Raw genomic sequence first — 72,089 nt, forward strand, 5'->3', positions numbered from 1 at the left:
TAATATAAAAGCATGCTGAGGCTCTTGGCTCGAACCCATTGCAGAGGAGTTCCATTCGGTGGTGAGTGAGACTTCATCTGTCCTTTATCAGTCATTTAAATGTGTTAGAGATGTTAGCTATTCATAGTCATAAATGTTTTAGAGGTGTTAGAGATTCATAGTCATATAAATGTTTTAGAGCTATGTAGTCATATGAATCTATTAATGTTAGCTTTTCATTGTTCACATGCCTCTGTATAATGTGCCACATACAGTAGCTACAGACATGACCCATCTGGCCACAAATAACAATGAGTGGACACTGACAGCAAAATTGATGTTATACTGTACAGATTGAAATGATTGATTGTGAATAATGATATGGGTTTGGGCCAGATTGGAATAGGATTGGAGATTGGAAAATACATTTCAATTATGTTATGATTATTTAAATCATGATTTGCATCGCATGTACTTACATTGAACTTACATTATTGTTTTAAAGTAGCAATATTGTTTTTTGACTTGAGTTAAACAAAAGTTTGGCTAGTCTACCCACCTCTGAATGTAACTTTAATTCATACAACGGAATTAAAGTGTATTAGAAAGAAAATAATATAAAGCATTGCTTCACTACACTACATATTTAAAAAAGACACGTCTGTACTGACAAAAATGACTTGGGGAAAATAGGAATAAGCAAATAACAAACAAACAAACAAAAATAACCGAATGGGCATGCATGTACTAATATTGAAATGGATCACTCTTTTCATATGTGGAACTAAGAAATATAAAAATATCGCTCTTATGAAGTGGTGTGTGGCAAGAATGAACATTATAGGATTCACATAATCTAATTTAATTCCTGATTATAAATTGTATTAAATCATTGAACTCATGTTAATGTCCTCATAATGATGTGTTTTTCCCCCCACGCTTAAGGGTTGCACACAAGGTTCCACTTCTACTGGTAGAGGGGAAAAGTGAGTGTTCATCATTTCTTCTATTACATATACACTATAAGCTACAACCATAAGAATAGTCCTACAATTATCTGTCAGCAAAGGCATCAACACCATTTATTTAAGGGTTCCTCAAAGTAGGTGCCTTGACGCAAGTAGTGGTGACTCAGAATACTGTGGAAATATTTGAAATTTATCAATCATCAATCATCATCAATCATCAGTTTAACCTCTTATACTTTGTGAAACGGACCTGAGTTGCACTGTAACTTGGTGTGATATTTTCTCAGCCTACTGTACAGTCTCTTCACCAAAAATATGCAAGCTTGTAGATTTTGGTGAATGTTCCCCACAGAATTGGGATGCTGGTGTTTAAGTAATTAAATGGCATGTATAAAAGTTATGTTCAAGCTGTCCTAATGGAAACAAATATTCTCTCAAGTATTCCCTGTGACATAATGTATCATAGGGGGAAAGATTTACATATTTGCCATAAATGTAAGGTAGCCTACTGTAAAGAATCAAGTGGTTTGACAACCACTGATCCACTCGCAGTGGTGTAAAGTAGCTAATACTCAAATACTGTACTTAAGTACAGTTTTGAGGTATTTTTCCTTAACTTGAGTATTTCCAATTTTAAGTAGACCTACTTTTACTTCTACACCACTACATCTTGGATCCAAATATTGTACATTTACTCCACTACATTTATTTCGAAACTAGTTACTAGTTAGTTTGTAGATTTTGATTATTATTACAAAACATACATTAACCACATCACCCCATGCATTTTGGCCATTGTAGACCTGTTATTTTCAAAATATTCGTATACATTTTCTACTTTTTGTACTTTAAGTACATTTTGATGCCAGTACTTTTACTCAACTTGAGTAAAAGTACTCATTTACATTTACTCAAGTAAATGTTGAATTATGGACTTTTAGGCTACCTGTAACAGATGTATGTATGTACATTGCAGAATTGATACATTTTACACAAGTAAAACATGCAAACAATACTTTCACCACCACCACCACCGATCTATTTGTCTGTCTACAGAAAAAAGCCGCCACCATGAGTACGGACGCCGAGATGGAGCAGTACGGCAAGGCCGCCATCTACCTACGTAAGCCGGAGAAGGAGAGGATGGAGGCTCAGGCCAAGCCCTTCGATGCCAAGTCTGCAGCCTACGTGGCCGACAAGGTGGAGCTGTACCTCAAGGCTAAAATCAAGTCTAAGGAAGGTGGCAAAGTCACCGTGGAAGTCCTGAACAACGATGGAGAGCCTACCGGGGAGGTAGGTAGAGGTGGATCTAAAACTTTTGGGTTTTTTTTCATGATTTTTAGACACAGGCAAACACAAAAGACAAAATATACAGACAATAAAGTACACACATTATACACTGACATAAACGTAGCGTAGACCAGGGATGGGCAACTTGATGATGGCGAGGGCCACTATATTTCCAACTTCACTCCAGAGGGCCACATTGCGTATTGCTACGTCCTATTTTGTCATTCTAGTATCTCAAAAGAAGCAAAAATAGCAGATCTACAAGCTCAAAACGCATCGCGCTGCGATGCGTTTTGAGCTTGTAGATCGGCTATTTTTGCTTCTTTTGAATTGGAATCCTGAATTATTTTTTGTTATTTTTTAATTGGAATCCTGAAATGCAACATGTTGATTTAATTTCCCATTTAGTTATATACTCATGTTAACTTAGTTATATACTCATGTTAACTTTGTGAACTTGAAATGAATGAAATGAAAATACAAATACATTGGACATAAAAAAAAAATACATTTTAATACTACTATACTAGTCATTAAGCTACTACAGTAATATAGACTGACAGAATTAAAGCAGGTCATGTTTGGAATTGTAACAGCTGAAATCAATAATATATCAGTATTCTCCTGCGGGCCGCATTAAGCGAAGGTGGGGGCCGCATGTGGCCCCCGGGCCGCCGGTTGCCCATCTATGGCGTAGACCATACATGGGCAACTTGTGGCCCGGGGGCCACATGCGTAACCCTCTGGTTACTGCAGTGTGAGTGACTATTTTGATTTCAGCTGTTACAATTCCAAACATGCCCAAACATGACCTGCTTTTATTACTTCTACATACTTCTACACTACATTAGTAGCTTAATGACTAGCACTAGTCTTTTTCATGTCCAATGCATTTGTATTTAAGTTCATCAAGTTAACATAACAACATATACATGCATTTGAAATTAAACACAAATGTTACTTTTCAGGATTCCAATTCAAGAATAGCAAAGAAAAAAACAATCGGATTCCCATTCAGAAATAGCAGATCTACAAGCTCAAGACGTGTGTTGAGCTTGTAGATCGGCTAGTTTTGTGGCCCTCTGGAGTGTGTGTGAAAATATAGTGGCCCTCTCCATCATCAAAGTTGCCCACCCCTGGCGTAGACACTTAAAGTAGGGAAAAATATACAAAACATATTCAAAAAATAAACAGTTGTAAAAAATTGTGTACCAGTCACTTTACTTGAATCGAGAGATACCGTCTTTGCCATAGTAACACTGTTATTCTGTTTCATGATAATGTTATATTATAAAATGTTATAATATAAAATGTTATAAAAGGGTGGGAAAACCATTGTATGAATGGTCAATCATATGAGATGGAAGATTTTCCAGATAGGTGAGAAAGGATTGCCAAATCCTATAAAACATCTGTATATTATTTCCTGAAGAGTAAGTTATTTTTCTTCTAATGGTATACAGCATTCTGTGAGCCACAACCCGATTGGCGAAAGGTGTTCAGATTTCCATTTGAATGCTATGCATTTTTTGGCAATGGCCATTGGCCACTAAGATTTCTGTGAGCTTGGTGGAGTAACATGTATGATATATTTGCAGTCAACTCCTCATGACACTGTGGCCACGTCTGGTAAAAATTGCCTATCTGACTCCTAATTGAAAAGGATCATGCTGTTTCAGACCCTTAAGTATACTTATCTCTTGGGAGGGTTCTCTCTCTGAGTTATTTTTATATTAATAGTGTTATAAACATTTTGGGTGAAATTATTAAGAAATGTCATAGTTTTCGATCAGAGCGAGAGGAATGTGAGTGAGTTAGTGAGTGTGTGTGTGTGTGTGAGTGTGTGTGTGTGTGTGTGTGTGTGTGTGTGTGTGTGTGTGTGTGTGTGTGCGTGCGTGCGTGCGTGCGTGCGTGCGTGCGTGCGTGCGTGCGTGCGTGCTTGCGTGTGTGTGTGTGTGTGTGTGAGAGAGAGAGAGAGACACCGTACAATTGCACCTGCAAGACGTTCTAAAGTTGTGTTTTATATTTTTTTAGGAAAGAACTGTGCCTGAGAAAGATGTCACCCCTATGAACCCTCCCAAGTATGACAAGATTGAGGACATGGCCATGATGACCCACCTCACAGAAGCCACCGTCCTGTATAACCTCAAAGAGCGTTATGCAGCATGGATGATCTACGTAAGGTTTCCTACATGCTGAGAACAGTACAGTATTGGACCTGTCCATAAAGCAAAGAAAGAGAAATTCAGAGTTCTGTAAGTTATATCATCAAGTGAAAACCAAATGCAAACAATGGTTCTGAAGTAAACTTGCTCATTTATGAAGCCACTTGGAACCTGTGATTGTAATCCCAGCACGGGTCATCGCCATGCTGGCTTGTGGTGGACATTTTCGTCTATTTTTGCCACGAACATAATAGCCGGGGAGCCACTGGGCCAAAATGAGAGAGGACCTGTGATGTCATGACATACTCCAAATTTTTGTTTGTCCTATTAATTTGGTCAATAAGGTACACAGAATGAGAGGCCTGCTCTGCCGGAAATCCTGCGAAAAAAAGTTTCCCATTGACTTCACTATACTGGAAAAAAACACACCAAAAAAAGTAGCATGTGAGGGGTCAAACTAAGGGTTCATCATGATTCTGAATCCATTGCAAGCATTTGTTTTGCATGAAAAACATTCCTTGGGCTAGATTTCAGCCTCTCAAACCTGTGAAAAGTGATGAGTCATCACTTTTCACTGTTATTTTGGTCCGTTTTCTAGCCCAAGGAACGTTTTTCATGCAAAACAAATGCTTGCAATGGATTCAGAATCATCAAGAATCCCTAGTTTGACCCCTCACATGCTACTTAAAGCATATTGTTTTTGGTGTGTTTCTTTCCTTTATATTGAAGTCGATGGAGTGAATATACAAATGGCCATAACTTTTTTTCGCAGGATTTCCGGCAGAGCAGGCCTCTCATTCTGTGGACCTTGATGACCAAATTAATAGAAAAAACAAAAATTAAAAGTATGTCATGACATCACAGGTAACATCCTATTCTTTGAGCTTTTGGGCCTGTGGCTCCCCGGCTATAAAGAATTAGCGGACAATAATAACACCAGAAACGCAAAGCCATAGCCCTGAGTGGCCATAACAGGTCCGTAACTCTGAGAGTGTACATTTGGTTCCAACTTCCATTTGTACAATCTCAGAGTTGTGGGGGGTCCTTGCAAATAAAAACATTTGAGAACCACTTGTACAAGTGTTATTATACTAATACAGTAAAGTGTCATGCATATTCTGAAGAAAACCTGGAGACTTGACATTCAGTAATTTGGTATTATGATCAAAATAAGACTTTTTAAATGGTGTGTAAAAAAATAAAATCTCAAATTTGCCACAGACACATTTGTGACATGCTGATGACTCCTGAATCCCAGCACTAATGATCCGTTGTCCCGGATATGTGGCATGCTCAGAACTATGTTGTGTGATGTTAATGGTCTCTCTCTCTCTCCCCTTCAGACCTACTCTGGCTTGTTCTGTGCAACTGTGAACCCCTACAAGTGGCTCCCAGTGTACGACCAGGAGGTTGTCAATGCCTACAGGGGCAAGAAGCGTATTGAAGCTCCACCCCACATCTTCTCTGTCTCTGACAACGCCTATCAGTTCATGCTGATGGGTACGTACTCAGGACAATGTAAACAATATACATAACTATCAGTTCATGCTGATGGGTATGTACTCAGGACAATGTAAACAATATAAATAACTATCAGTTCATGCTGATGGGTACGTACTCAGGACAATGTAAACAATATACATAACTATCAGTTCATGCTGATGGGTACGTACTCAGGACAATGTAAACAATATAAATAACTATCAGTTCATGCTGATGGGTATGTACTCAGGACAATGTAAACAATATAAATAACTATCAGTTCATGCTGATGGGTATGTACTCAGGACAATGTAAATTATGTTGCAATTGTGGCTAATAGTTTGCTTTACTTATTTTTTACAGACAGAGAGAACCAGTCTGTCCTGATCACGTAAGTTCCCATCTACTAGACATAAAAAAGAATATTGTACACAAATTGACAAACTGCAATTCTCTGAATGTATGCTTTTCTAACCAGTGGAGAATCCGGTGCTGGAAAGACTGTGAACACCAAGCGTGTCATCCAGTACTTTGCAACAGCAGCTAGTAGCGCTGGAAGTGGTGAGGGAAGCGGATCTAGCGGTAAAATCAAGGTATATATTATTATGTGTACAGGTTTTTAACTTGAACAAATAAGTGTTTTTGAACATAAAGCATTTATATTCAATACAGTAATTCAATTTAAAATAAGTCTGACCACATGTTTTGTGATGTCTAAAACATTCTAGGGATCCCTGGAGGATCAGATTATTGCAGCCAATCCCTTGCTGGAGGCCTATGGTAATGCCAAGACCATTAGGAATGACAACTCCTCTCGCTTTGTAAGTGTAAACTAATGCCATTTTATGTGAAAACCTGCTCTTAATTCCACAGTGTAGAGAGGGAGGCAACACATTGTGCTATTATATTATAACAGGGTAAATTCATCAGAATCCATTTCGGCGGAACCGGTAAACTGGCCAGTGCTGATATTGAGACATGTAAGTATGAAGTTCACAGATGAAACATTATATAGGCCTATGCCTTCAGTATTACATTTTGAGTGATGTAAATTATTATTATTATTATGAGTTATGTACAACCCATATACGGTAGATCTGCTGGAGAAGTCCAGAGTGACCTACCAGCTTGCTGCAGAGAGAGGTTACCACATCTTCTTCCAGATGATGACCAACCACAAACCTGACATCATTGGTAAGTGGAACTGATGATGCTGCGAGAACCTAAATGAACCAGAAAAGGTGCTCCTTGGAGCACAGCTTTCCGCCAGGTTAGGTAGGTTATTGTGGGCCAGCAATGTTCAGAATTCGACGCCGGGGTGAAACCAAATAGACCCTTAAGTGTTTTACGCTCTCAAGAGTTAAAGATCTATAAGGGTCCATTTGGTTACCAACTCTCCATCCATCATTTAACTGGAGACCAACTGGAAACCCCTCAAGGACCAGCACTGGTGGTCTCTGGACCACTGGTTGAGAACCACTGCTGTATTATATATTAATCACATGAACGCAAGCCACTAATAGACTAATAAGTCTTACCGTTTGAGGAGCACTGTTCCGATCTGAGGTAGAAAAAGCTTATAACATCCATTCCGTGTTTATTTATCTATCATTTGGTGGTGGGTTCAAACTTGTACATTTCTCCTTCAGATGATGATCCATTGTAGCCTACAATCGGCGGGACAGATATAATTGTAACCTGTTGTCAAGGCGATGTGACACCGATACGTATATGTTTTTGACAAGAGACAAGTTGAAGTTTTTAAGCAGCATGGCCAAGTTCAAGTTGGATGATTCTTTGAAATGGGACTACAAAGTGCTGAGCCAGGCTTACAACCATATATGGTCCTAAGTATTATGGTAGCAGTGTTTGTGATTTTACGCTCAACTGGCAGCTGTCGTTATTCATCATGATATACACCTGTGATCCGCACACAATGGGACATATGCACTGCTTGGTGAATCTCACATCAGTTTTTGCTCTCACGAAATATTCGCCAGATTTACTGACTTTATTTACACTATATATATATGGCCAGATTGATGAATTGGGCCCAATGTCACCCTGTTTTAATCACTTTTAAATGAAGTACTGACGATAAAATGAGAACATAGCTAAAGTGATTAATAAATAGATTGAATAAAAACAATGTCACCCTGTTTTCATTCCTTTTCAGAGATGTGTCTCATCACAGCCAACCCCTATGACTTCCCCCTCATCAGCATGGGTGTGATCGCTGTGCCCAGCATTGACGACAAGGCGGAGTTGGACGCTACTGATGTCAGTGAAAACAACATTATCGCTTCATCTTTCTAATTTACTTGCTGTGCTACTGCAGTCAGTGTTGTTAATTTAATTCAATGTTTTCAGCCACGGACCCCTTAGTTGAGAGATAGATGAAGCAGGGACCCCCAGTACATATTGTATAACACTGTGTTGCTGATAAAAAATGTTCATAGATTCCGTAGACAGCGTAGACTTGTTGGATTAATGTGTATTTTCAGACACCACTTCAATACCACGATCAATACTTAGTCTGCTCTTCTTTTCCCTCTACACCAAACCTCTTTGACAAAAATAGCCGAACTACAAGCTCACAACGCCTCACAGAGCGAGGTGTTGTAAGCTTGTAGATCTGCTATTTTTCGTTAATGTTCCTCTTAGAATAGGGATGCTGGGGTTTAAGTGGTTAATGTCAAAAAAAGAAAAACATCCTATAAAATATTTGAAGACCCCATCTAATGCGTAATCTCAATCTTTGGAACTGCATCTCTGCTCATTGACATCAGGAAGCTATTGAAATCCTGGGCTTCACCACAGAGGAGAGGAGTTTGATCTACAAGATGACCGGTGCAGTCATGCATCATGGAAACATGAAGTTCAAGCAGAAGCAGCGCGAGGAACAGGCAGAACCTGATGGCACCGAGGGTGAGCTGCACCTTTATTACTGGCGCCAGCAGAGCGCGCAATGCAAGTACTGCTGTGTTCGGTTGCATAGGTAGGTAGGTAGGTAGGTAGGTAGGTAGGTCGGTCGGTCGGTCGGTCGGTCCGTCGGTCGGTAGGTCGGTCGGTCGGTCGGTCGGTTGGTCGGTAGGTCGGTAGGTCGGTAGGTCGGTCGGTAGGTCGGTCGGTCGGTAGGTAGGTAGGTAGGTCGGTAGCCGTGTGTGTTTAACACATAAATACAAACACCTCATGGTGCGTTATGCTGTCGCACAAGTAGGCCATGTATGGCGTACTTTTCCACATGTATTGTATTTACTTATTCTAAATTAACTTAGCTAAATATAATTTTCAATATATTTCCATTACTTAATTGTCATTACTCCGACTATGTGGCTTAGGTTAGGGATAGGGTTAGTAGTAATGGGGTGAGTTGGACCATCGCAACGTCGGCACCGTTCACCTTGCTTACTGTAAGTCGCTCTCTGGATTGAGAGCGTCTGCTAAAAGCCTAAATTATAAATTGCAAATTGTATGAACATTTCAGAGGCTGACAAGATTGCCTACCTGATGGGTCTGAACTCAGCAGAGATGCTTAAGGCATACTGCTACCCCAGAGTGAAAGTGGGAAACGAGTTTGTCACTAAGGGACAGACCCCGGCCCAGGTGAGTCATTTCCATGTTCTGATTCCATACACACCTTTATATTCCCAACACAGCATACCACAAGAACTCTAATAACTTGAGTTGTGTCTTAAATCTTAAAATTATCCTTCAACCTTATTCAAATGAATTTGTATGTATAATTTAATTTTTTATACTATAATTGAAGCCGATGCCCGAATTCCATGAAAGGGGTCTCACACCACATGGTTGGTTCTACAGTACAGACTCCAACTTTCGAAAAAGGATAGCTACTAATAACGTTCCTATTTCCTTAGGTCAACAACGCAGTCGGTGCCTTGGCCAAGTCCATCTATGAGAAGGAGTTCTTGTGGATGGTCATTAGGATCAACGAGCAGCTGGACACCAAGCAGCAGAGAAACTACTTCATTGGAGTGCTGGACATCGCTGGTTTTGAAATCTTTGATGTAAGCATGGACTTGTTGTAAATGGGAGACTAATTATTCTTGTCACAATTACAAGAGACTGCAAGCTAATGTTTTTTCTTTTTTTTTCACTCACAGTTCAACACCCTGGAGCAGCTGTGCATCAACTTCACTAATGAGAAACTGCAACAGTTTTTCAACCACACCATGTTTGTTCTGGAGCAAGAGGAGTACATGAAAGAGGGAATTCCCTGGGATCTCGTTGACTTCGGCATGGACTTGGCTGTCTGCATTGAGCTCATTGAGAAGGTATACAATTATTATTATATTTGTATGTATTATCTTGGACTTGGTTGTCTGCATTGTGCTCACTGAGAAGGTATACAATTATTATTATATTTGTATGTATTATCTTGGACTTGGCTGTCTGCATTGAGCTCATTGAGAAGGTATACAATTATTATTATATTTGTATGTATTATCTTGGACTTGGCTGTCTGCATTGAGCTCATTGAGAAGGTATACAATTATTATTATATTTGTATGTATTATCTTGGACTTGGCTGTCTGCATTGTGCTCACTAAGAAGGTATACAATAACTGTAATAAATGTAGATATCAGATACTCAGAGCAGGGATCTCCATATATGGGCATACAAGGGATTCTGCTAGGGATCTCCGCATATGGGCATACAAGGGATTGTATCCCAAATGGTTAGGAAAACCACAAAAACAGAATCCATATATGGCCAAGACAGATGGCCAAGACAGATGGCGCGACCTCGCCCTTTAGGGCAAGGTTTTCGCACTTAAACGTCATACTGGCATTATGTTTTTTGTTGATTTGTCTCTTTTGTCTCCTTTACAAAGCCCCTGGGCATCTTCTCCATCCTTGAAGAGCAGTGCATGTTCCCAAAGGCTACGGACAAAACCTTCCAAGAGAAGTTGCTCGACCAGCATCTTGGGAAGAACAAGGCCTTTGAGAAGCCGAAACCGGCCAAGGGCAAAGGCGAGGCCCATTTCTCCCTGATCCACTACGCTGGAACCGTGGACTACAGCATCACAGGCTGGCTGGAGAAGAACAAGGACCCGCTTAACGACTCTGTGGTGCAGCTGTACCAGAAGTCTTCAGTGAAGCTGCTGTCCGTGTTCTATCCTCCTCCTGAGCCTGAAGGTATGTTTATTAATATAATATAATGTGTTCTATCCTACTGAGCCTGAAGGTATGTTTATTAATAATAATACAATTATATATTATATAATAATAATATGTGGTATTTTGTATTAATATTAAAACATTTGATGCCGTTGATTAAACAACGATTTAAGTGCCAAGGTATGTTATTGTTTTTTCCTTATATTTCGGAGATTCAAAGTAATCTGAGTAAAGAAAATAATAATATATACAGCGCACTGTGATACCTGAAGGGCCTTGTGTTTGGGAGGTAAGGGAGGGGTCTATGACCACTTACTGGTAAAAAATGGAAGAGGTATTTTTTGATGAAATTGGAAGTCTGTGGCATAGAACGCTAGATACCTCATCTGCCTCTATGGCTCATTGGAGCGACGTGTAACAACTTGCGGCCGGGCGCCTGGGGGATCGCTGCCCTTCAAAGTGACTACTATGTGTCTGTGTGTTGCACTCGCAACAGAGGAATGGAACGGGGAGGCGGGGGAAGGGGGGGACGGGTGCATCTCTCCACTCCGACATGTCTCCTTTCCGACATGTCTCCATTCCGACACTAACCCTATCTCTACCCCTAACCTAGCTACCCCTAACCCTAAACCTTAGGCCCATGGGGAGTGTCGCCACTCCGACAATAAGAAGTCCATTTCGGAGTGGCGACATGTCGGAATGGAGAGAGCCTCCCGGGGGGGACTACACAAACTGGTGTAGGGAAGAGTGGCACGGCAAGAATAAGAAGACTAATGATCCTAAAAAATATAAACAGATAATACATTGTGTATAACTAATGATAACTCATCATTCTAACAAATAAAAACAGTTGCAGGCGGCGGAGGAAAAAAGAAGAAGGGTGGCTCTATGCAGACTGTGTCTAGTGCTTTCAGGGTAAGAATATGTATTCATTATTATCAACATTATTAAATGATTGTATTCCTGTAAGAATGAAGCATTATTATTATTATCATCAACATTATATCCATGTCTTTTCATGTTGGAATAGACGCACTGCAGCCATATTGGAGAGAAGTTGAGTCTCACTTCCTTCAAAAAGTGTTATCAATGATACTAATGAAGCCAACATGCACGGTACTGTTTGACCAGAATGGAACAGAGCCTTCATTAGTATTATATTGGTAACACCAGTGAAGGAAGTGAGAAGGGACCCAAATTCTCTCCAAAATGGCTGCTGTGTGTATAGCCTATTAAACAATTTCTGTATCACATGCTGTGAGCTTCGATCACCCATCTTTGAATGGCTGAAGATTAAAATAGGGCTTAACAAAAGCCGCTTAAGTGGTTAATATAGTAATAATAGTGGAGGATATATATTGTATCACTTTTTACTAATACTTTACTAAGCCTAATTAAATTGTCTCTTTTATGTCTCAACAGGCGAACTTGGCGTTGCTGATGACCAACTTGCATCGCACGCATCCTCACTTTGTGCGTTGCCTGATTCCCAACGAGACCAAGACTCCTGGTAAACACACACACACACACACACACACACACACACACACACACACACACACACACACACACACACACACACACACACACACCAGTTTTGTCCTAATAATAATGAACCAGTGTGTAACCATATTCTTTCTAATATAGTAATATTTTAATTGCGCTTGGATGAGTTTCAGGTGTACCGATCAATAGACAAACAAACCCCAGTGCACGAAATGGGAGAAGAAGCCGATCAGACCGCCTTGCTTGGCTTAGTGGATGGAAAATATTGATTTAAAAAACTCACTAATTGATTCACACATATACCAACATTTCTTTAATTAAAAAACTAAAACAAAACATATTTACAGGCCTGATGGAGAACTTCCTGGTTATCCATCAGCTGAGGTGTAACGGTGTGCTGGAGGGCATCAGGATCTGCAGAAAGGGCTACCCTAGCAGAATCCCATATGCTGACTTCAAGCAGAGGTATCAATTCCTTTTCCCAGCAGCTTTTAGTTCCACACCTATTAACGGGGAGGCATGCAAAATGACCATGAACTTATACAAAACAGGTACAAAGTACTGAATGCCAGCGCATGTCCCGAAGGCGCATTCATGGACAACAAGAAAGCCTCCGAGAAGCTGCTCGCGTCGCTTCCCGTCCCTGTTGATGAGTACAAGTTTGGACACACCAAGGTAAACACAGGGAAGACAAATCTGCCCATTAAAACAACACCCGGTGGCGTATTAGAATAATGATAACATAGACACAGAAACAGAAAAAGTACAAACCTATGGCACCACCTCTTTAACATTATCCAGAGAGGACTAAAAGTAGATGGTATGGTTGATTAGTTACATTTTTTGTTACATTGTCTTCAGGACAGGTTTTTTAGTTCCAGTGTTTGTAACATATTTTGTTCAGGTGTTCTTCGGTTGTTTAGTTTCAGTGTTTGTGACATTGTATTCAGCAGATGTTACGATTGTTTAGTTACAGTGTTTGTGACATTGTATTCAGTAGATGTTACGATTGTTTAGTTCCAGTGTTTGTAACATTGTATTCAGTAGATGTTACGGTTGTTTAGTTACAGTGAGTGTTTGTGACATTGTGTTCAGGTGTTCTTCAGGCTGTTTAGTTACAGTGTTTGTAACATTGTGTTCAGGTGTTCTTCAAAGCTGGTCTGCTGGGTGTCCTTGAGGAGATGCGTGATGAGAAGCTGTTCGCTCTGGTCACAATGACTCAGGCTCTCTCACGAGGTTTCCTCATGAGGAAAGAGTTTGTTAAGATGATGGAAAGGAGGTACTTTGAAAAAATCCTTTATTCAATATTTAGTGCTAATTGTAAGTAGGTACACTTACTGCATGTTCAATATGATTTTGTTATAACGTCAAACCACTATAATAACAGCATAATACATTGTGCATATACTTCTTCCAACACTGTCCACAATCATGACACACTTCAACCATTTCTTTTCTTTTGTTTTCACAGAGAGGCCGTTTTCACCATCCAATACAACATACGGTCGTTTATGAATGTCAAAACATGGCCATGGATGAAGGTCTACTACAAGATCAAGCCTCTCCTGCAGAGCGCTGAGATGGAGAAGGAGATGGCAAACCTGAAGGAGAACCATGAGAAGTTGGTCACTGACCATGCCACCGTACTGGCCAAGAAGAAGGAACTTGAGGAGAAGTTGGTGGCAATGACCCAAGAGAGGAACGCGCTCCAGCTGGCTGCTTCATCAGTGAGTACACTGGACAGGCTGTAAACATAGATATCAAAGTGGGCTTGCTTGAGCCCCTGCCCTTTTATCACTCTGTTAAAAGTGCCCTCTCCAGACCTAGCCGCAAATTGCAACACTAGATTTTTTTTTAATCTGCTGAATCTAGGGTTGCAATACCTCCCTGCTGTTTTCTATATTTTCACCAAAAGGCCCTTTTAGAAATGTCAGTCCCTGCCTCTCTAGCATTCTCTGCACGTCCCTGACACTGGACATTCTACCATTTGCTCTCTCAGATCACAAAGCTGTGCTTTTTCACTCCATGCTCCCTAAGGGTCTGTCCATGCTCCCTAAGAGTCTGTAGCCCTCCGACAGGCAACTGCAAAAGCATATATCTCTACCAGAACAAACGCTGACATGTTTCCTCCCTCGTGTTTTTTCTCTACCTTTTCTGTCCACAAGGGAGACGAGGCTCTGAACGATGCAGAGGAGAGATGCGAGGGTCTTATTAAAAGTAAGATCCAGTTGGAGGCCAAGCTCAAAGAGACGACAGAGAGGCTGGAGGACGAAGAGGAGATCAACGCTGAGCTGACTGCCAAAAAACGGAAGCTGGAGGACGAATGCTCTGAGCTCAAGAAGGACATCGATGACCTGGAGCTGACCTTGGCCAAAGTGGAGAAGGAGAAGCACGCTACTGAAAACAAGGTTCACGATCACACGCTCTCTGGGGTTTCATGAAATTAGTAGTCGTTGTTGTCGGGCAGAAACCTCCATATCTCCATATGTGAACCTTTGGTGTTTTTTTTTGTAAATTAGTGCCCTACTTGATCGTACTACAGTGTCACACAAAAGCATCAAGAGTATTACAGATCTGGAAGCTTGTCGATCTGTGACTTTTGCTATGCTTTGACGTGAATCCTGTAGTAAGTAAATGTTTTGGACACGTAAGGTTCCAGAGACCAAGTGCAACCAGATCTATTCCATGACAACACATTCTGTTCTGCTTATCAGGTGAAGAACCTGATATAAGCCTTTCAGGAAGATATATTAACATTTATTATTATTGTTATTATTATTTAGGTGAAGAACCTGACCGAGGAGATGGCCTCTCAAGATGAAGGTCTTGCTAAGCTGACCAAGGAGAAGAAGGCCCTCCAAGAGGCCCACCAGCAGACCCTGGATGACCTGCAGGCAGAGGAAGACAAAGTCAACACTCTGACCAAGGCCAAGACCAAGCTGGAGCAGCAAGTTGACGACGTGAGTCCACAGAGTCAGTTGGATGTTTTGAAGGTAATATGTTTATTGTCGTAACAGAATAACAAGACAAATACATTGTTGCGCAGTTGGAGGGTTCACTGGAGCAAGAGAAGAAACTCTGCATGGACCTGGAGAGAACCAAGAGGAAGCTGGAAGGTGATCTGAAACTTGCCCAGGAATCCATCATGGACCTGGAGAACGACAAGCAGCAGTCTGAAGAGAAGATGAAGAAGTAATGTGGACCAACAATAATAATAACTTAATGAAATAAATCGCCTTTCAGACGGGGGACTATTAACGTGGGCGTTCTCGCTTGGATCAGACACAATCGCTCCGTGACTAAACACGGGTGGTATTTCACAAAGATGTTCGCAATCCAGCTCTTGCTGCCCACATGCATGTATGAGCATGTGAGCGAGAATTTCACTGCTCGCCTCTCCGCCCCTCAACTACTCCACGTGTCTCAAATAATCGCCCGCCTCTCATTGAACATGATTTACTAGGGCACATAACTGCCTCCCATCTGAAAAGTGCTAAACATGGAGCTAAAAACCACCAGTAAAGTATGCTGTTCTGTAATCCACAGGAAGGACTTTGAAGTATCTAAAATAATGAGTTCCTGTGTTCCACAGGAAGGACTTTGAAGTCAGTCAGCTTCTGAGTAAGATTGAAGATGAACAATCATTGGGCGCTCAGCTGCAAAAGAAGATCAAAGAACTTCAGGTATTTTTTTTTTCTTCTTCTTTAAAATCACAATGATAATATAATGTAAATCCGGATTTTAATATGTCCATTGATTTGAAAAGGCTCGTATTGAAGAACTGGAGGAGGAGATTGAGGCGGAGCGCGCTGCTCGTGCCAAGGTGGAGAAGCAGAGAGCCGACCTCTCCAGGGAACTGGAGGAGATCAGTGAGAGGCTGGAGGAGGCCGGCGGAGCCACCGCCGCTCAGATCGAGATGAACAAGAAGCGCGAGGCCGAGTTCCAGAAGCTGCGACGTGACCTCGAAGAGTCCACCCTGCAGCACGAGGCCACCGCCTCCGCCCTCCGCAAGAAGCAGTCGGACAGCGTGGCGGAGCTGGGCGAGCAGATCGACAACCTGCAGCGTGTCAAGCAGAAACTTGAGAAGGAGAAGAGTGAATACAAGATGGAGATTGATGACCTGTCCAGCAACATGGAGACCATCGCTAAGGCAAAGGTACGAAGGAATGCCTTTGTATCGTATATATATATATTCAAAAGCCATGAACCAATCAGGAAATAAACGATGATTGAATATGTCCAATGTTCATTTCCAGGTAAATCTTGAGAAGATGTGCCGCACCCTTGAGGACCAACTTAGTGAAATCAAGGCCAAGAGTGAAGAGAACGTTCGCCAGATCAACGATGTTGGAGCTCAGAGAGCGAGACTGTTGACAGAGAATGGTAAATGTCCATCTTAAGGTCTATGTTGCCTACCTGGTTTGTCAATGGTACTTGAGAAAATGTACCATAATTAGATATAATGCTTTGATCAATGCTTTGATATTTGATGATTTGTTTGAAATGTTTAAACAAATAATTCAAATTTCCAATTAGGTGAGTTTTCTCGTCAACTTGAGGAGAAGGAAGCTCTCGTCTCTCAGCTGACCAGAGGCAAGCAGGCCTTCACCCAGCAGATTGAGGAGTTGAAGAGACTCATTGAAGAGGAGGTTAAGGTAAGGAACAGTTGTTGTTTTTCTTTCTTGGTTTTATATTGATTAATATTCACTCAATCAATCAATCAATCAATCAATCAATCAATCAATCAATCAATCAATCAATCAATTATTGTCACATCACATTACAGGTAATATGTGTGTGTGTGTGTGTGTGTGTGTGTGTGTGTGTGTGTGTGTGTGTGTGTGTGTGTGTGTGTGTGTGTGTGTGTGTGTGTGTGTGGGTGGGTGTAGACCCATCATTGCAGTGAAGACAGAGAATAAGAGCATAAGGGGAAAGAGGAGACACATAAAGTGCATGATATGTAGCTAATCTACATAATACGTTAAGGATGTATCTAAAGTGCATAGTAAAATAAAAGACATGTGTGCAGAGAGAAGATAAGTGTTAACAGGCTTCAGCTAACACTATTATTATTTATTTTTCTTTTGACAAAAGGCAAAGAACGCCCTTGCCCATGCAGTGCAGTCGGCCCGCCATGACTGTGACCTCCTAAGGGAGCAGTTTGAGGAGGAGCAGGAAGCCAAGGCTGAGCTCCAGAGAGGAATGTCCAAGGCCAACGCTGAGGTGTCTCAGTGGAGGAGCAAGTATGAGACTGATGCTGTCCAACGCACTGAGGAGCTGGAGGAAGCCAAGTAAGTCACTAGTGTTTGAAACGCCCTTTTGATCGGTGCTCCCGGAAGGAGCTAAGCTCCAACATCTGGCTTGCGTGGCCTACATCTTGCATACATCTTGGCACAACGCTCCCAAAGTTTGTTGTACGCCCAGGGTCACAATGGCCATTGTATTTTACAAATTATTGACAATGTTTTACACTGTCAGGTACCTCTCACTATGCAAAATATTGCCCGTAATAATTTGGTTCCTTTCGACACTGACAAAAAGGAAGAAGCTGGCCCAGCGTCTCCAGGAAGCAGAGGAGCAAATCGAGGCTGTGAATTCCAAGTGCGCCTCTCTGGAGAAGACCAAGCAGAGACTCCAGGGTGAAGTGGAAGACCTCATGATTGATGTGGAGAGGGCCAACGGTTTAGCCGCCAACCTCGACAAGAAGCAGAGGAACTTCGATAAGGTGCTTTTGACATTCAATAGTATATTAAAACCCAAATCATGCTTGCCTCCTTAAAGTGGGGTCATTACAAATGCTGTGCAGGTCCTTAAAGTGGGGTACATGATACATCTCATTACAAATGCTGTGCAGGTCCTGGCAGAATGGAAACAGAAGCATGAAGAGGGTCAGTCAGAGTTGGAGGGAGCTCAGAAAGAGGCTCGTTCTCTCGGCACTGAGTTGTTCAAGATGAAGAACTCCTATGAGGAGGCTCTGGACCAACTGGAGACCATGAAGCGTGAGAACAAGAACCTGCAACGTAAGTCTTTCTCTACATAATTCTTTAAATGTTCAAGATCTTGTTGTGGACAGGCTACACATAACTTTATTCAAATGCAAAATGCAAAACACTCGCTGAATGAAAAAGTTCCCAATTCATTCTTTTCAATCGACTGCAGAGGAGATCTCAGACCTGACTGAACAGATGGGTGAGACTGGAAAGAGCATCCATGAGCTGGAGAAGTCCAAGAAACAGGTGGAGACAGAGAAGGCAGAGATCCAGACAGCCCTGGAGGAAGCGGAGGTAAAACCTTTAGGTTCTAGATGAACAGAAAGAAAGAAAGAAATTGTCTATATTTTAAATTGTGTTCGATACGTTTTATGGTCAAGCAGCGTAGCAGTATATGAACAATGTTACATTACAACCTTTGGATCCTGTGTTACATTTCAGGGTACTCTGGAGCACGAGGAGGGTAAAATTCTCCGTGTGCAACTGGAGCTCAACCAGATCAAGAGCGAGGTGGACAGGAAGCTGGCGGAGAAGGACGAGGAAATGGAGCAGGTCAAGAGGAACAGCCAGAGGGTGATTGATTCCATGCACCCTGGACTCTGAGGTCAGGAGCAGGAACGATGCCCTGAGGGTCAAGAAGAAGATGGAGGGAGACCTGAACGAGATGGAGGTCCAGCTGAGCCACGCCAACCGCCAGGCTGCTGAGGCCCAGAAGCAGCTGAGAAACGTCCAGGGACAGCTCAAGGTGCAGGATATAGTAGTCGTACACATAAGCCCCTTTTCCACTACGAGGCGGAACAAGAAATTTCCAGAACCGGAATCTATTTTTTTTCCCATAGTGCACAGCCCTGTTTCAGACAAGGTTCTGGGAACCTTTTTTTAGGTCCTGCTCTTGAGGTAGTACTAAACTTGAGTTCTGGGAACCTATGGGCAGGGCCAGCAGCGCTGCTGCTCTTTTTTGGGACCTTCCCGGTTAGGTCTGGTTATGGAAAGTAAATGTAAGGAGAACAGGTCCCGGAACTTGGTCCCGGAACTTCATGGGTTCTTGAAAATTCTTGGCTCTGGAAAGTTCTGGTTCTGCCCTCTAGTGGAAAAGGGGCTTTATGTTCAAACAGTGGAACCGCTCCCAAACAACTTGCATTTTGATGTTTCTCTTAACGTGACCACCTCAAATATGATTTCATTCAGGATGCCCAACTGCACCTTGACGACGCCGTCAGAGCTCAGGAAGACCTGAAAGAGCAAGCCGCCATGGTGGAACGTAGGAACGGCCTCATGGTGGCTGAGATAGAGGAGCTGAGAGTGGCTCTGGAACAGACAGAGAGAGGACGCAAACTGGCCGAGCAGGAACTGGTGGACGCCACTGAGCGCGCTGGACTGTTGCACTCCCAGGTACGCAAGTCAATAGAAAACGCTCAGTGTTCCGAATAAAACAACATTTACACCATGCTTAGTACTGGACTGTTGCACTCTCAGGTAATTAAGACAAGTTTGACGTTCACAATAAAACAACATTTACACCATGCTTAGTACTGGACTGTTGCACTCTCAGGTAATTAAGACAAGTTTGACGTTCACAATAAAACAACATTTACACCATGCTTAGTACTGGACTGTTGCACTCTTAGGTAATTAAGACAAGTTTGACGTTCACAATAAAACAACATTTACACCATGCTTAGTACTGGACTGTTGCACTCTCAGGTAATTAAGACAAGTTTGACGTTCACAATAAAACAACATTTACCGTACACGATGCTTACTTACACTGTTCAACTGAATCTTTGTCTTAGAACACAAGCCTTTTGAACACCAAGAAGAAGATCGAGGCAGACCTGGTCCAGGTCCAAGGCGAGGTGGACGACAGTATTCAAGAAGCCAGGAATGCTGAGGAGAAGGCCAAGAAAGCCATCACTGATGTACGTTAGGATTTATCTATTAGATATCCTCGTGTCATCGCTTTGGATTAAGTTTCATCTGCTAAATGCCTAAATTGTCATCGTGCTTCATATTAACATAATTATGACACAATGATATACGTTAGGATGCCCCACCCTCTTTTATTAGATATCCTCATGTCATCATGCTTCATATTAACATACGATGCAACAATGACCTTCCAGGCTGCCATGATGGCAGAAGAGCTGAAGAAGGAACAGGACACCAGTGCTCACCTGGAGAGGATGAAGAAGAACCTGGAGGTCACCGTCAAGGACCTGCAGCACCGCCTGGATGAGGCTGAGAACCTGGCCATGAAGGGAGGCAAGAAGCAGCTCCAGAAACTGGAGGGCAGGGTAAGTTGTATGGTTCACTTCAACACAGCTTATTGTCATGGACGATGTAATGATAAGAAATAACCTCATGGTGTATAATTCCATGGTGAAGGTGCGTGAGCTGGAGGCAGAGGTTGACGCAGCCCAGAGAGGAGGAGCAGATGCTATTAAAGGTGTCCGCAAGTACGAGAGGAGAGTGAAGGAGCTGACGTACCAGGTACTGCTACACCATGTTCACTCTGATGACCACCATCGTGCCTCTGACAGCATGAATAGATTGACATGAACATACAACTAACGTTATGAATTCACTCTGACTTCAGACTGAAGAGGACAAAAAGAACGTTGCCAGGCTTCAGGATCTGGTGGACAAGCTACAGCTGAAGGTGAAGGGCTACAAGAGGCAGGCGGAGGAAGCGGTAAGACTAATAATATACATGGTGGTGAATTTTCACTTGTGGCTGCCATGGACATACGGTATAGTATACACCGTTGGCTCTGTGTAACTTCGATGTAACTAAGACATGATAGGATTGAGTTATGTCAAAAGCAATGCTGGTATTATGTGAAGATGACAAACAGCAGTATATGGCCTCCGCACCTCGAGCTGTTTCACAACAATGCACATTATGCTGCAGACGCAGACAGGCAGTGTGTTTCAGGCAAAATGGTAAAAAAAAAAAAAAAAATCCAAAGTTGACAGCAATCGATTTGTTTCCTCTAAGCTGTGATCTTTGCTCGAGGTGCCGAACAAGAACACGTACACGTACATGATCGCGCATTTCCGATGAGAACCTGTCCATGCTCATTCATGTGGTCCCAAGGCACCATTAACATGCCACATGGGCCATACCAGTGGTTCCCAAACATTTTAGCTCGAGACCCAAAAGAGAAATTAGACATTTGCCTGTGATACAAACTAGTGAAAATAGAAAACAAACTAGCTCACAACGTCTCACTTCATGCCGTGTTGTGAGCTTGTAGAACGGCTATTTTAACTACTTCTTAAATGTTCATCTTTTTTCTTTACTGGGAAAAAAATAACATTACATCTGTTTTTAGCCATACAAATGTGTACCGACCCACTGCTTGGGAAACAGAAAAAAGTTGTAAAGTGTGCCACAAACACACTTTACAATTTCCTGAAATTGTCTTGATGTTCCATAATTGCAAGATGCTCTTTTCAAATACATAGGCTTTGAACCATCTCTATCATGTTGTAGGAGGAATCAGCCAACGCTCATCTGACCAAGCTCAGGAAGGTTCAGCATGAGCTGGAAGAGGCGGAAGAGCGCGCCGACATCGCTGAATCCCAGGTCAACAAGATGAGAACTAAAAGTCGTGAGGCCAAGGTAAATGCATGTTCAATATGAAGGTTTATTAAGATGATTATCTTTAACTGAGATTGAAGTAAAGATTAGTGTTGAATATCTAATAGTATATTCCTATTTCTCTACAGGGAAAAGATGCTGCTGAATAAGTTCTCCAATTCAAGTCACCATAAAAAGTCATAAAATATGACCCAATAAAGGTGGCAGCAAATTAACTGTGTTGTTTCTTGTTTTCATTGTCTCGTCAATCATTTTTATTGTCAGGTTTGTCAGAGTATTCTGGTTCCAACATTTCCACCATATACTTAAATTTTGTAAACCCATTGGCAAAGATACAATACATTGTTTAATTCATTTTAGATGTATTTTTCCATAGCATTTATTAGACAGAAGACCAGAACAATATTTTAGCGACACAGTAGCCCATACTCATATTAAGATGAAAAGAACACAATATAAACAATTTATAAACATAAATAAATATCATTCAAACTGTGTAACAGAAATGTATATAATTTTATTTGACTATATTCTATGGTGAAAAATGTTACCAAAAAAGGGGGTAGGGCGGTCCTCGACTGGAATTGTCGTCTAATCGTCATAGGAATATGTCTGCATGCTGTTTTCTGTACAAGCCTACACAGTACATGAGGGGTCCATGTGTTTGATTATTATTGTTGTTGTTGTTGTATACTCTTTTTTATTGGAATTAACATCAGAGAATCATATCAACGTATAATTAACAACCATAAATACAACAGATGAGCTCACATAAAACATACATACAAACAATAAAGAAAATAACACAGTTACAAACACAAACAAAAAACAGTCAAGTCAAGTCAAGCCACAACAAAACTGGTATATAAGATAAACTACAACATGGAATCACAGTCCATGTTTATAGGTTAAGGACAAAGGTGCCTGTAAGACTACAAAAGACTGGGCTAAAAATCATCCCTGATGACTTTTGTTACTTTGTGCCCTGAATTCTAATGAAACCTCTAAATGTAAGAGTTATAGTTTAGTGGAAGATGTGTGTGATGGCAACAATTTAGTTGAATAGCCCAGGTCATATAGACCTGGGCTATTCAACTAAATTGTTCAGGCCTCTTGAAATAGATGTAGACCTATTTGACAGTGCAAAAACATAATTGCGTTCTCTGATGCATTTATGGCTGATTGATATATTATTTGTAAACAACAACACCTTCTTATTCCCATATGAGATACAATAATCCATCACACAGAAATAAGACAGGAGAGTGATTCAGAGTGAGAATGGAATGTTTACTATGGAGAGAGAGTATTCAAGACAGGTACAGTACAGAATAATCAATGGTTCGTGCTCTCTCTGACAAATTATGTTTTGACATGAGTATAAGTATGGTCATTTCATCAGTCAATGGATGACGTTTCAACACAAGACAAAGAGTCCATATACAGGGTTCCTGGGAGGAGAGATGTCCTTGCTGGTGTCTGGATGACACTGAGCCTTATAAACCAAAACAATTCTCATTGTTTTCGGTACAGGCTCCAGGCAGTTGATAAGGTCTGATTTCTACCAGACGGAGACCTTGTGGGTACTGTAGTGTACATGACCTTATATGAGTATAACGGGACACAGTCACTGTGCCTTTAGGGTCAAGTGGTCAACAATATGTATTGATAAAAAGATGATATGAACCATAACAAAATACCTATCAATATCCACCGGCTGGTTAATATTGATCTTTTTATCAAATAGATCAACAAAAGAAAACAAAATAGGCACACAGTGGGATGAAAATGGTTAGGGTTAGGGTTAGGGTTAAAACATTTCTTCAATAGCAAAAGGACTGTAATTATCGTTAGGGTTAGAGTTGACATGACATTAATGACAAAAATGTTATCATGTTTACACATAAATGAAATAACCCCTTGTAGTCTTCCCCTGCAACCTGTTCAAAAGAAAACAAGGACAGAATAAAAATAAAAAGGGGTCCATAAGTCCATAAGTCCTCGATATGATGAGGGCTAGAGACAGAGCAAAGTCCAGGGATCGAGTTGAGGTCGGAGATGGGCCGGAGATGGGTTGTAGATGGGCGGAGACGGGTCGGAGATGGGTTGTAGATGGGCGGAGACGGGTCGGAGATGGGTTGTAGAAGACAGCTCCTAACAATAAAAACATGTGTGGGCATGCTAGGAGGTGGTAGTGGTGGGGGACAGGAGATGGCCTATGCGCCACATATAGAGGCTAAACAGAGGGAACTCATCCGCCAGCAGGAAGACGCGCTGCTCCAGGTTGTTGAGGAAAGCTCTCTGCTGGGTGGTTTCAGACAGCTCCTATGGACAGAAGCTTGCGGCAGTTCACTAATATCGATACAATGGATTCTTCAGTCATAATTATAGCGGCTTAATTCTTCGACAGTGCGATTTCAGAATACTCACAGGCCCGGGAGGCTGCAATAGCCCCCCGCTGTGATGATGGCGCGTTCGCACTGCCCTCTGGCCTCTGGTGGTTCCTTGGCTCCGCCTGGCGTCCATCGGGCCTAGAGGATGACAGGGCTTGGCGGCAGGTCACTTGTATTTCAACAATTTACAATCATAATTTCTCCACCTAAATGTTTTTCTTCACAGTGCATTTCCGTTACCCACCGACAACCAGAGCATAGCTCTGGTCCTGCGGTTGATTGGCTCATGCACTGGTGGCCCATCGTCTGTTGGTGGTGCCCCTTTTCACTCTCCGCCCTCTGTATTTTTGTCTCCGCTGTGGTGTTGTCATGGTTAGCCCTTATAGGTGTTGAGTGGCTGTAAGCCATTCTGATAGTCTGTTTGTGTTGGGCAGAAGGATTAATGCACACAACACAAACATACTCAAAACATAAAAAGTTTTAAAATCAAAAGTTTCAAAATCAAAATTAAACGTTAAACAATGAAAATCAAAGCATAAGCATACAGTAACATTCAAAGCATATTCCAAACAATCAAGCATACTTCCCCCTCTTGACACAAGGTGTGTCAAAAATGATGTTGTTGATGTTTGGGGCTAAATGGTTAAAATAATAAAAATAAAAATACATTTTCAAACTACAGATTTACAATCTGTTCACAGTTCTTCAATTATTCTCAAAACCTTCAAAACAAATTAAAAATGACTTAAAATCAGTAAGACGCCCCAAAGAGGAATTGGCCGTCCTCCTCAGGAGTGGGATGACAAGACATTGAAGGTTGTTAATTCTTAGTGTACAGAATCAGGTCAAAACAAAGGGAATGTTGATGAAAATGAAAGATAGGAGAACAAAAACATCGAACACTTTCTCACACATAAAACCCATGGCCATGGCACACAGTCACACGCACGCTCACGCACGCAGAGGCAGAGAGGGAGTAAAGTGTCCGAGCCTCTTCTGTAACAAAGGCACCGTATAAACAGGGCCCCTTTGACATCAGAACACAGACAGAAGGTTTAAATGAAAATAAAAGATAACAATAACAAAATAAATAAAATATAATTAAATGGACACCAGCCCCTAGGGAAGCAAAAAACAAAATGAACGGCTCCACCGGACATGGTGCCCCTTTCTCAACAAGACAGGAGGACAGAGAAAAACGGACAAAATCAAATGTAAATAAAACATGAGGTCAAATCCGTCCAGTCCAACCAAAATAAATAAACCTGTCATAAACCTGGAAAAACAAAACAAAATGAAATGAACAGTTGACATGAATTTATATAGTTACTGTAAGACATGATGTAATATCATGTCAAGTGGTCACCTCATGGGCTGGGTTGACCTTAATCAGTGGACAGAACACAACTGAGTTGTTGACATGATGGTGAATCTTGTTGTTGACAGCTCTTGCCGTCACCCCATGAGGATAAAGATTGTTTACTGAAATATGGTTTACCAGTGAAATATCAGACACTTGTTGCAGTGTCAAGGCTGTCGGAATCACAATGTTAGAATACCAGGATGTGTTATTAAGGAACATAGAGTGGCAAACATCACTTTTAGGAGAAACACATAGAAACAGATTCACACAACAGAGTAAGACCCATTTTGAGAGAGAGATAGAGAAACAGTATGTAACAAGTCACTTGAAGTTTATAACGATCCCCACAGTTTCTCCAAATAAAATAAAACATAGGCAGAGCTAGCGCAAGCAGCAAGCGTAAGCAGCAAGCCTAAATGCGAGCCAGCGACTCACACATACCGTACAGTACTGCACGGCCGAACACACACACATGCACCACTGCTCATGTTCATACTGGGTTTGATTTTTCCCTTTTCTTTCACAAGGTTATCACCAGGGGAGAAAAATAGGATTAAAACACACATACATACAGTACATGTATCCATGTAGACAATTTCTCATACATTTACACACATGGGTCAGTCAGTTTAGAGGTCATCATTCAGAAGGGGGCTTCTTAGTTCTCAACACCTCAGCTGGCCTGAGATGGAATTAAAAATAATAATAAGACTAAAACAAAGACATTTAAGCGTAAAGTAATTATTTATAAAAAATAACCACCGAAAATCTCCTAACATTGCAAATTCATGCAAACTTCAGTTATCCCAGGGGATCAACCGGGAGAATTGTTGCGTTATATCACTTGACCAAAAATCTCCTACCATAACATTGCAAATTCCCCAAAATCTCCTAACATTGCAAATTCATGCAAACTGCTAACTTACGGTTATCCCAGGGGATCAACCGGGAGGGATTTGTGGTGCAAACTGTTTTTACGGTTACCCCTGCATGTGGGTCAATCGGGAGGGATTTGTGCATATAACGCCAACTAGTTACGTTTCAGCGCCTAGGCATCAGTCCAACACGAGGACTGAGAGGATGAATCTTATTGCGCAATGAAACGTCAACAGGGAACGCAGTTATCCGTGGCCAAACGGCTGCTAATTCCAAACGTGTAACAAAAAGCGACAAAACAATAGACATTAAACAATCAAACTGCAGCTGTGTTAAGAGCTAGCTAGACTCTCAAGACAGCAGGTACAAATCTTTAAGTACTGAACACCTCTGTGATTTACAGTCCAAAAAGGCATGAATAGCCTACAATCAAAACTGAGAAATAGATTAGAAAGTTAAGGTGTAGAAAACCACCTCGGAACTTCAAAGACTTAAAAAGAATAACACGACAGATTTAATGACCGTTTTTTAACAGGGCCTCAGATAAAAAGTAATGTGTAAGGCAAACCGGAACAACGAAACAACGGAATTTGGAACACATTATTTGGGACACAGGGGCCTCATGGACAAGGTTAAATCATGGATGAAAAAAATACGATTTATAACAACTTAAGCAAGTTTTTGTCTCATAACTATCAAAGGAAACTGTAATGAGAGACATACCGGTTTTCTTTAGGGGACACGGGCCTGCCTGGAGTGGTGAGAGCAGAGAGACGTTTGTTATGGAACTGTGTTCTTTTATAATGTAAACAAGGCAAAGACTGCCTGTGATTCAGTGATGAAAGTAATTGAGTACATTTACTTGGGTTCTGTAATCAAGTATGGTTTTGAGGTATATTCTTTGTTTTCTGAGTAGTTCCAAGTTTCAGTATTTGTATTTCTATATTACTAGATTTTAAGACAAATATTGGACTGTTATTTCCGCTAGAATCATGGGGTAACAGTAATTATTAGACTTTGACACTACATTATTTGAGCTTGTAAAGCTGCTATTTTCTTTCTCATGGAGAGAGAGAGAGAGAGAAATTCAACATTTATACAAGTTTTTGTCTCTGAGCCTTTAACTTCCTGGGCCATATTAACCTAGTCTGACAGTGGGTGAGTTGTATTAGGCTACCTGGGCGGTGTCCTGGTTGGCTCTCCTGTCGGCTTGCCCCTTTGCCACTTTGAGTGACATTTATGATAAAACAGTGAGCTCACGTGCCATGGTGGGGAGAAAAAAAATCCTGGGGGTTCCACCGACAGCAGGTTCAATCGGGTCCACTCCTTGAGAAAGTGGAGAAGGGGTCATTTTAGTTCTGTCTTAACTTAACTTGTCCAGATACATTATAAACATTTGAATATTATTAGAGGCATTCAAGCCAGTTATTTTACCAGAACAGAAATGGTCAAAATACGGTCTAAGAAATAACATATTGCTTCTGACTCCCCCACTCTGCTTCGCGAGGGCAAGCGGGGGAGTGAGAGGCGTAGAGTAAACGGAGCGAATTCGGTAACCAAAACAGACAGATAACAAAATAATACTGGACAATTATTGATAAAAATAACCACGCTATTTCTTATGTTATTAAGTGGCTGGGTTAAATAACACCGGTCAAAAGATTTCCATCCGATACAGGCAAAACCTCTGTACTGGGACTCCTCCAAAGACAGGAAAAACCTCTGTCTGGGTCAAAATAAGTCCACTTCTCCTCCAAAGACAGGAAAAACCTCTGTCTGGGTCAAAATAAGTCCACTTCTCCTCCAAAGACAGGAAAAACCTCTGTTTTTTTTTAGAAACAGGAACAACATCTGATTCTGTGGACTTAATGAAATCTTCTGTTATAATAACACCAACTGGGGACTAGCATCAACCGTGACCACCGGCGGCTATGTCCAAATTCTTCAGAACCAGGCAAACCCTCTGATTCTGGTAAACAATGTGCAACAAAAAGCAACAAAAAGGTACCGAGAGAAAAAAAATAAAAATAATAATAATAATAAAGTTTGAAAATCACAGAAATAACGACCGATAAAATGACCATCTACTGTTATCAGATAAGGGTTAATTTACGACGCGTGTCAAACCAAAACATAATTAGGAGTTATCTGACTCCGACGGGGAGAACAATAATTCATTATTAATTCAAAATTCAAAGACACGACACGTAAATGTTATAATTTAAAAGAATGTTATAAATCTGGTCCTACTGTATTTCCCCTATGTTGGGCTGGCACAGACAATAGCCTATGATAGGATGTGTCCGAGCAATTTATGTGTTAAAACAAGTGAAGGTAAAATAGACTGAGCGATACTAAAACATTATTTAGCCTTGTCCGACTCCCTGAAATATCAAAAATCAAAACAATAATTCAAACTGAGAAGCGACTCATCGCGCACAGATAACTGAAGAAAACAGTATACTTATCTTAAAATATTATTCCGGTCACCAGTGGTGCATAAAGATCCGTCCTCGGACCGTGGAGCATGCAATCAGAAAACCATGTGTCCAGCGGTCCAGTGGCGGATGTCCAAGCAGGGAATGTTATCAAATAAATTGTACTGTTGTCAAAATAATAACCTTGTCTGAAAACACAGTAAACTTCCAAACTCACAGCTGGTTCTTTTATACGTGTTGTAACACCGACCCACCGGGGGAGAGAAAGTGCACCCACGGTCACTTGTCCATCCATCGGTCGGTCAAGATTACATCTGTATGCGGCGACGTAGGACCATTTTGATTGATATATTATTTGTAAACAACAACACCTTCTTATTCCCATATGAGATACAATAATCCATCACACAGAAATAAGACAGGAGAGTGATTCAGAGTGAGAATGGAATGTTTACTATGGAGAGAGAGTATTCAAGACAGGTACAGTACAGAATAATCAATGGTTCGTGCTCTCTCTGACAAATTATGTTTTGACATGAGTATAAGTATGGTCATTTCATCAGTCAATGGATGACGTTTCAACACAAGACAAAGAGTCCATATACAGGGTTCCTGGGAGGAGAGATGTCCTTGCTGGTGTCTGGATGACACTGAGCCTTATAAACCAAAACAATTCTCATTGTTTTCGGTACAGGCTCCAGGCAGTTGATAAGGTCTGATTTCTACCAGACGGAGACCTTGTGGGTACTGTAGTGTACATGACCTTATATGAGTATAACGGGACACAGTCACTGTGTCTTTAGGGTCAAGGGGTCAACAATATGTATTGATAAAAAGATGATATGAACCATAACAAAATACCTATCAATGGCCATCAGTTGTTCACAGACACACATCTGCTTCTGCAAGTGCTCCAAACTAATTTCTCTCCAAAATACCATGAATATGATGGAATATGGCAATTATGGTAAGCTCTCATTTCATATCACATTCACCATTCTTCTGAGGGCCAGTCCAACTTGCAGAATCACATTCCTACCTGATGTATTTTGGCAGTATAATCCATACTGTATATACTGTGACCTGTGTGAGAGCAGTGTCTTGGTTCTTTCTTGCTACCACAAAAACTAATCTGCAATCAATGAGCCCCACCTGTGCGCCACTTTGATTCTTTGATTTCAAGGAGAGCGTGAACATTTTCAAAACAGGCTTGTTACTTTTAATGCATGACAACGATTAAAATAATATTAGCCCCCCCCCCCCCCCCCCCCCCAAAAAAGAAAAAAATCACACCCGTGTGAAGTGGAGCTGTGTGTGTGTGTGTGTGTGTGTGTGTGTGTGTGTGTGTGTGTGTGTGTGTGTGTGTGTGTGTGTGTGTGTGTGTGTGTGTGGATCATGTGTACCGATTTTTGTGACATTTGAAGAAAATATGTAGGAAAAGGAGCAAAAAGTGTGTTTTGGAGAAAATTCAAGATGGCGGAAAATCTATCCTGGCGCAAATGGGCGTGGCCTATATGGGAAGATGCGTCTTGACCCAAGGAATCCAGGGAAAAAAGAATTTTAATTTTCCGATCTACGGTTCAAGAGTTACGGGGCAAAACGTAAAGTGGGCCGTTATAGCGCCACCTGTAGCCCAAACTGTAGCTCCTATGGTTTACGAGAGAAAAATACTTGAAAGTGATTTCTTGCATTGTCCCATTATAAGTCAATGGGGACAATTAAGCGTCGTTTTTTGCCGATTACGTCGGCATGGTAAGGCGGATCGGAACGAAAGGTAATAGAACACCATTCCCGGCCGAGCCGCGCATTTTGATGTATATATTGCGCGAGTGGCGTAAATGGTGCGGCACTAGTTACGCGCCGAAGTCAGGCTACATACACACACACACACAGACACACACACAGACAGACCCACACAGCCACGTATAGGGAGCTGCACACAGCTCCAAAAACACTCGGGAGCTTGGTTCTAGGCTCTGTCAAGTGCCAACAACATATATTGTATGTATTTTTGTATAAAATTGTGTTTCATATGTATAAACCATATACCATATATTTGTGCATTATTCAATACTAATACTGAATATTGTTCTAGTTGTGGCTGCAGCTTTGACTTACACAGACACATCTAGCAAATAGTACATTTGCTTAATTTGTAGGTGTGTTGACTCTATATGCTCCACGTATGGTTCAGTGTGTTCGATATTTTCAGCGAGTGGAGACACCCAACCAATAGTCACCATGGGCTAGTGAACCGTCCAAATAAGCCTGCCGGCTTCTTCCTTTCCTTGCACAGTATCTTGTTTCTTTGATTATGTATTGTTCTTAAATATTGATCAATTCCAAATATTCTCTGCACCCCTGGACTTGCATCACAGCACCCTAGGGTGCCACGGCACCCACTTTGAGAAACCATGCTGTAGAGAGAGCTGGCTGCCTGGTTCTTGCCTGGTCTCCATCTCTGTACTTGCAGTGTGCTCAGCATCAGCACCACTCTCTGCATCACCACAGCAATGTGTCAACTGCCCCCTTGTGGCTAAGCGATGCAATAACCCTACACCACCACTTCTAGTCCTCTGTAACAGCAGAGACTCCATTCCTCTGCCCTCTCACCAAACCTTTGATTTATGGTTTTGTTTGTTGATAATTTCTGTGGTTTTGTAAAATATTTCTGTAATCAGTTCTATAGTTTGTTTGTAATAAATGTAGATTCCATTTTAAGAAGTGAAAATATCCTATCTGCAAGCTCTCGACGCGGCACGAAGCGACTTGTTGTGAGCTTGTAGATCTGCTATTTTCACTAGTTTGGGTCCCGGGCGAATGTCTCATTTGTCTTTTGGTCACAGGCTAAAAGTTTGTGAACCACTGAACTACTGCATCTGAAAAGAGAATCTTTATTTATAAAGCGTATGAACTTACAGCATAAAACACGGCAACGTTTCAAAATGAAATAATGTCGGCAGTATAAAACAAGTAAATAAAAGAATAATATATATATATATATATATATATATATATATAGCTCACAACGGGTTGCATCTGCGACGCGACGTGAGCTTGTATGTCTGCTGTTAAACCCGGAAGTTTGGTCCCGATAGTCTCCAGTAAACTCCCGCGGAAACTTGTGGATATATATATATATATATATATATATATATATATATATATATATATATATTATATATTTTTTTTTCAACCAACATTGTAAGGTGTCAGGAAGGGTGGGCACTGGGCACCAAAACATACAATAGAGAGTAATATGCTTAAAGAGGTGGTGCCATAGTTTTGTACTTTTTCTGTTTGGGAGTGGGTTAATGTGCAAATTTGCCTTCCCTGTGTATTTTTGGTTTCTTCCTGAAAGCTGAAAGCCTCAGAGTCTAAAGGCCTGATCGAAAAACACAAAGTTAATGACATCATAAAATGTACCCCCGAAACATCAAATGCCTTACATGGTCAAATCCGTCCCCAGTCGTCAGCACAGCAATATTCAGACGTGTCAGCTTGAGGAGATGCATTTCAGGTTCACATTTTCCCATAAAGCGAACAAAGATAGAGATCGAGATCAGCAGAGGAGTTGTGTGGATCAGGTAGATCTAAAACACACGGATCTTGTTCCTTGGGACCTTGTCCAGGTTATCATCTATGATCAAGAGGACCTGATGGGAGACAGAGAGGAAATGAGGCTTGGTCAGCGCACAGCTAGACTTGAAATATGCATAAAATAGATCAGTGGTTCTTAACCTGTGGGTTGGGATCCCCATGGGGGTCCCCAAATTATTTTGGCGGGGGTCCCCAGATGATTAACTTAATGTGCAACACAGTAAACAAACCATTCTACCACTTTTTCTAGTCACATGTTCAAATACTGGATTCTGATTGGCTAAATTCCGGAGGTTATGGCAGAACAACCGCCGCAGTTGTGTGAGGACGAGATCAATGCGCCTCAGTGTACATCCGGGGACTTCAGGAGGTAGTCGGAACACCTTTCCCCCAACCAACATATGACGGTCGTAGCGGTCCTATGTTTACTAACGTGCGTACGACGTCGCCGATTTATTTGGATCCAATGCAATCCGCCAACTTTAAAGCCCCTTTTCTCTGAACCTATGCCTTTCTGGAAGCGAACAGCCTCTATTTACGGCCGGAACGGTCCTTCTAACTGACGTTAGCTTAGCTGTATGCTAGACATCTTTCTCTGCATGGAGTTGGCGTCATCTGGTGGTGAGTAGAAGATGTTGTTTGTGGAACTATTTGCTGTCGTCGCGGAAGTTTTATAGGCAATAATGATTGTAACTTAATATCCTTGCAAGTTACAACTATGTGTTTTCTTTCATGTATACGGAAAAAAGTGGTAGAAAAGCTATTTACCACTCGGGGTCGGACATTATGCTCTGATAATGTCCTGTGTGAGGGTGTTATCGGACTCGGCTTCGCCTCGTCCGATCACACCCTCACACAGGACATTATCAGAGCATAATGTCCTCTCACTCGGGGTAAATTGCTTACACATCAAGTTTAAGTGTATGGAGATAGTATCTGCACATTTCTAAAGTTACAATTAAGGACTTTTAATACCTCTAAAATGAGAAGTTAAACATTTGCCAAATTGTCAACTATTAGAGGCAGAAATTGTGAAAATAGCCGATCTACATGATCGTTGTGTGCGTGTAGATCTGCTATTCTCACCATGTTATACAAAATGTAATGCCTCAACTCTTGGTGCTGGTCAGGTTGGGGGGGGGGGGGGTCCCCAGTTAAAATATGATTATTTTGGGGGTCGCAGCCTGAATAGGTTGAGAACTTGAGAACCACGTGGTTCTGCAATAAATCACAAATATATTGCAGTCCTAACATGAAGATGACGTGTGGGTAATGTGAGGTAATGCAAGCAGGATACACACTTATTGACACTCATGGAATCCCATTCAAACCGTAGATGCGACACCCACGCACACACAGCACTTGTTATTACTATACTTGTGAGGACTACAATGTTTTAGGGTTGTTGTCATCATAAATGTAGTTTTTTCTTTTTAACCCAAACTGAACATTTCCTTAATATTATAGCCTGGGCTCCAACATTGTGTCTCTCATGGGGTCCAGGAAAATCGTCCTCCCAAAGGTCTATTTATTAAAGGAGCACTTCGCCCATTTTCAACCTTATCTCCATATAATTGGTTCCTCACTAATAGACTACTCGTTATAAGATCTGCATTTCTGTACACTTTACATCACATTTTTAGGCTGTGGACAGTTCAGAAACTGTTTCCAGACCACCTCTGAGACACAGAGGAAATTAGACGAAAATGGTACCATCTGCTGATGAACATTAGTGAGGACCGATACATGAAGACAATATTGAAAATGTGCTCCTTTATGAATACATGGATTAGTTTTTGTATTTATTTTTTCCTAAGCCAAACATTTGAGGAGACTCTTTGTGTCTCCATAGGGAACATAGCAGGCTCTTTGTGTCTCCATAGGGAACATAGCAGGCTCTTTGTGTCTCCATAGGGAACCACTGCTGGTCATCAAATTATTGGCTTTGAAATGCAAAGAAAAAAAATAATAATCCAAGTCTCCATGGGGTGAGTAATCAACAGAAAAAAAGTATTCTTTTGGGTACTTGTGGTGACAACTGGCCCTCATAATTATAGTTTTGCCTATTAAACACACGCACACACACACACACACACACACACACACACACACACACACACACACACACACACACACACAGACACACACACACACACACACACACACACACACACACACACACACACACACACACACACACACACACACACGCGCGTACCAGGAAGATTCCGAACAGGGTGATGGCGGACAGGAAGTGCCAGACGTCATGGTGGTCATAGAAGGACGACAGGTAACAGTCCTTGTTGAGTTCACGAGACTCTGCCGGGGTCACCTACCACACAGAGAGCATCAGCAGTCAACCGCAGAGAAACTAGAGGCTTCCAGTCAACATGTATGTGTGCGTGTGTGTGCGTGTGTGTGTGCGTGCGTGCGTGCGTGCGTGCGTGCGCACGTGTGTGGGCCATACTGACCTTCCATTCGATTAGGTCGATCCTGAAGAAGTACAGAGCGAATCCGCATGCTACTGCGGTGAAGATACTGATAATAAACAACTTCAACCAATTGATACCGTCACTTCTGCACATAGACTGCAACTCCTTATTCCACCACTGCACGCACGCACACACACACACACACACGCACACACACACACTATGACTATGACTATGACTATGACATCTAGAAGCTTTCGTAAAAGCAAAATACACTGGACAATAAAATCTATGTGGAATGTTCCATTGACACACACACACACACAAACACACACACATACACACACCTTCATGAAGATGTAGCAGCCAAAGTAGAACAGCAGGTTACTGATGGCGATGATCAACAGGTGGTGGTTATAGTCTTTAAGTTTCGTTATTAAACCTTTTAAAGCACTAGAGGGGGGAGAGGGACGGTGAACTGCCATTCAAAATAATTGCAAAAATGTAAAACTGTCAGAATTTACAGTAGCGCTACAGTACGTCAACCCTGATTTTTACTTAATCATATGCCGGTGTTGCTATATGATCTACAAGCTCACACTGTGTTGCAGCTGTGAGATTGGGTATTATAGGCCATTTACAGGAGCAAGGAAAACGGTCCGACCACTTACATAATGATGTTCACCGTGATCGCTAGCACCAGCAGAACCACACGATCCTAACTCACACACACACACACACACACACACACACACACACACACACACACACACACACACACACACACACACACACACACACACACACGAGAGAAACAGAACCAGATATATAGTCAGTGATGGTGCGGTGCAATTTTATCCTGACTGTGTCTGTCCTCCCACCAAAGCTTCCTGTGTGTGTGTGTGTGTGTGTGTGCGTGTGTGTGTGTGTGTGTGTGTGTGTGTGTGTGTGTGTGTGTGTGTGTGTGTGTGTGTGTGTGTGTGTGTGTGTGTGTGTGTGTGTGTGTGTGTCTCAATACTCACAATGAACGGGGGTTCCCTTATGCAACATTTAACCCTGCACAGGAATCCAGAATCTGGTGTGCACAAACAAACACGTGAGTGTGCGCACACACACACACACACACACACACACACACACACACACACACACACACACACACACACACACACACACACACACACACACACAGGATTTAGCTGTGAAGGGATCACTCACCTGGAATATGAATTCAAATTTGTTCGACACTGCCCTCTAAAGACAATTTTGTATTATGTATTATTATTATTATTACTAGAAGCTGGGCCGCCCGAAGTCGGCGACCTGGCCAACTCGGGAACGATGTAAATAGGGAATTAATGCCCCGCCCTTTAATGCAAACCCCATTATACTGTTGTCATAGGACCCGTTTTGACCATCTGTTTGCCTGTGTCCATTTATGCCCATATATGGAGATATCTGTATCTGTCTGTCTGTCGGCGTCCATTTTATGTCCATATATGGAGATCACTACAGATATAGTTCTGGGTCCATTTTATGCCCATATATGGAGATATCTGTCTATCTGCGTCCATTTTATGCCCATATATGGAGATCTCTGTATCTGTCTGTCTGTGTCCCTTTTATGCCCGTATATGGAGATCTTTGTGATTCTGCGTCCATAGTATGCCCATACTGTATATGCCCATATATGGAGGTATCTGTTTATCTGCATCCATTTTATGCCCATATATGAGATCTCTGTTGCTTTTAGTTTGTTTCCTCTTTAAGCAGAATACGCAGCCTCCTTAAATCTGCATCATTCAGATCTCTGTTGCTTTTTGTTTGTTTCCTCTTTAAGCAGAATACGCAGCCTGCTTAAATCTGCATCATTCAAGTCATCCTCCCAGTCCCACGCTTTGTTGCTTGTCTTATGTTTGTCTTTGTCTCTTTTATTTTCTTTTTCTTTTTTGGAGCGGGAGAGTGAATTCAGCTTGAGTTTTTTTGGAGAACTTGTTTTTTGTCATTCTTGTGCTGTTGATTTACCGGTAGCTTGTCTTATGTTTGTCTCCTCCATCTGCACCTCAGCCAACCCAGATCTCGACTACTGATCCTTGTTCTCTTCAGCAAAAGCTGTAAAGTAATTTAAATCTGCATCATCGATGTACTCCCAGTCACACTCTTTGTTGCTTGTCTTATGTTTGTCTCCTCCTCCATCTGTTTGTCTGTGTTGCAGACACAGTGCTGGTTCCCCCTTTAATGCAAACCCCATTATACCTGTTGTCATAGGACCCGTTTTGACCATCTGTTTGCCTGTGTCCATTTATGCCCATATATGGAGTATCTGTCTGTGCCTCCGACTGTGTTGCAGACACAGTGCCGGTTCCCCCTTTAATGCAAACCCCATTATACCTGTTGTCATAGGACCCGTTTTGACCATCTGTTTGCCTGTGTCCATTTATGCCCATATATGGAGATATCTGTATCTGTCTGTCTGCGTCCACTTTATGCTCATATATGGAGATCTTTGACCATCTGTTTGCCTGTGTCCATTTATGTCCATATATGGAGATATCTTTATCTGTCTGTCTGCTTCCATTTTATGCCCATATATGGAGATTTATGCAGACACAGTGCCAGTTCCGTAAAATCCTGATGTCAGACATCAGAATCCGAACCTTTCGTGCTGGTTCCAGAAAATCGTGTATCGGGTCGGGTCGAGGCCGAGCACTGCACTACCTGCTGCGATGGGGAACGCGCGTGCCGAATTTGAAATAGGGAATGAATGCCCCACCCTTTAATGCAAACCCCATGAATGCCCCACCCTTTAATGCAAACCCCAATATACCTGTTGTCATAGGACCCGTTTTGACCATCTGTTTGCCTTTGTCCACTTATGCCCATATATGGAGATCTCTGCACACACAGTACCGGTTGCGGAAAACTCTGATGTCAGACATCAGCTCCGCATACGGGCATTCATTTTATGCCCATATATGGAGAACGCGCATGCCGGTGGAACGAACGGTTCTCGAGATATGCGGATTACATACATACATACACACTCACAGAGATTTTTTGTTGACTCATGTGGCGTACGTGATGTCAGAGCCTTTTATGAAGTGATTCAGCGATTGCGCCGATTTCCTCCGGAACAGCCTGATGTCAACAATCAGCTCCGCATATAGATATTCCGAACGTTTCGCGCCGGTTTCGGAAAACCGCACGTCGGGTCGGGTCGAGGCCCGGCACTGTACTCCGCGCCGCGGTGGGGAACGCGCATGCCGAATCTGAAGCCGGTGGGACGAATGGTAGACAGGCACACACACACGCAGACAGACAGAGATTTGTCGCATTTATAGATAGATTATGTAACGCAGTGGTTCTCAAACTGTGTGTGTGTGTGTGTGTGTGTGTGTGTGTGTGTGTGTGTGTGTGTGTGTGTGTGTGTCTGTGTGTGTGTGTGTGTGTGTGTGTGTGTGTGTGTGTGTGTGTGTGTGTGTGAGAGCAGGAAAAAGAAAGAAAAATAATACATTGCTTTAAGCTTTTGACAAAAAAATCTTTTTTTTAGCTTTGTTTTAAGCAAAATATATCACTTATACCTTTAAAATAAAATAAAAGTTGTTCAAACTGATTAGAAAACATGTGCCATTTTCATTTTATTTTTTATTTTTGACACAATATGGTAGAATATGAATGTATGTGAATATGATTAGAGTATTATTTTAAAACCATTGGTCTTACCTTTTGTCCAGCGGCTTGTGTAGTACAAATGTATGGTGAAGAAGAGAACGAATAGGATATGGATCAATGAGAAAATACTCCGGAACACCCACTCTCCTTCTGTACCCAATCTGTCAGAGAACTGCATGTGGACAAGATTCATTTTGAGAGTTAGAGAATTACACAATACTGTTCTTTCCCAGTGCCGCTCACATACAGTTAGAATACAGTATACAGTACTACACATACATAGGATATGTAAGGGATAACGTCTGGCTCAGTGGTCATTATCAGCCTGAAGGGATTTTAACTCTCGATAATGACTATCCTGCTTATTACGCGGCTGCTTAATAAATTAATAATTTGACTAAAAACTAAAAACAAAACAAAGTGTTTCCGGATATGTCCAGCTGTCTAATCCACAGGAAGCACCGGAGTGATGCTGGAGCGCTGGAGGTTGCTTACTGACTGTTCAGCGTGACATTCTTTGGTTAGGTTTAGGCATAGTTTTACTGAGGTTAGGGTTAGGTTTAGGCATAGTTTTACTGAGGTTAGGGTCAGGGTTAGGTTTAGGCATAGTTTTACTGAGGTTAGGGTTAGGTTTAGGCATAAGACACACGTTGTCAAAGATAAAAACACAAAAAAGGGGGTTTGGTCAGCTGCTAGGTAGCTCAGTGAGTGATGATCCAGGTTCGTCTCCTGCGGAGGGGAGGTAAATATTCGAGTCAAAATGTGTCGGCGCATGCGCACTAACACTCTGACAGACTCAGTCGGCAGACGGCAGAGCATGGCCCTCCTGGCCCATTACAATGGTAAGCGCCCAAGAAATGGGATGATAACGGCAGAAACGGCTGATCATGCTCACCTCTACCCCTAGCACGAAGATGAGGACCAAAGCAACCAAGAAGAAGAAGTAGTGGGCGCTGATGTCTGGGTGTCTCTTCAGATAGAGCTGCAGCATACTCAGCCCTGCTATCATGTACATGAACGATGTATCTACAGTATATAGAAACATATAACCGTTATATAAACATTACTATCACATACTCAGCCATGCTCTATGTACTGTACATGAAGGAGCGAGCACATGCACGTACGCACACACTAAAACCTACACTTATAAATATATGTTTCAGGATCAATTCAATTGGATTCATTTGTAATATATTTTTATATTGTGTTATGTGGAGCCCACTCCTCTGAGGTTTGGTGCCCACTCTGTGTTGGTGCCCACATGTCCATATAGTGCTCACTCTTGCTAGTGCCCTGTTTTCCCGGTGCCAACTCTGTTTTCGGGCCCAGATTTCCCTAATGCACTCTCTTCTCTTCCCGTGTGCCCACATTTCCCTAGTGCCCCACTGCCCCAGTCCCAGAATGTTTTGCCCACCTTTCATGTTACTGCTATGAATATCCGAGGCTGTGACACTGCTGCTGCAGAGCCTTCTGTGTTTCTGATGTTACCATACGCCGCACCACGCTGCATTGCGTACCTCGGATAGTGGCACTGGTGATGCGGAAGAGAGAACACACCCCCCAGCGCCCACAGTGTCCCCAGCGGGAATCGAACCCAGAACCTTCTACTGTAGCTTGTGAGGAGACAGCTAACGCTACCAACTGTACCCTGTCTTTAATGTCACAGATGATTGACAGGCAAAATCCCTCAACAGCGACACCCACAGGCAAAAATAACTATTTTTTTTCATAGCAACTGAAAAGATCTTTTTTTTTTTGTTAAAACTTTTACTGGTTTGAAGGACCATGATAAAGACTTTTATGTTTTGTAAAAACAGCATGTCATGAAACCTTTGAAGCCCAAGCCAGGAAAACAGTGTTTTTTTTACCGAACTGGAAGTTGGTGTCTTTGGGACAGAGGTGATAACCACTACTGAGCAAACCTTCCATCATCAGTGCTGTTCCCATGGCGTAGAACAGACCAAATTGCTTGTAGATGCCACAGTTCTGGAGAGATCGGAAACATGAAGTTGCGACAGTGATGATTGATGATAATGTTTATCTTCTCTTCTTCTTTTTTTTGTTCTTTCTCAAATTTTGATCCCATGATTTTTGTAACCAATTTTTTTTTCACCCAGCGTCAATTGTCTATAATGTAATCCAGGGCACTACACTCCCTCTGCCATTCTGAGGAGAGAAACGGACTGAACTCATACTTCCTTCTATGCATGAGAAGCTGCTTCTTTTCACCTGACAGGGGGGGAGTTTCCCCAGTTGGATGTAGCGCATGGAAGGAACACATTATTCCAACCATCCCCTCCATCAAGCACCCTGCTAGCCAGGGGGATCGAGGCAGTATAGTGTGTGCCAGCGGCTACGTCATTGTAGTCCTTAGCGGACATTTCTTGGGTAAAATCACAGCTGTTTCAATTGTTTGATTGCATAGAACTAATGCTATAGTCTAATCAGAACACCTGTGTAAGGCTGTGTTTACCCAAGAAATGGCCGCTCTTAGAACTACATTTGGCACACCCTATAGAGACCAGGATTACCGTATGTTTTTGTGAGGGTATCTACCCTAGAGGACACGGGGAGAACATGCAAACCCTTCTTTTTGCCAACCCCACTGATGACGTGGAGGATGAGATCATGCCCCCAGTGCCCACAGCGTCCCCACTCCCCAGCGGGAATTGAACCCAGGACATTCTAGCTGTGAGGCGACAGCGCTATACCGACTGCACCACCGTGCCTCCACGTTATCTACTCTTAAGCTGGCCTTTATACACAGACTTACATTCTGCACAGCACTCAGGGCTCGATGGTGGAGGTGTCTAATGCCGACGATGAGGTTGAAGAGTAATCCCAACAAGACGTAACCTAGGTTACTGAGGACGTTGTTGAATGCCCTGTAAGGAACAGGAGAGATGAGTCTGTGATGCTTTTTCACACACACACACACACACACACACACACACACACACACACACACACACACACACACACACACACACACACACACACACACACACACACCTCAGAGGTCCCAGTGGGTGAGCGCACAGGAAGTTGTGGTAGCATATGTCTTGCCTTCCTGTGATATTAAACACCTGGGGGAGGAGAGAGAGTGAGATAGAGAGAGAGAGAGAGAGAGAGAGAGAGAGAGAGAGAGAGAGAGAGAGAGAGAGAGAGTTGTTACATTTTAAAAAAAGCAATTCCTCTAGAAACTGTGTGGGCTGGCTTCATGATGACCAGTGTTGGGTAACGTAACGCGCGTTAGTAATGTAACGCGTTACTGTAATACATTACCGAAATGCGGTAAAGAATAATATAACGCATTGCTAAAAACATTGGTAATATATTATTATAATGATACTAACTTTATACTGCATTACTTTATGCGTTACCAACCAGGGTCCCGTCGTCCCGTTTTGAGCCAATATGGTACGGATTTTGTCGTGGGACCCAGGTTATACCTCCTGTGCCTTCAGCCTTCCTCTCTCTGCTCTATTCTGCAGTTTGAAGTTCTGTGTCTGCTGCGTGCTGCTGCTGCGTGCTGCCCCGCACAGACCGGCACAGACACGCAGGGACGTGCAGAGAATGTTAGAGAGGCAGGGGTTAACATTTCTAAAAGGGCCTTTTGGTGGACAATTAGCTTAAATGCTGCCGTCAGTTATGGTATGGAAAGGGGACATTTGCATTTATTTTACCATAGTAAAAAAATGCATTCATGGTCTGAAGAGGGCACTTTTTACAGAAGGATAAAAGGGCAGGGGCTCAAGCCCCTTTGATGTCTATGTGTGCACGTGCCTGCAGACACGCACTGTCGGGTGGAGTGGAGTGCCTGGAAACCATTGCGCACAACGAGTTAGCGCGCCCAGGTGTTTAGAATTATTATTAGCCTAGTAACCTACTAAATTCCACAACATTTCAACAACTGAAGAGAAAACACACGCTAAAGTATGTGCATTAGGCCTACTGAGAACTATCAAATGCCTGGTTTGACAGCATCATATAGCCCACCCATGACATGAACTGTAGCACTGTGTTAGTGGATGTTTTCTCCGATGCACGGGCTGTCAGATAAAACAGGCCCAAAACAAGAGCTATCACTCCCATAACGTAACGTCAGAAACACAGAACATATTGTTCTAATCTAATCTAATTAAATTATTTATTGATAGGTCAATTTGTCAAAAAACGTAAAGTAAAGTAAAGTAAAGTAATGTATTACATATTACTCTAGTGAGGACAGAAATATGTAACAAAAAATATTACTTTAACATGAAGGTAATAAGTAATCAGTAATATATTACCAAATAAATATATCACCAACACTGATGATGACCAATAAACAAATGAGCCAAGTGCCATTAATTATTAATGCAATGTAAGTACAGTATACTTTCTACCACTACCTGTCACGTCTGACACACCCAGTCTACCTTTCTCCCCATCTTTCTAGTTCTATCTCTTTATCTAATCACAGGAGTGGAGACAGGGGTGCCAGTCAGGAGGTGGAGCCAGCTAATCAAGGAGAGTCTATAAAGCCTGGGTCAACCCTTACTGTTCTGCCAGATCTTCAGTCTCTGTTGCTCCAGTCAATCATGTTCCACTCGGGCTAATATTCTCAGTTTGTTATTCCAAGTACTTACATTTCTCTCCTTTGTTGCAGTGACCACCTGAACCCTGGAACCTCCTTGTCCTCCCTCGTCAACCTCTGCTGAGCTCTGCCTATTGTATGTGCCTACCGGATCCCATGCATACACTCTGATCCCAGCTACACTCCAAACAGTATTGTGAATAAATTGACATTTAAACTGCAACTCATCTGCCTCTGTGTCTGCATCTGGGTTCAAAACATTACTTTGTGACACTACCAACCTTTCATGGATTCAAAATACCACATGGTTTGAAGTGGGATAGCTCCAAAACATTCTAAAACAAAGTTTGATGACAGTGGTTCAAGTCCTAAGCTTTACATTTTAAAGTTGAAATGGAGTCTGTAAGGGCTAGAAAAAGAGGCCATTGACAACGCATATAGGGCGCTTAAAGTTAAATATTTAAAAAAACTAAATATTATTTCAAAGTAACAATCACAGGCATGCATGTCCACAGTAAGGTGGTATTTCTTTAATTGTGAATTGAGTTTCTAGCTGAAGGTAGGAATAGGGAGGTGCCAACATTTTTATCACTTCAGTTTTAAATGTGTATTTATTTTAATTTAATTGTGAATGGAGTTTGCAAAGGACAGATTTACTCACACGCACACAAGCAGAGGTGGTTCTCGAGATACGCTGGTGACACTCACACACACAGAGATTTCATGAATTTATTGAAGGAGCAAACCATGCCCATCGGGCAAACATTATTATTATTGATCCGACCGACTTCACGCATGGCACTGTACTCCCTCTGGTCAAGTCAATTGGACATACCGTTCTCAAGATAAGCGACAGACAGTTAGTTACGCACACTGACATGCACACACACATGCACATATTTGTGGTATTTATAGAAAGATGATTTATAGATTTATACATGCATCTATCACTATTGTAGTTTGTTACATACCGTCTGATATCCCATTAACAGCTGAATGACAGGCTGGCCGTAGAACACAGCAATGGTGAAAATGTTCCTAAACAGAATGACAGAACCACAGTGTTACCATCTGTCTGTTACTCACTCTTCTTAAATGTGTTAAAGTTACATACAAGAACTTGTCCTAGGTAGCTTTGCAAGACTTCACTCTTTTTGGGGGCCTTGATGTAATAATGTTTGCCCCATCCTCTTCACCTGAACTCAGAGACTGTTGTGCTGTCTGTGTCTATGCAGACCACACATTTAGTGTGTTTCTGAAAATGCTGCTCAACTATGTAGGCTATACCTCTAGTTTGCCTTGTTCTAGCATGGTATAGTGGTTGACACTAACGGTTGCCCGACGGCCTGTGGCGATTTCTGGCAAATAAATAAAATGTTTGAGTAGTGGAGTTTGCTTTCAGGTTGCCCGATTGGCAAGTCTTCTTTAAATCTATTTATGAAAAACAATAATGCTACCTTTTTTACAACTAGCAGTTGCACTCAGTCAGGTTTTTCAGAGTGACTGTCACCACTAGGCAGTTATCGATTGGATTAACTTTAATTGCGACCGTCAGGTCGCACTTACTATCAAAACCTCCACCGGCTGTCTGTCCGTCCGTCCGTCCGTCTGTCCGTCCGTCACACGTCACACGTCACACTTTTGCCCTGCTCATATCTCCGCAACCGTTGCCCCGATCCATTCCAAATTTTAGACACACACACTCCTTGCCTGCCAAACCACAACCTCCAACTCCATCAATTCACACATGACCCTCTTCTAGCGCCACCATCAGGCCGATTCTCGCTAAACAAATTTTTGGACACTGCTCCTACAATTGTTGCCCTAAAATCACTCAAATCCCCAGAGGAAAGCAGAATCCATGATTGAGCCCTCATCTATTGCTCGTTTGTTTCTCAAGCCACAAATGAGACCAAGGTGATACAAAAAGGAGATCTCAGCTATTGCTCCTGTTTCTCCTCTATTTCTGGGGAGCAACATGCCTCAGATGGAAGCTCTGATGAGCTTTACAGGAGATCTCAATAATTTCTCAAATGTTGCTCAATTTAGCAGAATTGTTGCATCTCAAATTTAGCTCAGAGTTACATAAAAAGGAGCTCTCAATATAATCTCATTTAAAGCTCATTTAAGCCTTTTAGATACATCTCAGATTTGTCTCAGAATGATCTGTAAAAGAGCTCTCAACATAATCTCATTTAAATCACATTTAAGGCTCAGATTGGCCAGTTAATCTATAGCTGTAAATTAGATGCAGTATTCAATCATTCTCATTTGATCAGCCACATGCATGCGTGTTCAATTTGTGTTTAAGTTTACCTAATGTGTTGTCTTATGTAAAACACATTTTCTTATATTACTCCTTCAGATTTTATCCAAATTTCATGCAAATCGGTACACATCTCTATGGTCGGATCAGTTAAGATTTTTTTGTCCATCCCAATTGGCTAAGATTTACATAAGATTGACAGGAGTGGCCCGAACAAAATGCTGCTAAGATGCTGATAATACCATGGATACTTCTGTTGGATACTTCTTAGGGCTGTTCTATCGATACATCGATTTTGATATGAGACTAGATATCATCTGGGATCTTACTTATGCTCATTTTGATTTGGTAATAAGTTATTACTAATAACTTAAGATTTACATTATACGTTCAAAAGTAGCAGATCGACGACAAGCTCACAACCAGTGGCTCTCGTCCTTTTCAGGCGGTGACCCCTCAAAATAATCATATTTGAACTGGAGACCCCCGAAAATAATCATGGAATTTAGGAGGGTTAAGGTGTTACATTTAGTTTGACTCGGTTTCACAGATACATGTGAAAACAGCAGATCTACAAGCTTACAATGGCATTGGTGCCATTTTTGAGAGACTATTAGATTAGATATCTTCATTATCCACAAGGGAAATTTGTTTTGCTCGGGTCAATGCATATCAAACATAAATATACAATACAATAAAACACCCAGCAAAGTACTTCAGTTCTATATAAAAAAGTATAAAATGATTATAAATATTAAAAGGTATTTAAAAGAAAGCAAAGTCCTCCATCCAGAGATGATCCTGGCCAAAAGAAAAAAGTCAGTGAGTAATTATAATCATGAAGCATTATGAGTGCTTATGCTGTAACTATAGTGCAAGCATTATTACATTGCATGTACAGTGTGTGATCATAGAATGCTTTCTAATGGGACTTTGTTATTGTTATAATGTTGAGTATTTATCCAAAACCATTAAATGTGGCTTTGAGAGTAATTTCTGTAATATGGGTCTGAAAGAGCTAGGTGGGGTGCCCAAGACAACAGCCAATGGAGAAACCTGACCATTAAATGGTTCTCATAATATGCGAACAAGTCTTGGTTTAATGTTTGCCCTGAATCTCAAATAAACAAAACTGTGAAAAAAAAGAAAGTGAGAAGTGAGTGAAACTAGCCAATGAGGGAGCAGCATTCTCGGTGAAGTTACCACCAACAAGTGTGACCTAATATAAATAACAAGGCGCAAGTTGGCACCTCGACAGAGTGTCAACTTGCCCACCCACATACATATGTACAGCACCGATCATGCATGAATGTATGTGAAATCAACATTGTAAGCTAGCATGATATACTTTTCTGAACATGCTATAAATAAAGCAAGCAAACAAGTCAGCATTCCAAAGTAAAGAGGCTACACCAAGTGTCGTGCAGTAACACATCAGCGAATAAAGCCTGCACAACCCTCTGACTCAGTGTAAAGTATAAAGTATAAAGTATAAACTTACTACTACAACAACTGATAGAGTTACACAAATGGAGTTCATATTTCATTGAGGTTCTAGTTGAAGCACAGTTGAAGCTTGAAACACACTTCACAAGCTGGACAATATACTCTCAAGACTCACTAGAACAGTGAATGCAAACCAGCACTCGTAAGTTGCTAGTAAGATGCATATCTAAAAAACAACTGACTCAATATATTGGGAGATTTACGAAACCATATGTTATGTTATTCATGTCATATTATGTTTTGATACCGAATGTTGCAGTTAGCTATGAAAACGTCACATATTTTCCTTCTGTAATACCTTAATTTGTTGACATTGTGATATAACGTGACATCACCTCATCAAAGATCAAACCCTGGATATCCATACAGTACATGGAGATGATTGGATCATCACCTAGATCTCCATATAGAGCTGACCTACATCTGATTCCCAGATGATTCCCTGTTAGGGCAACCAGCAACCACACTAATAGAATCCCTTTTATGCCCATAAAAAGGGACAAGGACTGAGAGACAGATACTGACACGCACAGATGCATGTCTGGGGTCTCACAGCACACGGTTGGTTCTACAGAAAGGGATCTCCATATTGGCATAAAGGGGATTGTATGTATGATTTCAGACGTCATAGACGTCATACGACTTTCACATAACGAGTGACAGAGTAAGCATGTCTGGGGTCTTACAGCACATGGTTGGTTCTACAGATGCCTCAATGTCTATAGCTGACCTCAGCTGACCTGACCTCAGGTCAGGTCAGCCCATATGGAGATCCCTGATGTCATGGATCTCTATATATGGGGCTGACCAACACTGACATCATCAACTCTACATCACCTGGATTGGTAGTAAATCTCCTGTTCTCCCATATGCCCAAACAGATGGCAAGGGCGAGGTCGCTTTTTGTCCATAGGCGTCTTACTAGTGTTGATTATTGTAGAAATACTGACAGTATCCATAGAATACCACTGTGTTTAAGGGTCCAGAACAGGTCCTACTTATTAAGAGTCCCTGGATTCTCTACAGAATGTTGATCAATGCTGATGTATGTTCTTAGTTTTGCTTATTACGCTATCTGCCTTGTGCCATATGATATGTAGTCAAATAGTTACATCTTATTTTTATCATACGTGTTCTAAATATGATCTTATAATAGCTCAATATCTTTTATATCTAACTATTAATTTACTGAATGTCTGTCCGTCTGACCGTCTCTGTGCATGCTGACATCACTGATACTAACAGTGTCGCCACAATGGTAACAATGCCCAACTGACATCACTGACTGACATCACTACAGTGCCCACATTTGGAGATTACATTACAGACTGGCCTGGACACTGAACACCAGGGACGTGCAGAGAATGTTAGAGAGGTAGGGGCTGACATTTCTAAAAGGGCCTTTTGGTGAAAATATTGAAAATAGCAGACCTGCAAGCTCACAACGCGTCGCAGCGTCGTGCAATTCTCTTGAATGCTGCCTGCAGGTATAGAATGGAAAGAGAGCATTTGCATTTCTTTCACCATAGTAAAAATTGCATTCTTGGTCTGGAGAGGGCACTTTTTACAGATAAGGGCAGGGGCTCAAGCCCCCTTTGATGTCAATGTGTGCACGTGCCTGCTGAACACTATACAGTATATGGGCATAAAAGAGAGCTTGTAATTGTACATGTCCTTACTGCTGTATGCATTGCAAAGGTGGTAGATAAAAAACAGAACATCTCTGTGTAAAGACCCCAGAATTGCGGCCTAAACTCAGGCGGCAATGGCAACAGACAGACGGACAGACAGACAGTGTGTGCGTGCACAAAACACGTACAATACCAAATATCAAAGGGTGCGCTTGTTTTATTGTCCACGACATTGCAAGCGGCGCGAAGTTCAGCGGCGCGAGTGCCCGCGAAGAGCGGGCCAGGGCCGCGCGGCGCTCCGCCGGCCGCGCGGAGTTACGAAGTCGTGGTGAATGCAATCGTTATATTTATGCCCAGGCCGTAAGGCCTGGGCAAGCCCACGATAAACGCCCGCGCAGTCCGGTGCGCATTTCCGAACGCACCATTTGATACACTCGGACTGAAACACCAGAGGAAAACACCATCCCCTACAAAGCCAGCACAACATGCAGTACAATTAAGTTACAGATAAGGACCAGAAGGGTGACTGCTCTCCATTCTGACATGCTGCCATTTCGACATCAACTTCTTATTGTCGGAGTGGCAGCACTTCCATAGAGGTTAAGTTTAGGGTTAGGGTTAGAGATAGGGTTAGTGTCGGAATGGAGACATGTCGGAATGGAGACATGTAACCGGACAAGAAGTACTGTACAATACAGTAGGTACAGAATAATACGATCACAATAAACACACCTTTAACAAATATAAATAAATTGTACAGATGTATACAGTACACCCTATACAATCATCTGGCCTGGTACAGAGCAAGAGACAATGTCAATATATATTTAAGTGTACAGGCATACGTGTACAGTCTATATGTCCAGGATGGAATGAACAGAATTCACTGAGGTACAACTTAGGAGCCTTCCTTAAGTTGAGGGAATTCCTGAACCTCCTTTTGAAGAGAATGATCTTAAAGTTCCTGAGTTGATAAAAGAATATAATCTTTGAGAATAAATACTTAGAGATTACTTAAGAACAGTTGGATACTTGCAAGCTATTAGAACCAATCGGGCCAATCTGTCTGTTCACAGACTTAAACAGACTCAATGAAAGAGAATTGCGTAATGATTAAATAAACTTGACGTCAATGTCATCCACAGTATAGTCTTTACAATCATACTGTCTGATGCAGAACGTGAGAAAATAAGTACCAGCAATTGATTTAAGCCATAGATATGATATCAGCACAGACAACAGGTAACGTTACAGGTGACAGATTGAATAGTCACACACCGTCTAACTCCTACTGCTTACTGCAAGGTTGTGCCATGTCTTGGCCATCTGGCCAGTGATGTATATCGGACCAGTTACCCATTTATAGACCCCTGGACTGGTACACATAATGGAGATCCATGGAGATATGCTGTGAGACCCCAAATATGCTTACTCAATTATTCGGTATGTAAAAGTCCTATGACGACTATCACATCTGACATAATACATACAATCCCTTTTATTCCCAAACATGGAGATCCCTGTCTGACCCAGTCACACAAATATGGGCTGTCTTCCTCCATATATGGGCATTCCCACAAGAAGTCCTGTTAGATATGTGCTTAATATTGATGACATCAGGGATCTCTATATGGTCACCAGTAAGACTCCCGAAGATAAGCGAGATAAGCGACAGTCAGGTCACATGTAAAAATCGGCCTGATGGTGGTGCTAAATGGGACAGATCCATGTTGATGACATGACTCTAACCCCGCCTTGGAGTTCACCTGTGATGTCACAGTGATGTGTCACAGTGACATCAGAGCATGATGTCAGAGCGGCAAACCCATAGACCGTAAAAATGTGTACACATGTACACGACTACACATGGACATCTGTGACATTTCTCATGGTAAACTGCGACTAATTAACAACACATTTTAGGAGTTCAAATAAACATATGTCTATAAGAGTTCATATATATATACCAGTAAGACTCCCTAATCAGGAGATAAATGACTGCCAGGCCCCGGCTCTCCCGGTCGCTCCTAGCCCGAGTTACGACCACTTTTGCATCCGTTCTGGAGCAGCAGGAGTCGGTGGTCCCTGGGAATTCCCTGTGAACAGCCCTGTTGGGGTGTCATTTGGTCATTTTTGGCGGCGGCGCCAGGGGGTCACTGGGGGTCCCTGGATCTCCGGGGGTCCCTGGGAGGGTGGAGGTTGTGCTTTGGCAGGCAAGGACTGTGTGTGCAAAGTGTGACATGGATTGGGGCAACGGTGGCTGAGATATGAGTTGGGGAAAAGTGTGATGTGACGGACAGACTGACTGCCGGTGGAGGTTTTCATTGTAACTGCGACCTGACGGTTGCAATGAGTTCATAAACAGAGCCACTAACATTAATTCCAGTGGTGTAAAGTACATTTACTTAAGTACTGTACAGTTTTGAGGTATTTTTACTTTACTTAAGTATTTCCAATTTTCAGTACACTTCTACTCCATTATCTCAAAGGCAAATATTGTACTTTTACTCTACTACAATAATTTTGAAAACTTTAGTTACTATTACTTTGCAGATATAAATGAGTATATTATAAAACATACATCCACTTTAACCTATTCTAAACTTGGCTATTTGAAAATAGCAGATCTACAAGCTCACAACGCGTCGCGATTCGACGTGTTGTGAGCTTGTAGATCACAATGAGAGGAGAGAACGAGAGAGCTAGAGAGAGAGAGAGAGAGAGAGAGAGAGAGAGAGAGAGAGAGAGAGAGAGACTCTGATTGGCTGAAGCATACGTCATCATCTATTTCCAGCTATGGAGACACGCTACGTCATGCCGTTCTCAAGTTTGAAAATAGCCGCCTCCCCTTCCCCAAGCGAGAGAGAACAGAGTGAGAGACGGTCCGTCGCCCGTTGTTATTAATTAATATGGATTGGGAATCATATCCTCCTCTGAATACAGCATGTACAAGGAGCGAAAGTCCAAAAAAGGTAAGATAATTTCATTATGTTTATAAATGTCAACACAGTCGTGGCTGTGGGAACTTGGCTGGTAGCTAGCTGCTACAGGCTAGCCTATATGGCTAGCCCAGGCAGATAGGATAGCATGGCTCGTTTTTTTGGAAGCTTAGCTGTTAGATAATTAAAGCTGCAAATCTGTCTATTGAGGGTCCATTCCTTGTAGAAGGAGTGACAGTGGAAAACAATGTAAGATAATCTTATGTTTATAAATTTCAACACAGTAGTAGGCTATGCTCTTGGGTCTGGGCTAGCAGCTAGCTAACATGCTATATACAGTAGCCTAGCTGTAGGCTGTAGCTGTATATGGCTCGTTTTCAATAGCAACTGAGAAACACACCAAGCTAACATTTGAGCTAAAGAGGGGGTCCACGTCGACCCCCTGGAATCCGGACTTTAGGGGGTCCGTGAAATTGCTTGTTTAAACAGTGTAAAAAAAAGGGGGAAAAAAAACATAGCCTACATTATGCATAGCATTATTTTAGGGTCATTATGTTCTGTATAGTAGGCTCTTATTAGTTGTGTATGGTTGATATTATTTACAGGGGTGTCACAAGGGAGGGAAAGTGGGACTGAGTTACTAGGGCCCAAGGTGGAGGAGCCTTAATTATTTTATACTTTAGCTATTGAAACAGCAGATCTACAAGCTCACAGCACTGCAAGCTTGTAGATCTGCTTTTTTTTTTTAAACGTGGGGTCCCTGAAACAAAATATTTTGAGATGGGGGTCCGTGGCCAAATACATATAATTTTGGGGGTCCTTCACATGAAAAGGTTTGAGCACCACTGACATAGAAAATATTCAAAGGCACACATTTTTATGATTTTTCAAAAAATGCAGATCTACAAGCTTGCAGCGCGTGCTGTGAGCTTGTATATCTGCTATTTTTCAATAGTTAAGCACAAACTGAGTGAATCATTGTATCCAGGGCTCATAATTGTGCGACACCCCTGATTATATAGAAATTATGATCTGTGATTAGTTGGCTCAGTGGTCACCACAACCTCCACCCATTTCTCACTCTTCTAGCACCACCATGAGGCCCATTCTTGCAAAACAAATTTTTGGACACTACTCCTAACAGAATTTGCCCTAAAATCACGCAAAGCCGTACAGTCATAGCACAACTTCTCCCCTCATTTCTCTCTAGCGCCACAATCAGGCTGATTTTTTTCAAACACATTTCTGGACACTGCTCCTACAGATTCTGCCCTAAAATCACGCAAAGCGGTACACAGTATATCTAGACTCATGTCATCAACATGAATCTGTCCCATTTCCCATATTCCCTCCTGATTGGTTACCATTGCCTACTAAAGTTTGTGCATGCAACCTGACGGTCGCTTATCTCCCGGTTTTAGGGAGTCTTACTGGTAATATGTCTTGTATGTGTCTATAGAGTTAACATTACTCTAATAGACCCTCAGGTGAGGTTAAAATATGCACATGTCTTCCCGCCCTGTGTATCTTTGGTTTCTTCCTGAAAGCTGAAAGCCTCTGAGTTAAAAAGGCCCAATTGAAATACACACATTAATTACATAAAATCATCCCCTACACTTTTTACCATACAGCAACACTGTGGGTGGCTAACTTCAGCTTGGTCACCAGTCCACCCACCTGACAACCAGGTATACTTAATGAGTTTTATTTTCTTTCTTTCTTTTTTTGGTGGTGGTGAAGGATGGGGGAGCTTTGTGAATCCTGCCCGTCTGAGGTCCTGAAGTTACAGCCTCAGCTCCAGAAGATGAAGAATGTAATTTCCAGTATCAGTAAGTTGATTCACATGTTTTTTCTTTTTTTGTAAACTTCAATTTGATAGTGTTGCAGTTGTCAATTATGTCAGCTACTTTCTTTGTCTCACTTGAAACTTTACTTAATCCACGTGCCCTGTGTGAGTTCTGTGATGATTGGACAAATATTGGTTGCGACCGTCAAGTCGCCGTTACTACCTCCACAGTCTGTCTGTCAGTCAGTCACAGACGTCACGTGACATCACTTAACACTTTTCCTCTACTCATATCTCTGCCACCGTTGCCCCTATACATACCAAACTTTGCACACACACCCCTTGGCTGCCAAACCACAACCTCCACCCATTTCTCAATCTTCTAGCACCACCATGAGGCCCATTCTTGCAAAACACATTTTTGGACACTACTCCTAACAGAATTTGCCCTAAAATCACGCAAAGCCGTACAGTCATACCACAACTTCACCCCTCATTTCTCTCTAGCGCCACAATCAAGCTGATTTTTTCAAACACATTTCTGGACACTGCTCCTACAGATTCTGCCCTAAAATCACGCAAAGCGGTACACAGTATATCTAGACTCATGTCATCAACATGGATCTGTCCCATTTAGCGCCACTATCAGGCCAATTTTTTCAAACACATTTTTGGACACTGCTGACCTTACGGTCACTTATCTCTCGACTAGGGAGTCTTACTGGTATCCCAACTTGAAAAAGCATTTTCTGTTTACTGGAGAGATGGAGAGTTCGCAAGTTACTATGAAAAGCTCCTCCGCCCCTGATTTCTCACATGCCCTCTTCTAGCGCCACCACGAGGTTGCTTTTTGCAAACAACATTAATGGCATCAATGGCATAGTTTTACTGAGGTTAGGATCCCTTGCTTTTGTTGCATTGCTAAGACAAAAATTTATAAAAATAAATCTACCCCCCATTGATTCGGGGACCCGAATACATTTGGGTCCCCATCCAGAATCAATGGGAGGTAAATTCACTATAATAAAATGTGTTTCTTAGGAATGCGACAAATACAAAAACAATTGTTGAACTTAAAGTTAAGTCTCCATAGCGTGAGTAATCAATAGAAAAAAAGTCATTTTGGGGGTGAACTATTCCTTTAAGGTTAGGTTTAGGCATAGTTTTACTGACGTTAAGATTAGGGTTAGGTTTAGGCATAGTAGCATTCACCAGCGTGGCCAGATGGTCACTTATCTCCCAATTAGGGAGTCATGGTTTTACAAATACGCACTAGAAACATGTTTTTGCGCTTCATTCCAGGCATTGAGCACCTGCCAGATCTACAGGGGCTTGTTGAGATGGTTGGGGACATTGAGACGAGCGGATCCAAGGTGTTGGCTGTTGGGGTGCAAGAGCTATCCAGGTATGTATAAATTAATTATGGATTTTACATTTTTGATGGTACGATTAGTCTGTCTCTGAGTAAAAATCTAGGTTCCACAAATGTTTTGGTATGCATTCATTTATTTATTTTTCACGACACTACAGATGCTTCACAGCGACCTCACACTTGTTTGTATGTTCAACATACATTTCACACTACAGTGAGAATATTAACTATCTTAACTATATCCCATACTACGTTTTGTGATCTGCTAGAGTTAGGAAGTGAATAGTCTCGCGTGGCCAGACGGTTGCCTCCGCAATTTGGTCAAATGCTCCCAGCATACAGTCTGGCAGACCGGGGAAGAAATGATGAGTGCGGAGATGGGGCTCGTCACTTCCGTTTCCGTCTCACATCACACACATTTATCATTATATAAATAAAAATCTTATAAGCATGTTTAGCTTGCTGCTTAGCAGAAATGACATTTTAAAATTAAAATATATTTTATTGAACGGTAATGCCCGTTTCCGATACTCGCCGTTCGGGAGCTGCTGTTCCAGACTCTATATAGCATTCAGAGATTGTGGAATAGTTGTCTGGCTACGCGAGACTAGGAAGTGAAGGTCTCACAGTGGTCTGTTTCCGTGGTCCACTTGAAGAACAGAAACATTGTGAAATGTGTTAATCATGGCATCTCTATTCACAGGCTGTGGACTCTGTGTCCTCGGAACTGGCAGCCATTCAGCACAGTGCTAAGGAGGACTACAGTCACCTGTTCCACCAGCTGTTTGACAAATTCTTCATGACTGAAGAACTGGAAGGGTGCAGTAGTCACAGGGAGGCATAGAGCTCGAGTGCAAACATATGCTGTACCCCACCAAAGTGGAAGCAATTCAAAGTAAGTTTACCTCACACTTGTGGGTTTTGTAAAGTATATTCAGATATATGATGTAACCAATGGATTTGTTATATATGGGAAATGTGTGTCTGATACATTGTGCAGTAGATGGTAAAGAAATGCAGCCAACAACATGATGTTGCAGTGGTGGGACAGTCTCTCTGAGCCATATTGGCCATGTATGTGGCTATGCTGTGTCTCAGAGTCTGTGCAGAGCCAATACTTTTTATTTTTATTTTTTCTCCTACTGACTGAGTGAAGGATCGAACGTGGGGAAAACATGTTGAATGTGCTTAGCTCATTACATCTTCTCTGTCTGCAGTCTTACGGTATGGCACCGAAGCTGGATGGAAGGCAGTGTCCGTGGAAAGCATCAAGACTGGTTGGACAACGCCGAGGTGATTCACAGCGAGGGAAAGAGCGGGCTGTTCTTCCTGAGAAGACTGAGATCGTTTGGCGAGTGCAACAGGATGCTACAGATGTTCTACCAATCTCTTATGGCAAGTTTTCTTTTCTGGAATAACGTGCTGCGGGAACAACAGAGTGGGTGACACCTTCAACCTCAACAGACTGGTGAGGAAGGACTCTGTTTTTGGGTTCTCCTTGCAGGGGTGGAGGAATTGGCCAGGGTTCAGGAAACTGGATACAATCTTGAACTCCTCCCACCCCCTCCACCTTGAGATACTCGGATACTGGAGTAAGAGACAGAGGAACCGATAGATTCATGGGAGAGACTGGGATAGTCCTTTGTGAATGTTGTTCTCACGTTATACAATGAGACACAACGGTCGTTTGGTAAGGACAACTTAACTTGTAACTGGAATAGTTGTTACTGTTTGTTCTTGTCCGGTTTAGCTGGGAGCACATGTCACTTCTGCTTTTTGCACTGACCAATGGACACTTTGCACTCTCAAGTCAACTTTTAAGCTCTGCGCTTGTAAGTAGTGAAGTATTATTGCATGTGTTTTATTGCATGTGTTTGACTTAACGGTGAGACACTTATGTAGCAGTGACTATTTTGGACACATTTGATTAGAGTTACTTTTTCTTGTTTGGCACTGCATTCATGTTCAAGTTTGTTTTTATTTTAATTGGAATAAAGACCACTTTGGACGTAGTTTGGGTTGTATAACTAAAATTGATCGTACTGTTAAAAGCACTTCATCCTCAGCCACCCTACAGAAAATAAAGTTTTATTGAAGGAAATTATTGTTTTTATATCAATATCTGCATGTATACTGTATCTCATTTACAGCTCCAAGTGAGAAGAAGGTTCTGGAAAATTAAATCACAATTATTGCTCATTAATGGCTCAAAGTATATAGCCATTAGAGCTCTCACCTAGGTCTCATTTATAGCCATTATAGAGCTCTCACCTAGGTCTCATTTATCGCTCCTATCATCTCAAATGAAGCTACTCAATTATTGCTCATTAATGGATCCAAGTGAGATCTCACCTATTGATCCTAAGGAATTTTAAGAGCAATAAATGAGACTTAAAATGATCTTCAAATGAAACTCAAAGGAGAAACAAAGGAGAAACAAATGAGTAGCTTAGGAGCAATACATGAGACTTAAAATGATCTTCAAATGAAACTCAAAGGAGAAACAAATGAGTAGCTCCTTTCTGTCTCAAAGAGCAATAGATGAGCTAAAAATGAGCAGCAAATTTTTCCTCTGGGTCGGTACACAGTATGTCTACACTCATCTCATCAACATGGATCTGTCCCATTTAGCGCCACCTTCAGGCCGATTTTTTAAAACACATTTTTGGACACTACTCCACTACTCCTACAGATTTCTAAAATCACGCAAATCACTACCCAGTATGTCTACACTTATGTCTTCAACATGGACCTATCCCATAGCGCCACCATCAGGCCGATTCTTGCTAAACACATTTTTGGACACTGCTCCTACAATTTTTGCCCTAAAATCACACAAATCGGTACACAGTATGTCTACACTCATCTCATCAACATGGATCTGTCCCATTTAGCGCCACCTTCAGGCCGAATTTTTAAAACACTACTCCTACAGATTTTGCCCTCTCTTTGTGTATACATTATGTGACCTGACGGTCGCTTACCTCCCGATTAGGGAGTCTTACTGGTTAGTTATACAAGCGCAAAATGTACCTTTTATAATGGACTATTAACTTTTCAGGCAAGTAGAACATGGCCTGTACTTGCCCGACGGGCAAGTGCCTCTGAGACCTTAGTGTCAACTAACCCTTGTTATCCTCACTTTCACATTGGCTTACCAAATATATGCGTTCTTCTTGTATTCGGAGTAATGACACAGGTCATGATCAGATAGAAACAAGAACTTCTGAAACACGGAAAAGGACACCAGCATCATCCATAGCTTAATGAATAGAAACAACTGCTGCTTAACTGTACCTGTTTTTAAGTGACTAAGAACACAGTGCATTACACAACTTAATCCTTAGTGTTAATTTAGCATAACTTTAAGATTACAAATGGAACCAACTGGACACAGTGTTACAGTGATTTTGTTGTAGCTATTGTGTTATAGTCGAGCCTAGCTATAGCAACAAGACAGAAGACAGAACAATTGCAGTGTGTAACGGAAGACCAAGGCCTTACCTTGTTTTCATCCTCTGCCTCTGAATGAGGGACAGATACAGATTTAAATAAATACATAAATTAATGAATGAATAAATATAATACAGAGAGAGTTTCTTGATCCAGCTGTCAATTTTATCTTTGGCCACCGACCATTGTATCTTTCTCCATCGCGACAGCTGTTGTTAACTGGTCTGCTTATCTCCCCACTCGGTAATGTTACATTGCAACCCGTAAATTGAATCCCACAGATGGAACCAAATGTACCCGTGGTCCATGTATTTGTACCCTCTCGCTCTCAGAGTAACAAAAAACACGCCGGTCCTGCCGGTCCTGTTCTGTGCCTGCCGCGGCAGGTTCCAGTGCCGGTGAATGTATTCTCTCCTTCTGGCGTTCTCTTCACATTGGTCACATTTGTGCCAAGATGTAGGTGGTCCGTGGCTCAAATGCCGAAAGAATAATGGACCTTAATACGAAAAAGGTTGAAAACAACTGACATAGTGCCAATGTGCAAACATACAGTGCTGCAATGGCCAGTGGATTGTGTGTCGATGTCGCTGCCATATTGGCAGGGCACACTTGCCATAACTTTACTGCAAGAAACATGCCTGAGTTGAAACTGCTTCAAACTGCTAGTCTGTTGTAGTCTGCTGGCATTAGTTGGCAAACTTGGCATTTAAAAGTCGGGCGACGGAAGATTGCATTCAGATGACACCTCGGTAGCCGGAAACGCTAGCCTGCCAGGCCTGCTTATTATAAGCGACTTTAGTCTTGTTTTCCTGTAAAGTCGATTCAGTGGTGGGTTGCTTTTGTTTGTCCTTGTTTCTGAAGTGTGGTTGATTATTTGGCCTTACTTTCAAGATATATATATATATATATATATATATATATATATATATATATATATATATATATATATATATATATTTCTTTTTTTAATAGCTGAACTAACAGAGCTCAAGAGCTGAAACTGGTCGCTTATTTTCGGCTTGTTTTCATATACCTGGTCGCTTGTTTCTCTGGCAACCAGAGTTTTCCCCTCTAGTGTTTTCTCTCACCAAAACAAAACACTGTCCTAGCTTTGCATTGGAGTTGATCGATTGGTATAGGACAGGGGTTCTCAACCTTTTTGATCTCACGACCCCATATTATTAGCTAACCTTTTTGGTTAGTTTTGGTATTAGGCAGGGTGTATAACTGTACTTGTACTGTACTACATTTCAATTGTATTGACTGTACTTGTACTGTTCTCCATTTTTGTCTAATAAAGTAATCAATCAATCAAACGGAGTTCAACAAGTTATAATGATTTTAACTGACCTCCTGCTTCAACAGACATAGGCCCTACATGGGGTATACATGCATTAGAAGGCATCGTTCCAATGGACAGCAGCATCCAATAAGCTATCTATCTACGTTTATAGTTTGTATATCTATGATGTTGTACAGTATAATGCATGCAGCCGCCATGTTTAACCCAGCTGTAGTATTTTACCCTGAACTGGAAAACAAACTACAAACTCAGCCAAGGGTTTCATCCCCCTTTAAAGGACGACTTTAGTTTTTTTACAACAAGGGTTCATATTTTAGATTGTAATTAAAGAATATAAAAGATGAGTGTTAAAATTATTTCATTTACCGGCACTTAATTCTATTGTTTTAGACATTCTTATTTCAGTGGTTGGGGGCATGTGTACAAGTGGCTAAATATGTCATTTTACACAGAATAAGCCGATTCCCAAAATACAATGCAACCTTTCATGGTTGGATGTGACTTAATTATGGGTAGGGCAGTCACGATTAATACATAATCGTCTATTCGTAGTGTGTTTTGACAATAAAACCATTCTTAAACCTCACGTCAACATTTGCATTCTTGAAAGCGCCTCCTCCATGCGTCCCCGGCCGCTCCTCCTCCGCCGCACTGACTGCAGTCACACAGCAGGCAGGCTGGCTGGCAAACTAAACATGCTTAAAAAGTTTGTTTCAACCGATCCGATCAATTACTTTTTCCAGACGGTCGGAACAGACACATGTAGGCCTATCATACGCATCCCGGGACTATATTCCTTTTGATACATACAGAAAAAGGCTTTCACTTTCGTTTCAACACAGAGGAATGGAGTCAATGCCTTAGCGCTGCTATTCTGCTGTGGAGGGGATGATGATGATGATGATGTTGATCACACAGATGGCGACTAGAGTATAGATGTTGGATCGTGATAAACATTATCGGCTATTGTCACTATTTTCAGTTGTCGGCTATTTTTGCAGTCGTCTGCTATTTTCTTTGTAGATCGGCTATTTCCGCATCCCAACACGGCGCGTTGTGAGCTTGTAGATGAGCTATTTTCAAATAACCACTGTATAAATAGGGCTAAAGTTTGTAAAGTTTGTTAGTAAATGTACTTAATAGTTACTTTACACCACTGAACTGATATTCAAAAAGCAATTCAATTGCTCTTCTAAGGTGTACAGTATGAGTATTATCAAAGCTCATTATAGTGGCATAAAATGAAAAAAAATAAATTAAAAAAAGACAATATATTCGTCAATCGCGATTATTTTGTATGCGATTAATCGTCTCCAGAAATTCCTAATCGTGACAGCCCTACTTATGGGGGCTAGAAGTGTTACTAGCAATAAAGAAACTGATGGCTTTTGTGTCTAAAAAGACATATTTGTACGCATGCCCCCATTCGTACGCATGCCCCACATTTTAGCACGGTAAACGCGATAAAACAATAGAACGAAGCCAATGAAAACATTTTAACCCTCACTTTTTCTTTTCTCTAATAACAATCTAAAATATGAACCTAGGGTGACCATATTCTGAAAATCCAAAAAGAGGACACTCTACCCGGCATACATATATATATATATGTCACGGTTAGATAGAGAAACTGCGCTAGTCGTGCGGCGCGGGCGGAACAAGCGGTCGCTTTGAGCCACAACAACGTAGCGTCGGCAGGAATGATAGCGCCTCACCCCACGGAGGTTAGGGTTAGGGTTAGGGTTAGGGTTAGGCATAGTTTTACTGAGGTTAAGGTTAGGGTTAGGGTTAGAGTAAGGCATAGTAAGCTAATGGCTAAACACAGCCGAGCTAGGCTAGTAAATCAACGAAAGAGAGTCGCAAACGAGTGACGTCAGCGCCTACACTAGTGAATGGCTGTTGTCGCCATCTGGTGGTGATTGGTGTGTGGTGAACGGCAAAACGAGTGCTCTTACCACGATCTGACTGAGTTACCCAATCTAACTGTAACATATATATATATATATATATATACATTTATTTTTCCCCCAAAATAATTTCTATTATTAGTTTACAGCTCAATTATGCCCTATACCACTAATAGTCTATTATTAGTTATGTATTCATTTTTGAGGGGGTACCAATTGGACTCCAACGAACCGTCACCTTATCGTGGTGGAGAGGTTTGCGTGCCCCAGTGAACTCGAGAGCTGTGCTGTCTGGAGCCTAGTGCTCCTGGAAGGGTCTCCCATGGCAGAGTGGTCTCGGGGGAGGGGCCAGACAAAGTATGGTTCAAAAACACCCCATGAAAAATCAAAAACGAAAATGTGTGACCCGGCCCGGAGGAAGCCCGGGGCCCTCCTCTGGAGCCAGGCCCGGAGGTAGGGCTCGACAGCGAGCGCCTGGTGGCCGGGCTTACCACGGAGCCCGGCCGGGCTCAGCCCGAAGAAGCTACGTGGAAACATTTTCGCCGCCACGTGGGCCCACCACCCGCAGTCGGAAACAGTGGGGTCAGGTGCGCTGCCAGACGGGTGGCAGTGACAACGTAGTCTTTAGGAGGACCGGACCTGGGCAGCAGAGGCTGACCCTGGGGACGTGGAACCTAACGACGCTGATGGGGAAGGAGCCTGAGCTTGTGTGTGAGATGGAGCGTTACCAATTAGATCTGGTGGGGCTCACCTCCACACATAGCAAAGGCTCTGGAACCAAAGTCCTGGACAAGGGGTGGACCTTGTTCTTCTCTGGAGTTGCCCAAGGTGTGAGGACTCAGGCGGGTGTGGGGATACTCACAAGTCCCCGGCTGAGCTCTGCTACGTTGGAGTTTACCCCAGTGGACGAGAGGGTCGCCTCCCTTCGCCTTAGGGTTGGAGGGGGGAAAACTCTGACTGTTGTTTGTGCATATGCTTCAAACAGCAGCTCAGAGTATTCGGCCTTCTTGGATACCCTGCATGGGGTCCTGAATGGGGCACCTGTGGGGGATTCCGTAGTCCTACTGGGGGACTTCAACGCACACGTGGGCAATGACAGTGACACTTGGAGTGGCGTGATTGGGAGGAACGGTCTCCCTGATCTGAACCCGAGTGGTGATTTGTTGTTGGACTTCTGTGCTAGTCATGGAATGACAATAACAAACACCATGTTCGAACATAAGGACGCTCATAAGTGTACCTGGTACCGGAGCGCCCTAGGCCAAAGGTCAATGATCGATTTTGTAATCGTATCAGCTGATCTGAGGCCGTATGTTCTGGACACTCGGGTGAAGAGAGGGGCTGAACTGTCAACCGATCACCATCTGATGGTGAGTTGGTTCCGATGGCAGGGGAAACCTCTGGACAGACCCGGCAAACCCAAGCGGGTAGTGCAGGTGAACTGGGAACGTCTGGAGGAGAACTCTGTCCGGGAGGAATTTAACTCTCACCTCCGGCGGGACTTCTCTGACATCCCTGTGGAGGTTGGGGACATGGAACAGGAATGGGCCATGTTCAAAGCCTCTATTGCTGCAGCTGTGAGCTGTGGGCAGAAGGTCCTAGGTGCCTCAAGGGGCGGTAACCCTCGAACACCCTGGTGGACAGCGGTGTTCAGGGAAGCCGTCCGACTGAAGAAGGAGGCCTATCGGGGTATGTTATCCCAAGGGACTCCAGAGGCAGTTGCAGGGTACTGACAGGCCCGAAGGGCAGCAGCCACAGCTGTGTCTGAGGCTAAGCAGCAGGTGTGGGAGGAGTTCAGGAGTCCATGGAGAAGGACTTTCGGGCAGCGCCAAAGTTGTTCTGGAAGACCATACGACACCTCAGGAGGGGAAAGCGAGGAACCATCCAAGCTGTGTACAGCAAGGATGGGGATCTGCTGACCTCAAATGAGGAAGTCGAAGGGCGTTGGAAGGAACACTTTGAGGAACTCCTAAATCCAATAACATCAGACCCATCCTCCCTGACAGGAGCAGAGCCTGAGGATGATGGAGGGTCTGCGTCAATCTCCGGGAAGAAAGTCACTGAGGTAGTTAAACAACTCCACAGTGGCAAAGCCCCGGGGGTTGATGAGATTCGTCCAGAAATGCTGAAGGCTCTGGGTGTTGAGAGGCTGTCGTGGCTGATACGTCTGTTCAACATCGCATGGAAGTTTGGGACAGTGCCGAGGGAGTGGCAGACCGGGGTGGTGGTTCCACTTTTCAAAAAGGGGGACCAGAGGGTGTGTGCCAATTACAGAGGTATCACATTGCTCAGCCTCCCCGGGAAAGTTTACGCCAAGGTACTGGAAAGGAGGGTCCGGCCGATAGTCGAACCTCAGATACAAGAGGAACAATGTGGATTCCGTCCTGGGCGTGGAACAACTGACCAGCTTTTTACTCTGACAGGGATCCTGGAGAAGGCCTGGGAGTATGACTATCCGGTCTACATGTGTTTTGAAGATTTGGAGAAGGCATATGACCGGGTACCCCGGGAGGTTCTGTGGGAGGTGTTGCGGGAATATGGAGTGAGGGGATCCTTGTTGAGGGCCATCCAATCTCTGTACGCCCAAAGCGAGAGCTGTGTCCGTGTGCTCGGTAATAAGTCGGATTCCGGTGGGGGTTGGTCTCCGCCAGGGCTGCGCCTTGTCACCTATCCTGTTTGTGATATTCATGGACAGGATCTCGAGGCGAAGTGGTGGTGGAGAAGGTATAAGGCTCGGTGAGCTAAGGGTTGCTTCACTGCTTTTTGCGGATGACGTGGTCCTGATGGCACCATCGGTCCGAGACCTTCAGCTCTCACTGGATCGGTTCGCAGCCGAGTGTACAGTGGCCGTAATGAGGATCAGCATCTCTAAATCTGAGGCCATGGTTCTCAGCAGGAAACCGATGGATTGTGCAGTCCAAGTAGGGAATGAGGCTTTACTCCAGGTGAAGGAGTTTAAGTATCTCGGGTTCTTGTTCACGAATGAGAGAAAGGGGAAGACGGAGAAGGAGATCAGCCGGAGAATCGGAGCAGCAGGAGCGGTTTTGCAGTCGCTAAATCGCACTGTGGTGAAGAAAAAAGAGTTGAGCCGGAAGGCAAAGCTCTCTGTCTACCGAGCAATCTTCGTTCCTACTCTCACCTATGGTCATGAAGTGTGGGTCATGACCGAAAGTATAAGGTTGCGGGTGTAAGCGGCCGAAATGGGTTTCCTCAGACGGGTGGCTGGTATCTCCCTTAGAGATAGGGTGAGAAGCTCAGTCACCCGAGAGAGACTTGGAGTAGAACCGCTGCTCCTACACTTGGAAAGGAGTCAGCTTAGGTGGTTCGGGCATCTAGTACGGATGCCTCCCGAGCGCCTTCCTAGGAAGGTCCTCGATGCACGTCCCATTGGGAGGAGACCCCGTGGCAGACCAAAGACCAGATGGAGGGATTATATCTCCAAACTGGCTTGGGAACGCCTCGGTATACTCCCTGAGGGAGTTGAGGAAGTTGCTCGGGATAAGGAAATCTGGAGGTCTCAGTTGGAACTGTTACCCCCGCGACCCGATTCCGGATAAGCGGTTGAAGATGGATGGATGGATGACCAATTGGACCCTTTACAAATCTATTAATAGGCTAGAGAGATCCACTGATAAAGTATGCCTTTTGACTCCTGTATGAACATTCAGCTTTGTAACTAAATAAAAGAGAGGTAGCCCATTATTCAAACCGCCGTATCTTCTGCTTTACAAGGTTGTACAAAAGATTATGTCAATGTAGTTAGCAGAAGAGCTCTCACCTCGCACAGACTGTCTTGTAGGCTACTTTGCAGTGTTGATATGGGCTTGAAGCAGAATAACTTTTATTTGTAAATGCCTAAATGGACACAGAAGAGTACCAGCTTTGCTGACAGAACGCTCTGCTTCTCAATGTTGGTCACTGGCACTTTTTGTGCATTTCATCAGTGAAACAGCATTAATTGCGTTTGCAGTTCGTTCGTTTGGCTTGAGCAGCGCAAGCTGCTGCCGAGCTCGCTCTGCTCTGCCTCTGATCTGAAAGCGAGACAGGCTGAGGGAGGGAGGGATCGCAGCGCAGCGCAGGCAGAGAGTAGTATGAATAATACACGTTCCAGGGTTGGGGTGAAACCCGCCTCTCACAGTGTTTCCAAACGAACCATTGAACGTGCATTGTAAATGCCTGTGCTTTAACTGTGATATGCGCGAAACCCCGGACATTTGAAGGAATTTAAAAAATCCGCCCGGACAGGCGGGGAAAGAGGACGTATGGTCACCCTAATGAACCCTTGTTGTAAAAAAACAAAGTTGTCCTTTAAGTGGTTAACCTAAAGATTCATAGAAATGAAATGAAACATGCATTAAGACCTTGCATTAAGAAAACACAGAAAAGTACATAGTTACTGGGATACCTGAGCAAATACAGGACATCTCTGGAACTGTTTCCTCTGGGGGGACCTGATTCCTGTGGGTTGTACAAGGAAGAGGCAGGCATGAACTGTTGGTTTGAATATTGATTACTACACTACTACAGTGTTCTGATGATGTAACCAACATTGATGGGTATTGTACGCTTTTGAAGAATCTTTTACATTGTCAAAAGATGAACAATACCAATTGTGGCTTGAATGCATGTAGCACATTACACCTTGCGACATGGTTTACATATTTAGGGCATGTGATAATAGGAAAACTCTTATCCTCAAACCTTTTTTATCCCACGATTTTTGTACACACTATTCCAACCAGTTCCTTTCCCCTACATCAGGCGCACCGGCTGACTAGGGTTAGTATTATACCAGACCAGGATTACGGCATGTCCACACAGAAAGACCCTTTTGCCAACCCCAATAGGGTATGAGCACAGATGACGCGGAGGAGAGAACACAGATTTTAACTTTTTTTTGTATGTTATTAGCAGATCTACGTTGTGAGCTTGTGATCAAATATAGTACAGGATCCACCTTATTTACCTGTGTCTTAAAACAGAATCACTCATACATTTTGGACTGTAGGCTTACATTAGCAGTTCGCAACAGTAATTAACCAAGATTGTGTTGAATTGTTGTAGTTGATTTAGCTGTAAAAGCTTTTGAGACATCCAAGAGTGTAATTATCTACCATCCGGATTTGAAATGGCAAAATTGTCGGTTGGTTTATCCTGTTATAATAGTTAGGTTGTTATGTCTTTCTGTTGAACAGATAATCAGGATCCTGAGTTACGGTATATGGGCAGGGCAGGTATAGAGTTGTGTATCAACCGCAGGAGTTGATGCTGTGTTTAGGGCAGAGTTTCCATTAGCCGGTATTTAACGGCCATTGACCGTTAAAATGTTTAATTGGCCGGTAATTATAAAGTCCACCGGCCACCGTGGCCGGCTGGGAAAATGTCTCCCTTATAGGCTATTTTATCATTTGGCTCCCTTTAGGCTATTTTATCATTTAAGCCTATTATTCTTATTATTATTTGGTTAAAGTAGTAGGCTAGAACCATTAAAACAACATCATCATTTTTGTATCATGATCTGTCAGCGTGGTTTAAATCCCAAAGCGTGAGCTTGCTGAGGCTGCTTCTTCTGTGCTATGCACTGTTAAAATCAGCCTATTCGTCGTACGATGGTGACGCGCGTTGAAAATATCTGAGCTACAAGCTAACATCGCCTCGCAATTCGCCACGCTATGAGCTTGTATGTCTGCTATAGATACGCAATACGGCCATACGACGAAGCACACATCAAGCTTCACAGCTGCAGCTCCAGCGCTTGTCCCAAATCAGCGCTGTCTTGTTCATTTGAGTACTGTTACATGATAAACAGAACCGTGCGGATTCCGTGGTAATCTGAACCAAGACGGACCCAGTTGACTATTATAAAAAAGGGACCCAAACTCTGTGGAGCCACGTGGATATTATACAAGACTTTCTGATGCGCAGTGGGTGACTCGCTGATTTCAGGCTGAGAGAAGTCAGCCTTTCTTGCGCCATCATAACATAACATTAACATTAACAAAACAAAACAAAGGTTGTATATTTGCATATTAAGGTTTAATGAGATGTAAAGACCAAATCATACGTAGATTAATTTGTAGGTTATTGTGTGGCGGCAGTGGCGCACAGGCAGTACACTTGCGCCCACTTTATTCACTTATTCTTTTGGCAAGCAATAGTTCTGCATAAGTAAATAGATATTATTTAGTTAACTATAAAAACAGGAACAGAATGCATCTGTGGTTGCAAGAAGCCCAGCGCTAAAATAAAATAGTGTAATTATCAGTTGGGTGCACATTGCACATACAGTATCTGCAAACACGCATGTGACATTCATTATAATATGGCCTATAAATTAATTCATTGGCCGGTAAAATATAATCATGTCGGCCAAGGTGGCCGGCCCCAAAAATGCCTAGCGGAAACCCTGGTTTAGGGATGTGTGGCTTAGTGGAAGCATGTAGGATCAGAATAGACAAACCATGTTTGAAAGTTTGTAAAATAAATGGGTATTTCCTGCATGGTAGAAAGTGTGAAAGAGTGATTCCACAATAGCTCTAAAATGGCCAGAACATTGGCTATGTCAACCTGTAGATATTTAGAACAAAATAAAACAGACACAGAGATTTCTGTATTTCTAGAAAGATTTGGAACTGCACTCACTTGGGTCCTTGGCGATGGTACTCTATTATCACCAATAAAGGATGTCTGTAACAAAGTTTAGATGTCACAGTGAGTGGGTTATATATAGCAGAGTTTTGGATGACAATACATCTCCATATCCCCATGGCATGTACAGTATGGACATCAGGGATCTCTATCTACATATGCATGCACGCGCGCACGCACACACACACACGCACGCACACGCACGCACACACACACACACACACACACACACACACACACACACACACACACACACACACTTTGCATTCATTTAGGTACATAGAGTATGTAATAAACCGAGTACATGTGTGAATTCCAAAGTTAAAAGTTAACCACACCAAGGCAGACGCCTTAATTCCCTCATAGTGCTGCATGTGGAGCTGCCTGCTCACCTCGGATGTATATGTATATGTGTTACAGTTTTTGGTAACTCAGTGAGATTGGGGTAAGGGTCGATCCATACCGTTATAAGGAGCCTAACTAAGTTCGGTTCGGCACTAGGCAAACCCAAATATGGTTCGCATCCCCCGGTTCGGGGGGGCGTCAACCGACTAAATTCGGCTCTACGGTGCTGACGAAATGTTGTGACCTCCCGACTTAATTTCGGTACTCAGCGGTGTCTTCTCATTCATTCAGCCCGGCTTCACGTTCATATTCTCGGCTGTGAATCCAAGGAAACAGCGGTCGTTTGGGAGGGAGACACGCCGACTTTCAAATGCTTGTGTGGCACTGGCCGAGTATTGGGCTTCGCAGAGCGGACACAAGTCAGCTGTCTCTCGCTCTGGCTGGAGACGAAGAGTGGTGGACTGGGAGGCGCGCGCGCGACACACACACACACACACACACACACACACACACACACACACACACACACACACACACACACACACACACACACACACACACACACACAGCTGTGTATCGCTAACGCGTCGCCGACCGTTTTAAAGACAAAAGAAGAGCTTAAACACAACTTTGCTAATTGCTATTTGCTATTGTTCCGTGTTGATAGGTTTTCCACGACGAGTTGTGACTGTGTGATGACATGCATGCAGCAAGGGAGGCGGCAAGTCTATAATGTGAGCTTGTAGATTAAATGTTTTTACAGAGCTCGATCGAGCGTTTGTGAGTGTGAGAGAGAGAAGAGACCCCGGCCCCGCTGGAGCTGCTACTCACTCACTGGACCTCCAGTCATTCAGCATGCAGCGCGAGGGAAAGTCAAATTTGTATCCCCCTGCAATGCTCATTCATCGGCCACAAACGTTGTCATGCCACGGACCTCCAATATTTACAAGCAACTTCGGCACTAGCCGTTAAGAAAGTATGGATGAACTCCCCCCAAACCTAAATAATTTCGGGTCGGGGCGTCCTCCCGAACCGAAATTAGTTAGGCTCCTTATAACGGTATGAAACGACCCTAAGAGAGCTCGTTTTGTCATTCACCACACACCCCTAACACCACCTGGATCAATTCACCTTGATAGTCTCTTATCAGCGCAGCTGTGTAATTCTGCTCAGATTGTATCATGTTATCCTGTGTGTCATGATGATGTGCACTTACCCGCCTGATCTTGAATAGTTTTCAGGAATTCAAATCCTACTCCAACTATTTTTTATGGACATACAAAATTAAGTGTGGCCTATTTTATGGCCAAGGAGTCATTTTTACTGATAACTAATGGTTGGAATGGATTCAGCAGCCCCAAAATACCCTAATTACACACCTCATACACTCATATTGACAATATTTATTTTCTTCCACCTTTAATCCCAGGCCTTCGGGATACCCCCAACTTTGATTGGCTCCCACAAAGTTTCCAGAGGGAGTTGTGATTGAGAAAGTTCAGAGGTGATAGTAGACACCTTTATGAACACATTTGTGAAGAAAGATATTGGAAATGATTTAGTTCCGAGATTGGTCCAGCATGAGGCTAACTTTCCCTTACTAGACTGACTGACGGACAGACAGACAGACAGACAGACAGACAGACAGACAGACATTACCTCTTTCTCTTAAAACAGGCCTCCAGACAGCCCACCAGCAAGGTGAGAGGGTAGAAGGACAAGAAGATTCCCACGCAGAGCCATATGCCTTTATTATAGTCCTCCTCTGTGGAGAGAAACAGAACAATGACACAGAGCAAAGATTTTATCTACAAAGCCTACTAAAGCAGTTAACTAATTATCTTAACAGCCTATTGGAATCTAAAAATGGCCATCACCACACGCACACCTGTTCTCAAGATTATTGTGTTGTGTACACACACACACACACACACACACACACACACACACACACACACACACACACACACACACACAATTAATTAATAACATTTCTTTTTGATCATGTATTTGCTTTTGCAGAATATCTCTTTAAAGCGTGGGCTAGGAGGAGAAGGGTGACCTATAGGTGAAGTTAAATGTTGAATTTTGTGCTACTGTATGTGCAGGCCATATGGAGATGTAGGGTATCGCAGGGGTGGGTGCACCCCTCTCATCTCTGCAGACGTTTGCAGAGATGGGAGTGGTGAGATACTGTATTCTTTATATTTAGCTGTTGGTGGAATTCACACTGGAATGTCTGTTTTGTTTACATGTATGTATCTGATGTGTCTGATAATCCCATATGGGATGGGTCAAATGTTGTCCAGACACGGAAATAAAATATTCATTCATTCATTCATTCATTCATTCACTCACACACACACACACACACACACACACACACACACACACACAGACATATAATACCAGTAAGGCTCCCTAATCGGGAGATAAGCGACCGTAGGCCGCTTATCTCCCGGCCCCGGTACCGGCCCCGGCTGTCCCGGTCGCTCCTAGCCGGAGTTACGGCATTTTATGTGAGCTGCAGTATAGGGGGTCCTCCACTGGGGGCGCCACCACTTTTGCATCCGTTCTGGAGCACCAGGAGTCGGTGGTCCCCGGGAATTCCCCGTGAGCAGCCCCGTTGGGGTGGTCATTTGGTCATGTTTGCGCATTTGGTCATTTTTTACATCTGGGGGTCCCCCAGGGACCTGGGGGTCCCTGGAGCTCCGGGGGGGTTGTAGTTTGGCAGCCAAGGAACGTGTGTGCAAAATTTGGCATGGATCGGGGCAACGGTTGCGGAGATATAAGCAGGGAAAAAGTGTGACGTGTGAGGTGTGACAGACAGACTGACAGACAGACGGAGGGACGGACGGAGTTACACTTTGTGGTGGTTTTGATAGTAAAGTGCGACCTACGGTCGCAATTATTTGACATCACTTGTCTCAATCTTTCCAATGTGACGTACGCTTGATGGTGCGGGATACCACCACCTGCAGCTCCTTGGCACGATACCCGGCATTTAACAGAATGTTGTCATCGGTAATTTTTGGACGGTCTTTGTTCCCGCAGTCCTTGTCCTCTGGCTTCACCACCACCACCATGTAGAATCTTTCCATAGGGAAGTCTTTCTTCTGAGGAGGGACAGAGAGAGAGAGAGAGAGAGAGAGAGAGAGAGAGAGAGAGAGAGAGAGAGGTAGGGCGGGATCAATTAATCAGTTGGTTTGGTCTTAGTCAACCAAGAGTTTGTTAGCTGAGCCATTTATTTATTTCCATGCTGAATTAATTACTAGCATATATCCAATAGCCATTGAGAGGCATGAGATGAGTGAATATACGAACAAAGCTGTTAATTGAACGTGGTCTCTACTCTCTAGGCATTTTCTCTAGGCAGAATGCGGGCAGCTTGTAACCCTTCATCCCATAGGTGATATACAAGACAAGTATAAATGTTTGCGCCGCTCAC

The 72,089-nt window shown here is 42.6% G+C and overlaps 2 protein-coding genes and 1 long non-coding RNA gene across 3 annotated transcripts; 2 read left to right on the forward strand and 1 right to left on the reverse strand.

Moving 5' to 3' along the window:
- Positions 1-2,018: 2,018 nt before the first annotated feature.
- On the forward strand, positions 2,019-19,128 carry LOC308289285 (myosin heavy chain, fast skeletal muscle-like; the record flags this gene model as incomplete). Its single annotated transcript, XM_080730932.1, has 32 exons — positions 2,019-2,240; positions 4,272-4,415; positions 5,746-5,902; positions 6,248-6,275; positions 6,363-6,477; positions 6,613-6,705; positions 6,801-6,864; positions 6,980-7,078; positions 8,061-8,164; positions 8,674-8,812; positions 9,372-9,490; positions 9,766-9,915; positions 10,012-10,182; positions 10,744-11,047; positions 11,880-11,944; positions 12,452-12,539; positions 12,883-13,000; positions 13,087-13,210; positions 13,678-13,814; positions 14,007-14,266; positions 14,705-14,943; positions 15,319-15,495; positions 15,582-15,727; positions 16,128-16,218; positions 16,302-16,691; positions 16,792-16,918; positions 17,072-17,190; positions 17,630-17,826; positions 18,077-18,260; positions 18,390-18,555; positions 18,695-18,819; positions 18,967-19,128. 32 exons carry the CDS (start codon positions 2,019-2,021, stop codon positions 19,126-19,128), a joined length of 4,824 nt encoding a protein of 1,607 aa, XP_080587058.1.
- Positions 19,129-32,792: 13,664 nt separating this feature from the next.
- LOC308290147 (SID1 transmembrane family member 2-like) lies at positions 32,793-58,187 on the reverse strand (the record flags this gene model as incomplete). Its single annotated transcript, XM_080731922.1, has 10 exons — positions 58,144-58,187; positions 44,457-44,523; positions 41,919-41,992; positions 41,680-41,791; positions 40,775-40,892; positions 39,799-39,929; positions 38,955-39,075; positions 35,579-35,673; positions 35,018-35,131; positions 32,793-32,855 (listed from the first exon to the last, which is right to left on the reverse strand). Exons 2-10 carry the CDS (start codon positions 44,469-44,471, stop codon positions 32,793-32,795), a joined length of 843 nt encoding a protein of 280 aa, XP_080588048.1. The 5' UTR covers positions 44,472-44,523; positions 58,144-58,187.
- On the forward strand, positions 53,568-57,390 carry LOC308290368. Its single transcript, XR_013962285.1, has 4 exons — positions 53,568-53,656; positions 54,916-55,018; positions 55,689-55,880; positions 56,203-57,390. It is a non-coding gene; the product is annotated as an uncharacterized lncRNA (long non-coding RNA).
- Positions 58,188-72,089: the final 13,902 nt, after the last annotated feature.

This window comes from Nannobrachium achirus (assembly GCF_963921795.1).
Source record: "Nannobrachium achirus genome assembly, chromosome: 8".
NCBI lineage: Eukaryota > Metazoa > Chordata > Actinopteri > Myctophiformes > Myctophidae > Nannobrachium > Nannobrachium achirus.